The 72,089-nt window shown below is 37.9% G+C and overlaps 1 protein-coding gene across 1 annotated transcript; it reads right to left on the minus strand.

Annotated features, from left to right (window-relative positions):
• Positions 1 to 17,797: 17,797 nt before the first annotated feature.
• Positions 17,798 to 50,304, minus strand: SLC6A15 (solute carrier family 6 member 15). The gene is made up of 11 exons (XM_068971786.1): positions 50,016 to 50,304; positions 44,608 to 44,765; positions 44,117 to 44,243; positions 42,679 to 42,860; positions 34,775 to 34,885; positions 31,599 to 31,840; positions 31,304 to 31,496; positions 30,276 to 30,468; positions 27,226 to 27,385; positions 19,562 to 19,724; positions 17,798 to 18,169 (listed from the first exon to the last, which is right to left on the minus strand). The coding sequence occupies exons 1-11, from the start codon at positions 50,302 to 50,304 to the stop codon at positions 17,798 to 17,800; spliced, it is 2,190 nt and encodes a 729-aa protein (XP_068827887.1).
• Positions 50,305 to 72,089: the final 21,785 nt, after the last annotated feature.

Raw genomic sequence — 72,089 nt, forward strand, 5'->3', positions numbered from 1 at the left:
GCATCCTTCTCAAACCTCATCTGGTGCAGACCATGCCCCTTTCCTGGCTGTGCTCAGCCACCTAGGCCTTCTCTCACTGCCTGCCTTCTCTGTTTTATTTATTTATTTTTAATATAAGTTTATTTATTTTAATTGGAGGTTAATTACTTTACAATATTGTATCATTTTTGCCACACAACATGAATCCACCACAGGTATATATGTGTTCCCCGTCCTGAACCCTCCTCCCATCCCTCTGGGCCGTCTCAGTGCACCAGCCCCAAGCATCCAATATCATGCATCGAACCTGGACTGGCGATTCGTTTCATATATGATATTATATATATATATAACACATATAATACGTATATTATACATCTTTCAATGCCATTCTCCCAAATCATCCCACCCTCACCCTCTCCCAGAGTCCAAAAGACTGTTCTCTGTTTTAGTGCCTCAGCCTTTGTTTGTCTTCTCTCCCTAGTAACCTCTCCCCTCTCCCCTAATTCCTTCTTTTTTTTTTAACTTTTGATTTTAAAATAATTTCAAATATACATAAAAGTTGTTGAATAGTATTAAGAGCTCCCATTACCCTTTTTCCAAACTAGGATATTTGCTGTCATGACCACAGTAAAACGATGACAGTCAGGAAATTCCCATTGATCAAACATTGATTAAATATTACTGTCTAATCCATAAACCTCAATTGGATTTCACTGATTGGCCTAATAATTTCCTATAAAGTGCTGAGATCCAACACAGAACTTTATGATGCACTAGTCTTTTTTTAAATCTAAAACAGTCCCTCGATTCTTCTTGTCTTCAATAGGTTTAAAGAGTAGAGGACAGTTACTTCAAAGAGTGTTTTACATTGATTGTGTTCTGCTCAATACACCGTACTAGAAAGTACACCATGGATAATTGCAATATTACTGGTGATACTCACTTTCATCATTTGGTTAAGATGGTACAAGCTTTCTTCACTGCAGAGTTAGCTACTAAATATATTTATTAATGATAACTGAAGTATTTTATAGAAATATACTTCAACACTCCTCCTGTTAATATTATCTTTAGCACTCTTCAAACTTATGTTTCTTAAGAATTTGTATATCCCTCAATTTTAACAATTTTTTAGAGACATTGTAAACTTACAGCAATGAAAAGTATTGCATACTTGTGAGCAGATTATAGAAGATAAAGTGAGTAAATTCATCTTACCAGAATATTTTAAAAAGTTCTATTTATTTTCTTCATAATTCATGTAAAATATAATAATTCATGTATTTCTACACATACCACTACACACACATAAAAAATGCCTAAACAATGATGGAAATATTGACTAATATATTTTAGCAAGTTTTATTTTAATAAAAGAAAAATATTTTACTAATGTCCAAAATCATTACTGCAATATCAATATATATTATAATTTTCTTGATAATTGTTTTAATTTAGGAAAACAATATTTTTTGTGGTTGTTTATGTGTATTTTGTTTTGAAGAATCAATTATGTTGTTTTTTTAATATTTTTATAAAGGTTTTAATTCTATCAAAATTTTAAAATTTACATGGCAATAGAGATGTAAAAAAGAAAGCCTTAAGCCATAAAAACAAAATTTAACATAAATATACACCTTCAAAAGCATCAATTATTACTGTCAATTTACTGGTATATAATGTGAATAAAAACAGTTTGAAAACTTTCCATTGATATGGAAATGAAATAGCGCCCCCTTATGGAGAATACTTTAATGACACTCAGTGGTTTTATGTCTCGAAGTGAAGACAAATATTAACTATATTTTAAAAACAACAAAACAACACTTAATTTTTTTATTTGTGTTATTTTACCCTTAATAATATCAATTCAGAATTTCTACAAATTCCCTTCTCACATAGTATCCTTTGAATTTGTATCAGAATGACAGTAATATATCTAATGGAAAACGGAAATATAACAACGGACCATTTAATTTTGAGGGTGGGTAAGAATATTCATTTCAATATTAAGCTATTAGTGGTTAATGTCTGATTAATCTAGATAGAACTGGATAAAATAAGAACATGTTGAAAACAATAGCTAACTTTATGTAACAATGTATTTGATATGCATTATTCTAGGTACAAAGCATTCTACATATATTAACTCATTGTATTCTCACATCAACCTTATGAGTTAGGTATTGTTCGGTTCAGTTCAGTTCAGTTGAGTCGCTCAGTCGTGTCCGACTCTGCGACCCCATGGACTGCAGCATGCCAGACCTCCCTGTCCATCACCAACTCCTGGAGTCTTCTCAAACTCATGTCCATCGAGTCGGTGATGCCATCCAGCCATCTCATCCTCCGTTGTCCCCTTCTCCTCCTGCCCCCAATCCCTCCCAGCATCAGAGTCTTTTCCAATGAGTCAACTGTTCGCATGAGGTGGCCAAAGTACTGGAGTTTCAGCTTCAGCATCATTCTTTCCAATGAACACCCAGGACTGATCTCCTGTAGGATGGACTGGTTGGATCTCCTTGCAGTCCAAGGGACTCTCAAGAGTCTTCTCCAACACCACAGTTCAAAAGCATCCCTCATTTACAGATCAGGCAAAGGAGGCATAGAGAAGGATGTGAGTTAGTCACTTGGATACAAAATAGCAGAGCTGACATTTGAAACAGGCAAACTGGTTTCCTGTTTTTAACTACAAAATTCTATTTCTCTATGATCAGATAAATTCGTAAAATATTTGATATATCTGTCTAAAACCCCTGAAAAATCCCAGACACTGTCAGCTCATTATAAATTGGATCATTTTAGCTAACAGGTGGGTAGATTAGTTTGGTCTAGAATAAGCATGTGGATGTTTAGAAATGGCCTTGTTTATTCTTCTCTAATGATACTTCCACCTTCATTTTCTCCTTCTCACCTATTCCTATTTCCTTTAAAAAAAAAAAAAAAAGAGAGAGAGAGAGAAGGAAAAATTGTATGTCTGTTCTGTACCAAGCAGTGTGTTTAAAGCCTGGAAAATACATTTCTGAATAAAACAAACATCTAACATTTGGAAGTATACAAACTAAAGCGGAAAACAGAATTTGAGTATAGTGTGATTATGCAGTTCCAAAGACAGAGTATACAGCAGGGCAAACAATTCCACAAAGGAAAATATCTTCTAAACTGAAAGATGTGTTGATTCTAGCCAAAGATTAAGGGGGAAATGGGAAGGGTGGAGAGCAATCTGGATACAAAGAACAGCATGTGGAAAGAAATGGATTATAAGGAATTCAGAACATTCAAAATGCAAATACAGCATGTGGCTGGGATGTAGAATGTGCTAGGAAAGAGATGAACCAGAGGTGACACAGAGATTGTTAAGAACAGCCAAGTCTGTCTACCATCAGAAGCAGTTTAAACTTTATCCTGAGGGATTTTTAAGGGACGACTTGGAGTGGAAGTACACTTTTGAGTGCTCCACTTATCTGCTTTACTCTCTAGAAATGAAGGATAATAGGGAAGTCTGTATTTTTTTTCTTCACTTTTAACAGCGTAAGATTTATATCTACGAGTACCAGTTCAGTTCAGTCGCTCAGTCGTGTCCGACTCTTTGCGACCCCATGAATTGCAGCACGCCAGGCCTCCCTGCCCATCACCAACTCCCAGATTCACTCAAATTCATGTCCATCGAGTCGGTGATGCCATCCACCCATCTCATCCTCTGTTGTCCCCTTCTCCTCCTGCCCCCAATCCCTCCCAGCATCAGAGTCTTTTCCAATGAGTCAACTCTTCTCGTGAGGTGGCCAAAGTACTGAGTTTCAGCTTTAGCATCATTCCTTCCAATGAACACCCAGGACTGATCTCCCTCAGAATGGACTGGTTGGATCTCCTTGCAGTCCAAGGGACTCTCAAGAGTCTTCTCCAACACCACAGTTCAAAAGCATCAATTCTTCAGCACTCAGCTTTCTTCACAGTCCAACTCCCACATCCACACATGACCACTGGACAAATCATAGCCTTGACTAGACCCGTGGAAGACAAATAAACATGAACACAGCTTCAGGCTCCTCTGTTCTTGGGCTCAAGTGTGTCTCCAAAAGTGTATGTTGAAGTCCTAACCCCAGATACCTGTGAATGTGACTTCTGCTGGAAATAGGCCACTGCAGGTCAAGTTAAGCTAAGATGAGGTCATACTGGGTCAACATGGGCCCCAGTCCAATAACACAATTGTCCTTACAAAAAGCGAAGAGACACAGATGAAGGGAGAACATCATATGATGATAAAACGAGAGATTGGAGTGAAGCATCTTTATGTCAACAACATGGATTGTCCAATACCACTGGGACTAAGAAAAAAGGCATGAAAAATACACTCCTCTAGAACCTTCAGAGAGAGCATGGCTTCATTTCAGACTCATAGCTTCAGAACTGTGAGAAAGTAGGTTTCTAATGTTTTAAGCCACCCAGTGTGATGCACTGTTATGCCAGTCCTAGAAAACTAATGCAACATCCTGCCTAATTCTGCCCTTAGACCTTCATAGCAGGTCACTACAGACCACTACAGAATTCAACAAGTGATAGGCAGTCAGCTGGCTCATGAGAAAAGGCCATCGTTATATTTTCTAAGACATTTTCCCATATTTTCCTCTCTCTGAATTTTCTATATGGATATATGTTTAAGTAAATGCAACAGTCTGAGTACCCAAGAAGCTTCCTAAGCCTAGTGTCTTTTCTTTAGCCCACCAAGATAATAGTGCATGAAGAATTACTTCCTAGCCAGGTAAATCTCAAGATTTTATATGGATGCCATGATGGTAGTAAGAGCAAATGAGATATTGCGTCTGAATGTGATAAGCTGTTGGCAGAATCTGGGGCCTAGAGTGTGTTGTTTCATCATAATATGTATTTCCTAATTTTTTTTAATAATCATTTTGAATGAACTTAGATATGGAGTCCAATTTCCAACTTTCTCTCCAGCTCTTTTGATTTTCACATTTATTTAACTTGAAAGATCAGAGTTTGTCACTATACACTGTTCACTTTGCTTTGAATATATGTACTGTCATCTGGCACATTATGCTTATAGAGGTCAAGGTGGGGGCGGGGTAGGGGGTCCACATTGATCTGGTTTCTCTAAGCCAATGGGACGAACTATTGTTACCCTCATATGAAGGAGATTTGAGTCACAGTCAAAGTCCTGGCCTCTCAGGTTTCATTCTTTCCTATGCTTCTTAGTTCCCATTTCTTCCCTGGGTTCCTAATTCTTTGGGCTTTGGGGCTACAGTGTCTAATCTTCAGCCCTGCGTTCATTGGATGGATCTTATATTTGTCTTTGCTAATTTGACTGGAATTTGCATGTGGCATAGACTCAGTAAATATTGTTTAAATAGAACAGAAACATAATGTCTTGGCCACGTCAAAATCCAGAGAATAATTTATCTTGGCATCTCAAGGCTAGTCTTACACTTCTGAAAAATAGGAAGTACTTGTATGTGGTTTGACTTTTATGGGATCTGGAAAGCCTCAAGTTTGTAAAGAAGCATCCTCAGCTTTTGGGAAATTCCTGAATATAATGGCTACTTTATATGGGCCAGCAATTGTGCTGAGCATTTTATCCCATTATCTTCGCTAATTCTCATAATAGCTCTAACTGGTAGATACTGTTATTAATCCCACTTTGTGTACAGATTGGAAAACTGAGATTCAGGTTAGCTTGGTAAGTTATCTAGAGTCACATAATATTACATGGTAGAGCTCATATGAAGAAAAAATTAAATTGCATCCCAGGACTAAAGTTTTATTGTGTGCGTGTGTGTGTGTGTGTGTGTGTGCACATGCGTGTGTGTGTGAATTTTGTGTACTGTTTCTTATAAATTTAGAATTAATTTTTTTACTGAACTGTTACTCAGCCTGAAAACAGAAAAAAAGTGATGCTGCTTTAGTTGAATAAAAAGGAAGGTGGAGTCAGTATAAAAACCTCATCCACTGCCTCCCTGAAGACTAGAGCTCTGTGGATTAAAGGGGGAATACATTTAAGTCTGTACTCTGTATTAAATAGTAGCTGCCACAGAGAGTGAAGCTAAACCCTAAAATTTTTACGAGCCATTTCTTCCTTGACTAGGACTTCCCAGGGCACACACACATGCATTCCTTGACTAATGGAAATGAATTAAGGAGAAGAGCAAGGAAAAGAGCAGAACACTGCAGCCAGAAATGGACAAGAAAGAGGGGGAAAGTCGAGAGAAACCTGGTTGACACCAAGCTTAGGAATCCCCAGGTAAACCCTATCTACACCCAGCTTAAAAGGTATTGATAAAGAGTAGGGATGCAATAGATGACTCCTCTATACCTAGCCCCCCAGACCTCAGTATTAAGATCATCTCTTAACAGAAATGACCACATTTCACTGTTTCAAAAGTTTACAGTCTAATTTTCAGTAACAGAGTTTCTAAATTATCAAAAGTATACAGTCCTTCTTAAAACAGGAGTAATGTGTGAAAACTAACTTTCCTAAAATTAGCATGGGTTATGCTAAACAATATCCTCTCCCAGTTATTCCTTCTTGCTTTTTAAGATGTGGCTGCTTTTATGGCTGCATTCAAGGTGACAGCTCCTAGTATTTCCTTTGTGCGAAACCAACTAGACGACTCTGAAACCTGGACAGCACAAGGGTCCGGGCCAGCCTTGGGAGGGAATCAGTAAGAGCAGATGAGGCTGCCATTACCTGGCTGATCAGTGAAGGCTATCCCACCCCGGCAAAGGAACACAAGGTCCCATAGTCCACGCCTCTGTCTAGTACACACTGGTAAGTACTTTTGCCAGAAGCATCTACGTATTTTTTTCTGAACAGACCAGAACAGCTTTGTGTTTCTCAAGTTATATTGCTCAGGCGCTGCTTTTTTTTTTTTTTTTCCTATTAAAAGATAAAGACACATTCACAGATAAATTACTTCCCTTTCTGATGACTAGGACAATGATGTAAAAAACAGATTTATAATTTTCCTCAGATTATTATCAAATAATTATCATCACCATTTTATTCAGAAATAGGATATTCAATGACAAAAATATCTTTCTATACTCAGAGCATTGTTAACAGCCTTGACATTACCCCAAATTATTTGACCATAGTAAAGGAACATGTATGCCTTAATCATATACAACGGTTAAATTCCTATGAAACAAACAGCTTGTGAAATTTCAGGTACTTTTCCATTTAATCATGACTAAAGCAAAGTAATGTCTGAACTAGTGCTTGCCATCACTATGTGCATTATAAAGTTTAGTTTTGTAGTAAGAATACCAAAAAAGTGATGCTTCCATCAATTACCCCCATTGTAGAGATGTTACGTTCACTCATCTGCCTGAAATAGAGAACCAGTTTTAACAGCATAATTTGTTGGGAGTTTGTTTGTTTGTTTTTGACAAGAAATGTGCCTCTGTGCACATTTTTTTTTTTTTTTTTTTTTTTTTTGCTGCTTAGGGGCTTAGTCGCAGTGCGTGGGATTTTCGTTGCATCATGCAGGATCTTTCCTTGTACACAGACTCTATGGTTGTGGTTCTACACTCAGCAGTTGTGACATGTGAGCTTAGTTGCTCTGCAGCATGTGGGATCTTAATTCCCTGACCAGGAATCGAACCCACATTCCTTGCACTGCAAAGCAGATTCTTAACCACTGAACAGCCAGGGAAGTCCCCTTAAAGGTCTTATTTGAAAAAGTTGAAAATGTGAAATTGAAAATCTCAAGGTTAGGATATGAACTATGGTATTTTTAAAGAACACAGAAAGATATTCTAAAAGAATACCACATAAGGGATGCCAAAAAGTGCATATTGCTTTTTCTATTGAAATTCATCTGTAAATGTCAATGGGAAATGTAGCTCAATTTACTTGTTTGGGTTGGGATTTGGTTGAATATAAATATTTTATGAAGAGGTGGCAAAAAAAAATGAAAGTGAAAGAAGCTTTGAATGAAAAAAATGCTCTCTGTTTAATGGATATGAGCTCTGAGTATGAGTTGAAAAAGTAAAAATAAAATAGGTAATGCATTTTATATCATGATAATAAAATGCATACTATGTAAATAATTAGGTTTATTCCACTGAAGCTAAGTCCTAGAACCAGTTTATCAGTGACCTCACTTGGCTGAAGAAATGAGGGACTGATATTTCTATTTAGAATACCTGGTTGGCTGTTCATTTAGCTGTCTTCACCGACCTTGTATTACTTCATAGAGTAACTAGGAAAAAAAGTATTGAGATATCAAATCTCATAAAATTGTTTACAAAATGACTGAATGGAAATAATTCTACTCAAAAATGTATTTTAAAAGTTTATAGCAAATAAACTTCTGTTTGTTCTGTTTGGCAGAGTGATTGGGGCATCCAGACCTCCTCTTGCTCAGAGAAGATACCTTGTTCATTCAGTCCTACCAGATAATGATATAACTGATCTCAAATGATCCCATAGTGATCCTTTCAATATTTACTCAAATTAAAGCAAAGCTTCAAAACAAAAGGGAAAAAGTCATGAGACATACAGTGTTCTACATAAGTGAATATAAGCCAGGTATCTGCATCTATGAATTCTGCTGACCTCATCAGTAATAGGAGAAGGCAATGACACCCCACGCCAGTACTCTTTCCTGGAAAATCCCATGGATGGAGGAGCCTGGTAGGCTGCAGTCCATGGGGTCGCAAAGAGTCGAACACGACTGAACAACTTCACTTTCACTTTTCACTTTCAAGTATTGCAGAAGGAAATGACAACCTGCTCCAGTGTTCTTGCCTGGAGAATCCCAGGGACGGTGGAGCCTGGTGGGCTGCTGTCTATGGGGTCACAGAGAGTTGAACACGACTGAAGCGACTTAGCAGCAGCAGCAGCAGCTGTATAACGTTCTTTTTTTTTTTTTCTTTTTGTAAACATTTATTTAAAGAACAGTGAAATGATATATTGTTGCAACTCTTTTAATGGCTTTTTCCTGATAAAAGTGTATTGTAAGAAATATAAATGTCTCTCTCTTCTAAATAGCCTCTATGCAGCTGACTATCCGGTAAAAAGTTAATAAATTAGAAAAGGAATAGCAGCTGAGATATTATCATTAGTCTGCAAGGTATGGCTTCTTCTATTTACATGAAACCAAATATAGAATTACATAGGCACCACAGGGTTTTTCTTTGTTGTTCATATAGATCAGGTGTTTTGGTGGTGGTAGTGGTGATGGTGATGGTGGTGTGTGTGTCTATATGTGTGTGTTTTGATGGTGGTGCTGGGAGGACTGTGATCTGCTAAAGTAATGGTAGAATCCAAAAGGCTTTGAACTTAGGACAGGGTACTGTCCTGGTTCCTTTTCTATTTCGATGGGCTTTCCTAATGATTGAGATCAGAATTATACTAGGATAACTAGATCAGTCAGTTTGGGAGTTAGTCTATTGAGGTAAATTAACATATGAAACATTTTACAGCAATCCTAAGTTATGAAGGAAATAATATGCTATACTCAGTAAAGGATATTTTATTGTTGTTATTTAGTCACTATGTCATGTCTGACCATTTGCAACTCCATGAACTGCAGCATGCCAGGCTTCCCTATCGTTCACTATCTCCTGGAGTTTGCTCAAGCTCATGTCCATTGAGTCAGTAATGCCATCCAACCATCTCATCCTCTGTTGCTTCCTCTTCTCGCCCTCAATCTTTCTCAACATCAGGGTCTTTTCAAATGATTCAGTTCTTCGCATCAGGTGGCCGAAGTATTGGAGCTTCAGCTTCAGCATCAGTCCTTCCAAGGAATCAGCATTGATTTCCTTTACAATTGACTGGTTGGATGTCCTTGCAGTCTAAGGGACTCTCAAGAGCCTACTCCAGCACCACAATTTGAAAACATCAATTCTTCAACTCTCAGCTTTCTTTATGGGCCAGTTTCACATCCATACATGACTATTAGAAAAACTGTAGCTTTCACTATATGGACCTTTGTTGGCAAAGTGATGTCTCTGCTTTTTAGCATGCTGTCTAGGTTGGTCATAGCTTTTCTTCCAAGGAGCAAGTGTCTTTTAATTTCCTGGGGCAGCCACTGTCCACAGTGATTTTGGAGTGCAAGAAAATAAAATTTGTCACTGCTTCCAATTTCTCCCCATCTATTTTCAATGAAGTGATGAAACAAGATGCCATGATCCTCATTTTTTTAATGTTTTCTTTTTTTTTTACTCTCCTCTTTTCCTTTCATCAAGAGGCTCTTTAGGTCCTCTTTACTTTCCACCATTAGGGTGGTATCATCTGCATATCTGAGGCTGTTGATATTTCTCCCAGCAATCTTGATTCCAGCTTGTGATTCGTCCAGTACAGCATTTCACATGCTGTACACTCTGCATATGTTAAACATGCAGGGTGACAGTATAAAGCCTTTTTGTACTCCTTTCCCAATTTTGAAACAGCCTGTTGCTCCATGTTCAGGTCTAACTGTTGCCTCCTGTCCTGCATACAGGTTGCTCAAGGGACAGATAATGTAGTCTGGTATTCCCATCTCTTTAAGAATTTTCCACAGTTTGTTGTGCTTCACACAGTCAAAGGCTTTAGGGTAGTCAATGAAGCATATGTTAGTTGTAATCTGCTTAATTTTTTCTGTGATCCAATGGATGTTGGCAAGGTGATCTCTGGTTCCCATGACTTTGCTAAATCCAGCGTTTACATCCAGAAGTTCTCAGTTCATGTATTGTTGAAGCCTAGCTTGCTAGATTTTGAGCATTACCTAGCTAGCAGGTGAAATGAATGCAACTGTGAGGTAGTTTGAATATTCGTTGGCATTGCCCTTCTTTGGCTTGGAATGAAAACTGACCTTTTATAGTCCTATGGCTGCTGTTTCATTTTCCAAATTTGCTGGCATAGTGAGTACAGCAGTCTAACAGCATCATCTTTGAGGATTTGAAATAACTCAACTGGAATTCCATTACCTACACTAGCTTTATTTATAGTGATGCTTCCTAAGGTCCACTTGACTTCAACTCCAGATGTCTGGCTCTAGGTGAGTAATCACACCATCGTGGTTATCTGGATCATTAAAACCTTTTCTGTACAGTTCTTTGTAATCTCGCTACCTCTTCTTAATATAGTCTGCTTCTGTTAGGCCCTTACTGTTTCTGTCCTTTATTGTGTTCATCTTTGCATTAAATATTGCCTTGGTATCTCTGATTTTCTCGAAGTGGTCTCTTGTCTTGCCCTACTTCTACTTTATTGACATTTACTTCTGGAACCGAGATTGCCGGGAGAAATATCAATAACCTCAGATATGCATGACACCACCCTTATGGCAGAAAGTGAAGAATAACTAAAGAGCCTCTTGATGAAAGTGAAAGAGGAGAGTGGAAAAGTTGGCTTAAAGCTCAACATTCAGAAAACTAAGATCATGGCATCTGGTCCCATCACTTCAAGGCAAATAGATGGGGAAACAATGGAATGGTGAGAGACTTTATTTGGGGGGGCTCCAAAATCACTGCACATGGTGACTGCAGCCATGAAATTAAAAGACACTGGCTCCTTGGAAGAAAACCTATGACCAACCTAGACAGCATATTAAAAAGCAGAGACATTACTTTGCCAACAAAGGTCTATCTAGTCAAAGCTATGGTTTTTCCGGTAGTCATGTATGGATGTGAGAAGTGGACTATAAAGAAAGCTGAGCGCTGAAGAATTGATGCTTTTGAACTGTGGTGTTGGAGAAGACTCTTGAGAGCCCCTTGGACTGCAAGCAGATCCAACCAGTCTATACTAAAGGAAATCAGTCCTGAATATTCATTGGACGGACTGATGCTGAAGCTGAAACTCCAATAGATTGGCCACCTGATGCAAAGAACTGACTCATTTGAAAAGGCCCTGATCCTGGGAAAGATTAAAGGCAGGAGGAGAAAGAGTCAACAGAGGATGAAATGGTTGGATGGCATCACCGACTTGATGGACATGAGTTTGAGCAAGCTTTGGGAGTTGGTGATGGACAGGGAAGCCTGGGATGCTGCAGTCCATGGAATCACAAAGAGTCAGACACAACTGAGTGACTGAACTGACTATTCTTTCCCATTCTATTGTTTACCTCTATTTCTCTGCATTGATCCCTTAAGAAGGTTTTCTTATGTCTCCTTGCTATTCTCTGGAACTCTGCATTCAGTGGGTATATATTTCCCTATCTCCTTTGCCTCTCACTTCTCTTCTTTCCTCAGCTATTTGTAAGGCCTCCTTAGACAACCATTTTACTTTTCATATTTCTCTTTTGGGGGAATAGTTTTGATAACCACATCCTGTGCAATGTTATGAAGTTCCTTCCATATTTCTTCAGGCACTCTGTCTACCAGGTTTAATCCCTTGAATACATTGGTCACCTCCATTATGTAATCATAAATGATTTGATCATACCTAAATCATCTCACATGTTAGTAAAGTAATGCTCAAAATTCTCCAAGCCAGGCTTCAACAATACATGAACTGTGAACTTCCAATGTTCAAGCTGGTTTTAGAAAAGGCAGAGGAACCAGAGATCAAATTGCCAACACCCACTGGATGGTGGAAAAAGCAAGAGAGTTCCAGGAAAACATCTATTTCTGCTTTATTGACTATGCCAGAGCCTTTAACCATATGGATCACAATAAACTGTGGAAAATTCTGAAAGAGATGGGAATACCAGACCACCTAACCTGCCTCTTGAGAAACCTATATGCAGGTCAGGAAGCAACAGTTAAAACTGGACATGGGACAACAGACTGGTTCCAAATAGGAAAAGGGGTACATCAAGGTTGTATATTGTCACCTTGCTTATTCAACTTATATGCAGAGTACATCATGAAAAACGGTGGGCTGGAAGAAGCACAAACTGGAATCAAGATTGCTGGGAGAAATATCAATAACCTCAGATATGCAGATGATACCACCCTTATGGCAGAAAGTGAAGAGGAACTAAAAAGCCTCTTGATGAGAGTGAAAGAGGAGAGTGAAAAGTTGGCTTAAATCTCAACATTCAGAAAACGAAGATCATGGCATCTGGTCCCATCACTTCATGGCAAATAGATGGGGAAACAGTGGAAACAGTGTTTATTGAGGGGGGCTCCAAAATCACTGCAGATGATGACTGCAGCCATGAAATTAAAAGACGTTTACTCCTTGGAAGGAAAGTTATGACCAACCTAGATAGTATATTGAAAAGCAGAGATATTACTTTGCCAACAAAGGTCTGTCTAGTCAAGGCTATGCTTTTTCCAGTAGTCATGTATGGATGTGAGAGTTAGACTGTGAAGAACGCTGAGCGCCAAAGAATAGATGCTTTTGAACTGTGGTGTTGGAGGACTCTTGAGAGTCCCTTGGACTGCAAGGAGATCCAACCAGTCCATTCTAAAGGAGATCAGTCCTGGGTGTTCATTGGAAGGACTGATGCTGAAGCTGAAACTCCAGTACTTTGGCCACCTCATGCAAAGAGTTGACTCATTGGAAAAGACTCTGATGCTGTGAGGGATTGTGGGCAGGAGAAGGGGACGACAGAGGATGAGATGGCTGGATGGCATCACCAACTCAATGGACATGAGTTTGAGTGAAATCTGGGAGTTGGTGATGGACAGGGAGGCCTGGCATGCTGTGATTCTTGAGGTTGCATAGAGTTGGACACGACTGAGTGATTGAACTGACTGAAGTGAATTGAAATGGTCTAGTGGTTTCCCTACTTTCTTCAATTTAAGCCTGAATTTTAAGGATTTAAGCCACTATCAGCACCATGTCTTGTTTTTGCTGACTGTATACAGCTTCTCCATCTTCAGATGCAAAAAATTTAATCAATTTGATTTCAATATTGACCATCTGGTGATGTCCATGTGTAGAGTCATCTGCATGTTGTTGGAAGAGGGTGTTTGCTATAACCAGAGCATCAATGGATAGCTTATATGAAATGTCAACTTCAGTAGTTCTAGTAGTTACCTAGAGTTTTATGTCTTTTCCCTTTTTGACTCAAAAAATCTACAACTAAAAGTTATGGGAAAATGTAATTGCTGTAATTAATAATGGTTTTATTCATATTCAGTTGGCATAGACATGTATATCTTTGAGGATTAACCAGAAAATACAGTGACCAGAAAAAAAGGCAAAAAGAGAAAGATGTTTTACTTTCAAGTACTTTTTAATTATGAATTCCAAATTCTATCTACCTGAATCATTAGTCACTGTATCTTCATTTTTATTTTGTTTAATTGAAGATAGAATTCATATTCTACTTGATTTTCTTTTTCATCTTCTTCATACCTATGGTTCCTAACTAAGAATGAATATTAGAATATGTTTTAAAAAATACTCATATCCTGTATCCAATCCCCAAAGGATTCAAATTCAGTAAGTTAGAACTATGTCTTTGAAAGGTCACAAGTGACTCAAAATCAAAATTGTAGTTAAGAAGTATTATGTCTTATCTGAAATATTCTGGAATCACACATGCATTTGAAGATTCAATTTTAAAAAATAACATCTACCTAACAATGCACATAAACACATGTAAAATGCAAATATACTTTCATAAAATTATACCATAAGATGTCCTTTCACCAAGGTGTTAGGCTTCCTCATTATGATTCTAACACCTAAAAGTAAATACATTTTCTCCATCTCCTTTGACCCACTCTGAACACTCTAGTCCCTTGGACTGCAAGGAGATCCAACCAGTCCATTCTGAAGGAGATCAGCCCTGGGTTTTCTTTGGAAGGACTGATACTGAACCTGAAACTCCAATACTTTGGCCACCTCATGTGAAGAGTTGACTCATTGGAAAAGACCCTGATGCTGGGAGGGATTGGGGGCAGGAGGAGAAGGGGATGACAGAGGATGAGATGGCTAGATGGTATCACCGACTCCATGGACATGAGTCTGAGTGAACTCTGGGAGTTGGTGATGGACAGGGAGGTCTGCGTGCTACCACTCATGGGGTCGCAAAGAGTCAGACATGACTAAGCGACTGAACTGACTGAACTGAACACTGTACTAGCCCTCTTGTCAAACTCCCCAGACTGCTTTATATTTGAATATCCTTTGGTTCTGTCACACCTAGGTGTGAGTTTAAGGCTAGAGTTTATAGAGAGTGGAAAGTAATGCAAAAACAAATTTGGGGGCACTTCACACTACTATTTATTGATTGAATACTACACTGGCTGAGGAAAAAAAGGAGGGAGGGGAGCTCCCCGGTAAAAGCGAGAAAGTTGGGAAAACATGAATTCTTTACATCTTAATTACAATGGTTTCTCAGCTTCGTACTAAGAATAAGGCAGATTCTTAGTGAGTAGATGATGAAAGAAAAGGTGAAGAAGTGAATTAACAGCTGAAGAATTAACTGAATGAAAAAAGCAGAATTCATTTTACTTTTGTTTCCATGGCCTTAGTTTCCTCATCTGCCATATGAAGGCATTAGAAGGCATTCACATTCTCCTCCATCTGAAAGGATTCCTGCAATTTTTCCTATTACTCTGAGAATAGAAGACACCATTCCCTAGTGCAAGGCATGTACCCAAATTATACATCAGCAGCCCTCTTGGCAAGAGAAGGAGTGTAGAGGGATGTGTGCTACTTGGCCGTATACTATCATGTTAAGCTAAAAGTTGGCAGGTAAAGTAAGCATTTGCTATAGCAGTTCTAACATTGGGATAGCTTATGGAAGAAAATACTGTTTTAACACGAAAACAAACAGAATTTATATTACCTCAACTTGAAATAAAGAGGCAGATTTATGTGCCTTCACATGAAACACTGTAGAAAGTAAGTTATTTCTTGAAATAAGTAAGATTCATAGGGAAGAATGCTGAATGCTGTCATTATATAAAGAGTATATGGTAAGCATCTCCATAAAGACACCTAAGAAACTGATAATGGTGGTCGCCTTCAAGGATGGGAAATGGGTGACAAGGAGAAATTGTGAAGGGGGAATTTAATTTACATTGAATTATGACAATTTTTGAGCCTGTATAATGTGCATATATTGCCTATCTATAAAATATTATTGAAGTGAAATAAAATACTGTATTAGTGAAGATGAAAAAAAAAAAAACAAAACTTTTTTAAGTTTTAGTCACCAGTGGAATTATATTTTAAATGCAGTGATATAGTCTGTTAGTATATTCCATAGCAGATGAAGAATATTTGGCCAAAATAAATCAATGGATACAGTGTATATACTACCTCTCCTCTTTTGCTGCTTTATCCATCATTATTTTTAAAATATGACCAATATAGTGGTAGGACAGTTAAATAAAATCCTTTTAACTAAATGACACTCAGTGGAGTTCTGCTTCATCCAACCTCATATATACAACAGTTTCATAGAAATCATCATAATTTTTTACACTTCAGAGACAATACTGATCCAGCAAGCAGTCACCTCTGCATGTGATTTCCTGGGAGCCTGTAAGTATTTTTCCAAGAATTGTGAGACTACGTTGTTAATGTTGCTGTTTAGTTGCTTGGTTTCATCTGACTCTTTTGTGATTTCATGGACTGTAGCCCACCAGACTCCAATACTGGGGTGCATCCCCATTCCAGGGGATCTTCCTGATCCAGGGACTGAACCTACATCTCCTGAACTGCAGGTGAATTCTTTACCACTGAGCCTCCTGGGAAGCCCGTGAAACTACATTAGAACACCATTTAGCCATAATACTCTCCTTTTCTTTTGTCCCTAAAGTGGTGGTAACTCTGTTAGTCAATCTATTAATCCCTCTTGGAATGTGATGATTAATTATTATGAAAAGCCTGAGCACTGACAGAGGTGCAAGACAATCCCATTCAGGTAGCACAAGAAAGATCAATGAGGGAAACAAACATCATTTTTGAACTTTATTTGTTGCTTAAAATGTAATGCCAGACAATTTTAACAATCACTTAAAAAAGGATTTATATTTGCATAAAACAGAAGCAAAACAGAAAGATATGAAATAAAATGCCATCTTGCTTCAAGTTTTCAAATCAGTACTTAGAGTACTAATATACAGCTATATACATGGCAAGTATATTATAGAAATATACTATGAGTAATCTTGAAACCACAATAAATATCAAGTAGGTTTTTAGGCACACGGCATAGAAAAATGCGGAATCAGCATAATCCTTGAGAGTGCTGAGTGACTCATTCTTAGATCGCTTTCACACACATGTATTTTACACAAAATATATAGCCATCACACACATGATCCCCAGTCACTTCTGAATTTCGCCTTTCATCCCAGCATCCGTGCCTTCTTATTCTTTGATACTATTGCTCTATACAGCTATTGCATAAGAAAATACTTTGCAGGTTTCTTCAGCTAATAGCCTAAGAAGGTATCAATGCTACCAAAATAACTGCAGCCTACCTACACGATATGTTCATGGAAGTGTGCTGAGCGGCACCAGCTTACAGAACTGTTCATTTTAATCCCGGGGGTTACCCTGAAGGCAAACTTAATCCATTTTGACATATACCATTTTTGAGTTGCCCATAGCATGACAGCCAGAAATCGTTAGAAACTGAGGTAACACCTGATTTTATAGAGAGAGGAATCCCTGGAAAAGACAAATGCCGGAAGCATTTCTAAAACTTCCAACCAATGTGGACCTCAGTCAGTTATTGTACACTTTGCCTGTGACTCCTTCTGCTCAAATGTAAACCGAAGAATCCAAAGGCATGATCAAGCTAAATTTACCTTTACCATTAGGATTAAAGATCACAGCCACGGAACACCTGAGATCACCCTCTGATAAGCGAAGTCTGACGCTTCTCTTAGTAGAGCCAATGTTCATTAATAAAAATGAACCAAATAATCCTCACTGATTTCTGCACCCCCTGCCCCCCACCTCCAGCTACAAGTCAGATTCCGGCATGTCTGGCATGTCGGCCATCAAGTACCCTATCCCATAGCGTCCGTTGGGAGCTGTATCCAGAGTTGGTGAGCCACTCTGTTTTCGATAAATATTTTTACCAAAATTTGGAGAGGACATCTCGCTTGATATCTTGCCATGAATGAGGCTTGCATCATCTCCCTCTAAGTTTATGGGCTCCTTCAGGACCCTTCCTCTCTTATAGGTCACAGACGCTAAATTACCAGAACTATCATCTATCAGGTTGCAGCGGCGGATGATGAAGACAACCGGTATGGGCAATACTGCCAGGACCATCAGGGAGATACAGGTGACCATCCCCCACGTTGGGTAGCTCAGAAATTTCTCAGATGCCTGTTAAAGTCAAAACATAATTATTAATCATCTAGCATTCTCTGCAGGGAAATGGAAAAATTATATTTATCTCAGGTTTATAAGCAAAGAACCTGGGCTAGTCGTGTGACTGATTAATAAATTGCTGTGAAAGTGACAGTAAGCAACTTCCAAGGCAAAGCCTTAAAAGCCTGACGATTTCTGCCTCTGTCTTAGATGCTGCCCGGAGCCCATAATGCCTGGAAGAAGTCAAGAATGAAAGCTCACACAGAGAGAGCCCAGCTCTCCAAGTTCAGTCAACTGCATGAGTTGACTCAAACAAGACCCAGAGCAGAATTGTCCAGCTAGCTTATCGACAGAACCCTAAGAAATAATAAGTCAGCACTGGTTTCAGTCGTTAAGTTTTGGGTCATTGTTACTAAGCAATGGACACCTGTTATGTGGCACATTACCTTTCTGCTGCTGCTTCTAAGTCGCTTCAGTCGTGTCCAACTCTGTGCGACCCCATGGAAGGCAGCCCACCAGGCTCCTCCGTCCCTGGGATTCTCCGGGCAAGAACACTGGAGTGGGCTGCCATTTCCTTCTCCAATGCATGCATGCATGCTAAGTCACGTCAGTCATGTCTGACCCTGTGAGACCCCATGGACAGCAGCCCACCAGGCTCCTCTGTCCACAGCATTCTCTAGGCAAGAATACTGGAGTGGGTTGCCATTTCCTTTTCCACATTACCTTTCTAGAATCTGAAATTAAATTTTGAACTACATTTGTCCCGAAGGGTTTTGATAAAGTATAGCAGACTTATTTTTTTAGAATAGTCATGAATTTAGTTGTTGTTATATAGAATTAGTGACCACAGAATAAAGATCAGGGGTAGCTCTAAAAATTAAGCATTCTGATTTTCTAATAGATAATATATATCTTGTGGCTGCATTACAAGATATATAGCAGCTTGAGAACAGAAACTGAATATTCACGGCTAATAGAAGGCAGTTATAGCAAAAATCTACTTTAATATTTATTTAAATTACATTTACATGGTTGATGCATATTTTCATTGGTATAGAGTGTCTAAGATATGATTTCATAAAGTTATGCAGGAAAAATTATTTCTGGTAGTTTGATCAGTATGTTCTCTAGTGTCAAAAGCCTAAATAATTATTAGTCCATCTATGGTGATGTGGATAAAATTACTTTAATGAGGTCCAAGTCAATGTTTCTTATGTACTAAAAATATTCACTAAAAATAAAAAAAATACATATTTGGGGTCAAACAAAACATAAATCTTAAAGATTCCTGCATAAAAGCAGTACCACCCATTAAACAGCAAACTATACTGAAAAAAGTGAAAGCCAAAAACCTCTAAAATGATATTTTATGTATTCTTTTATCTGACTTTCTTCCTTTTTTTTTACCTTATCTTCCATCCATGCGTTATAGCCAGGAGGACTTAATCCCATATTCACAATGCTAGCAATTAGCAGTGATAACAGCATTAGAGGAGATATATATTTCCACATATAGTAGTAATATCTATTGGGAGCAAAGCCCAGCATATCCTTTAGGTCTTCCATAAACCTAAATAGAAAGAAATAATTTAATTATTCCCCAAGTTAAGGTAGCTATATCAAAATATGATAAATTAAATGTCCTTTAAAATGTGCATTATATCAATGGTTTGACCAGGGTTAAACATGATACCCTATGACAATTTATACTGAATCTAAAAGTCATACTGAAGATGACTTATCAATTAAGAACATTTATAATGTAAAATGGAACCAGTGCTTTTTATTGGAGGAAGTCCCCTTAAGCCAATTATTGGGAAGTCTCCTCCAACTGATGACCTTCCATGCTATGAACACAATATTTGCAATACATTAAAATTTCCTTGTTTCTCTCTCTCTCTATTATTTAGAGATAATTAACTCACATCATCCAATCCAACTGATCCAAACTCTCATTTCTGTTTTCAGTCTGGTGTCATTTGATTGAAAGAGGGTCCACACATTATGATTCTTTGATTTTTTATTTTTTTCTGAAGTCCTTTTTTCACCTCTGCTAAATGCCTCCTAATCTCTGTATCATTTCTGTCATTCTCTTTTTAAATGAATTGGGCACTCTGTCCCATAGTTTCCCACAGTTTAGATTTTGCTGTTAATAATTGCATCCCCACACTGTTGGCTTTGCAAGTGCATCTCATCCTCCTATTTCCTGTGAATTAGCTCTTAGACTGAGTAATGATTAGACTTATGTGTCTGTCTGTTTTTTTTTTTTTAATTTTAAAATCTTTAATTCTTACATGTGTTCCCAAACATGAACCCCCCTCCCACCTCCCTCCCCATAACATCTCTGTGGGTCATCCCCATGCACCAACCCCAAGCATGCTGTATCCTGCGTCAGACATAGACTGGCGATTCAATTCTTACATGATGGTATACATGATAGAATGCCATTCTCCAAAATCATCCCACCCTCTCCCTCTCCCTCTGAGTCCAAAAGTCCGTTATACACCGCTGTGTCTTTTTTCCTGTCTTGCATACAGGGTCGTCATTGCTATCTTTCTAAATTCCATATATATGTGTTAGTATACTGTATTGGTGTTTTTCTTTCTGGCTTACTTCACTCGGTATAATCGGCTCCAGTTTCATCCATCTCATCAGAACTGATTCAAATGAGTTCTTTTTAATGGCTGAGTAATACTCCATTGTGTACATGTACCAAAGCTTTCTTATCCATTCATCTGCTGATGGACATCTAGGTTGTTTCCATGTCCTGGCTATTATAAACAGTGCTGCGAAAGCATTTCCCCTAAAGTCAGGAACAAGACAAGGGTGTCCACTTTCACCGCTACTATTCAACATAGTTCTGGAAGTTTTGGCCACAGCAATCAGAGCAGAAAAAGAAATAAAAGGAATCCAAATTGGAAAAGAAGAGGTAAAACTCTCACTGTTTGCAGATGACATGATCCTCTACATGGAAAACCCTAAAGACTCCACCAGAAAATTACTAGAGCTCATCAATGAATATAGTAAAGTTGCAGGATATAAAATCAACACACAGAAATCCCTTGCATTCCTATACACTAATAATGAGAAAGTAGAAAAAGAAATTAAGGAAACAATTCCATTCACCATTGCAACGAAAAGAATAAAATACTTAGGAATATATCTACCCAAAGAAACTAAAGACCTATATATAGAAAACTATAAAACACTGATGAAAGAAATCAAAGAGGACACTAATAGATGGAGAAATATACCATGTTCATGGGTCGGAAGAATCAATATAGTGAAAATGAGTACACTACCCAAAGCAATTTACAAATTCAATGCAATCCCTATCAAGCTACCAGCCATATTTTTCACAGAACTAGAACAAATAATTTCAAGATTTGTATGGAAATACAAAAAACCTCGAATTGCCAAAGCAATCTTGAGAAAGAAGAATGGAACTGGAGGAATCAACTTGCCTACAAAGCCACAGTCATCAAAACAGTGTGGTACTGGCACAAAGACAGACATATAGATCAATGGAACAAAATAGAAAGCCCAGAGATAAATCCACACACATATGGACACCTTATCTTTGACAAAGGAGGCAAGAATATACAATGGAGTAAAGACAATCTCTTTAACAAGTGGTGCTGGGAAAACTGGTCAACCACTTGTAAAAGAATGAAACTAGATCACTTTCTAACACCACACACAAAAATAAACTCAAAATGGATTAAAGATCTAAATGTAAGACCAGAAACTATAAAACTCCTAGAGGAGAACATAGGCAAAACACTCTCAGACATAAATCACAGCAGGATCCTCTATGATCCACCTCCCAGAATTCTGGAAATAAAAGCAAAAATAAACAAATGGGATCTAATTAAAATTAAAAGCTTCTGCACAACAAAGGAAAATATACGCAAGGTGAAAAGACAGCCTTCTGAATGGGAGAAAATAATAGCAAATGAAGCAACTGACAAACAACTAATCTCAAAAATATACAAGCAACTTATGCAGCTCAATTCCAGAAAAATAAATGACCCAATCAAAAAATGGGCCAAAGAACTAAATAGACATTTCTCCAAAGAAGGCATACGGAGGGCTAACAAACACATGAAAAGATGCTCAACATCACTCATTATCAGAGAAATGCAAATCAAAACCACAATGAGGTACCACTTCACACCAGTCAGAATGGCTGCGATCCAAAAATCTGCAAGCAATAAATGCTGGAGAGGGTGTGGAGAAAAGGGAACCCTCCTACACTGTTGGTGGGAATGCAAATTAGTACAGCCACTATGGAGAACAGTGTGGAGATTCCTTAAAAAATTGCAAATAGAACTACCTTATGACCCAGCAATCCCACTTCTGGGCATACACACCGAGGAAACCAGAATTGAAAGAGACACATGTACCCCAATGTGTCTGTCTTTTAAAGTCAAGTTATTGATACATTATTTACCTGAAATAAGACTTGCTTTTTTTTTCTTTTTCTTTTTTGGCTGCATGGCTTGTGGGATCTTAGTTCTCAGAACAGGGATGAAACACAGGGCCCCAGAAGTGACAGCACTAAGTCCCAACCACCGAACCACCAAGGACTTCCGGCTACTCACACTTGGCAGCTGTATGATGTTAACACTGTCAGGAGCATGTCACTGTTACATACTGGTTTATATCCCTTAATATTTAACTCGAGATAAAATATGTACTGCCCATCCACCAGTCTTGTACTAAGGTTTCTGTAGACTTTTTGGTTGTCTAAATCTAGTTCTCCAGTAGATTCTTCAAAAAGGGATCACAGTGACTATATTCCCTGATTTTCTTGCATGTTTAAAATTATCTGTGATCACTATATTTGAATGTCAGGTCAGCTGAATTTAAAATCTGTAGTTTATATTTTCTTTCTTCGAAAATCATAAATATATCTATGTAAGATTGTTACAAAAATTTTGCTATCAGATTTTTCTATTGTAAATAATTTGTTTGGTACTGTTTTTTACCTGCATGCATGCTTTTTTTTTTTTTTTTGTCTCCAAGTAACATCCTAGGCTTGTCTTGGTGTCAGCCTTTTTTTTTTTACTTTATTTTACTTTATAATATTGTATTGGTTTCGCCATACATTGACATGAATCCACCACGGGTGTACATGTGTTCCTTATGTCTGTTTTTTCCAACTATATCATTGCCCTTTCAACACTCAAGTTATTTGCTTCAGTATGTTTCTTTAATTATAGTTTTTAGAGTTATTTTCCAGCCACTGCGTTTAGAGGTTCTCATTGTACAAATGTTGAATCATCTTTGCTTGACTGCTGTTTCATTTTCTTATCCTTGGTGATTTATTTTTGATTTTAAAAATTATTCCTCCTTTCTAGCTTCTAATTCTTGAGGAGATATATATTGTACTTATTGTTTTTTTTTTTAATTTGACTTCATTTATTAATTGATTTTTCTGTTATATGCAATTATTTCCTGAGTTCTATCACCTCTGTTTTCAAGCCTCCCTTGTCTCTAATTATTATATTTCTCAGTTTTAAAATAACTGCCAAATGCTATTCTTTTGCGGCTTCTATCATTTTTCATCATTATTTCAACTTCATTTTGAAATATTATTAGTTTTCCATCTGTTTTGCTTGTGTGGATTTGTTATCTGAAGGGATATTATTCTGCTCCTCTCTGCTTCTTTTTAATGACTTTTGTTTATGATTTAACCACACTTAAGTAAAATAAGATTTCCTGAATTTTGGAGAGGGAAGGATACATGGGCATTGCTTCTTGATTTTTTTTAAATTATTTACTTATTTTTGGCTGCATTTGGGTCTTCAGTGCCACACGGACTTTCTCCAGTTGTGGCAAGCGGAGACTTCTAGTTGCAGTGTGTGCATGGGCATTGCTTCTTTATTTTAAAAAAAAATGTATTTACTTATTTTTGGCTGCATTTGGGTCTTCAGTGCCGAGGCCCTCCTCTCTATTTTTGCAAAGTAATCAAAAAAGGTGGCCTCATAGTTTCTCAATTGTTTTTTTTTTTAACCTCTGCTCTCTTTCTCATATTTACTTTTCCAACACCTCTACTACCTATCTCCTGCTCAGCTCAGGTTTTGCTCCCACCACTCTGCTCTCAGTGCAGAGCTTTATCTTGGAAGAGAACTTTGGGTTGTTCACTTCAAGATTTTAGAGACCATATTGTTCCAGCACTGATGATCTTGTTGCGTTTGGATCCCTCTGCAATCTGCTAAATGAGGCCAAAGATACTACTTCTCCCAGTTTAGCTCACTATCTTCAGGTTAATCAGCCTGCCACACATTGCAGGGAGGACCTGGGGGTGAGTAGAGAGCTGTCTGAGGCCCAGCTATGTATCCGCTACCATCACTCACACAGATATGACACCTCACAGGTTCTGCGGCTGCCAGTGGTTTGTCCCAACCTTTCATATTTGAGGGTTCACAAGAATATCTTCTTTCCAGTGTCCATGGGTATTTGGTTTTGCCTTCTAGCCATTCTTTTTCTCCTTCGTTTTAAAAAGGAAACTTGGGGAAATGCAATCTATGCTGCCATCACTTTCAGCATCATAGGAGCTTCCTTCTCATTTTCTCTCAATCATATTTCTTCCTAATCTCTTAACCCAGGGATCAAACCCAGGTTTCCTGTAGTGCAGGCAGATTCTTTACCAACTGAGCTACAGGGAAGCCCATACAATGTTTCTTTTTCTGCATTTGAATTTGCTATCTCAAACGTTTAGGTTTTGGAAGGCTTCTTTCTCTCAACCCTGTCTCTGGAAATTTAGGTAAACATGGCAGATGACAGAGCAGAACTGAGCTCAGGACACCACTGAAGGTGAACAGGAGGAACATAATATTCCTGCAGACATTTAGAGGAGGGAAAAGTAATTAAATAAGAGCATTTTAAACAACAAAATTCCAATTGTGCTTCTTGGACAAGATATGAGCTTTAGAGACCAACAGATCTGGTTTCAAATCATACCTCCATAATTTCTAAATGTATATCTTAGTCCTTCTGAACTTCATTTTTGGCATTCTCTAGAAAGATAATACCCATCTTGGAGAGTTATTGTTATAGGCTCATAGGCAACATATGAAAGCACACTATCTTACAAACAGCAGAAATTTATAGATGCAAGTATTATTAGTAGTATTATTCCTCTTGCTGTTACAATGATTATTATTTAGGAACTACTAAAAAGAAATATTTACCACTATGCCTATTGTAAATGATGAACAGTCTAAATGGAAAACGAAATTATGATCCTACTGATCCACAGATCAGCCCAATAACAATACCAAATTCCAACACAGTGTGGGTGAGGAGTGGGGGGTAGCTCAGTAGACTATGGAAATGTCTGGTTTTGAAATTAAAGTTAAAAGTCCTGGCTCTACAACTAAGATACTGTGTCCTCCTATACAAGGCGGGCCAATTTCACATCTGTGATATGAGCAATATTAGTTACCACAGAATACTGTTATGAGGATTAAGACAATGCATACGGCACTCCCCTGATGATTAGGGATGTCGACAACTTTTCATGTATCTGTTGATCACCTGTATGTATTCTTTGGAAAAATTCAGGTCCTTTGTCCATGGCTTAATTGACCTGTTTATTTTTTTTTTTGCTACTGTGTTATAAGTCCTTATACATTGTGGATATTAACCCCTTATTGGATATTTGATTTGCAAATATTTTTCTCATTCAATAGGTTGCCTTTTTATTTTCTTGATCTTTTCTTTGGCTGTGCAGCCATTTTATTTTGATGTAGTAATGCTCCACGGAGTCACGAGAGTCAGAGACGGCTTAGCAACTGAACAATATACAGCTATTACTACTATTGCTATTTAGTACATGATCATTAAATGTAAGTTTTCCTACCTTTCCTTGCCTGGAGCTCTTTAGAGTAATAAAATATTCTCTAAGTTTTGTCACAAAGCTCACTCAGTATAATAATGTTCTTTATGTTGTTGAAAAGGACTCTGGTCCTCATTCAGTGAACTTATTCCTGCATCAGAGAAACCTCTAATAAGCTTGACGGTCTTACTGCCTTAATCCATACATGCTAACTGGAGACAACAAACTTAAACAATATTGGACAAGGTCTCCGGAAATCTTTTTCTTTTGAGATTACTCTAATGCTTCATTGCACACAAGTTTATATACTTTTCAGACCAAGCAGGTATATAACTAAAATATTTAGGCATCTAGTGAATTCAAGTCATGACTCCATAAATATGTTATATATAGTGAATGCTATATATATCTTGAACCAGTGAGATATATGTATATATATATCTTCCCAAAATGGTCCTGCCACACAAAACATTGTGTAACATGAAAAAATAAGGCATTTTATAGCATAAAAAAATAAAATCCCTCTTGTAAAACAGTTTGGCAACATAATTAGAAGTACAGACTTTAGAGTTAAGTAAAAATGGGCTTTTGCGGTGGCTCACATGGTAAAGGATCCGCCTGCAATGCGGGAGACCTGGGTTTGATCCCTGGGTTGGGAAGATTCCCTGGAGGAGGGCATGGCAACCCACTCCAGTATTCTTGCCTGGAGAATCCCCATGGACAGAGGAGCCTGGCGGGCTACAGTCCATGGGGTCACAAAGAGTTGGACACAACTGAGTGACTAAACACAGCACAGCACAAAAACGGCTATAAATCCCAGCTCTGCCTCTGTTCAGGTGTGTGATGACCAAGTCACTTGGTGTCTCACTAAGCCTGCATTTTCTAATGTGTGAAATGGAGAGAACAATGGCTCAAAACAACAAGATTCTTGGAACTTAGTCAATATACACAAGCTCTTGGAAGTTCCAATTTGATAACCAGAAATAAATCAAAGCTCCAGAATCCTAAACCTCATTACCATCTACACCATCCTATCTCATCACCTAATAAGGAGATGTACTTTGTTAAAACTGTTGAATGGAGAAGAGCCTGCATAAGATTTGATTTTTGTAGCAAGGAATTTTTCCCTCCAGTCATTTTTCTCCTCTTCTAAGTGAGATATATATTAACAATTAGTCTTTCCAAGGCAGAGATGTAAAAGGGAAGCATAAGAGAATATACTTACTTATCTATGCCATAAACAAAGGATACGGCAATATTCTCCAAAATGACAACAATTAGCAGAGGTAGGGTTGCAGAATAGTCATCAAACATTGTAACAAAGTAGTTTCCAGAGCGCTGCACAAATATCAGGCCAATACAAAATGCCAGAAGACAGCAGATAACTGAACAAAAGGAATAAAAAAAAAAAAAAAAGACTTTGTCAGAATCAAGTCTTTTAAACTGCATTATAAAGTATTATATGCACTTTGTTTCTACTTTGTTTCTGTTTTTATAAGTTGTCAATAATATGAATAGGATACTTTTCCTGATACCATGGAATTTATTGGGAATTAGTTACCTGAATATAGCCCTGGATTTAATAGGAATTCACTGTAGGACAGTAACTCAATTCATCTCCTTGAGTCTGTGGAAATGTATGTACCAAGCCCAAATAACAAATGAGGCAAAACAGAGAAGATAATAATAGTATAAATCTTCATATCCATGTCTCATTATTAACAGAAAAGTGACCTTTTCAGGCAGCAAATGTTCATAGGTCATTTCTACTTTTAATAATGTTTTCTAGTTTTGGAAGCAATATTGAAATTTCAAATTAATCATGAGATGAATGTGCCTTATAAGACTATGATAACATATATTTTTATATTTGACTGAAATATGATTATTGTTAAAGCATAACTGAAAAAAGAAAGTTTGACCCCTTAGCAGTAACCCATACTCTACCTTGATATTGCCTGGGCAGATGAGTTGGAAATACAGTTAGGACAGGGTTGGCCAACCAGATTCTCCAATTAATTAAGAAGAACAGTCTAAAAGGAGTTTCTGTAGGAGTGCAGAAAGATGCAGAAACTTCCAACCAGATACCATTACCATAGAAATTTAGAGAGAATTCTAGAGTCCATATACTATTCACATATTTTTGTCAGACTCTTTATTCTCTCATGCATGTTAGTAGAGAAGCCCTCAAAAATAAGAGATGACTGGGCTGTTTTTCTCAACTCCCTATTAGCAGACGTGAGTAAAAATGACAGAAGCGGGGCAGGTGGAGGCAGTTCAGAAGGAGAGAAAACAGGCATCCCTGGGTCCCATCCAATGGAGGCTCCCGAGCAATCTCAATACGTATGGGTTAAATTAAGCCATTTCATTCATCTTGTGAGTGCTAGGCTAGTGGTATGACTTACATCATCCAGAAGTAAATATTATATATAAACACATCAGGTAGAAAAGGAAAAGCATTAAGAGCATTCACTTCATTCTAACACATATTGAAATATTTAAATGCTTGTCACAGCAAATCATACTCAAAGTCTCAGGATGGAAGTAGCAGAGCTTAGATTTGAACCATGGCCTGTATTACACTTACTCTTGCCTAATTGCATCGTAGTATAAGCAGGAAGAAAGTGTACTCTAGGTGCTACAGACACGGAGAGCTTAGCTGACGAGGTGAGAGGAACAGATAATACGTAACTTAGATCTAAGTCCTACTGTCATATCAAAGCAAACAAAAACATTCGACAAATGTGATGGGGGAACATTTCCTCAAAGTACGTGACCTGAAGTAAACGTATGATCCCCAAACACAGGTAAAGGGAGTAGAGAGGATATTCCTCTTTCCTCTGATCTACTAAATCTTCCACTAGGAGTTGGCAAATACTCCCATGTATGTCCACCACTCCCCCCGCCCCTCGCCACACACACACACACACACACACACACACACACACACACACTGTTGCTGTTCCCTTAATTTTGCAAGTCCTCTTATATCAGGAGTGTTGAGATACAGGGCAAGATGAGGAAAGCAGCCAAGATGACAGTTATTTAGTCTGCATGTCAGAGGATACTGATAGCCTTAAAATAAATAGAAACTGCAGAGGCAGAGCGTGCCTTTCGGGAAAAGGAAGAGACATTTCTCATTTATATCCAACTGAATTAAAGAAATCTAGATGTAAGTATTTGACAAACTGCTGAAATTGTTTAGACTCACACTAAGCAGAGCACTGAGTGATAAGGGTACATATGCATTGGAACGTTATTGACACGTAAATGACTACCGAATCTTTCAGAGCTAAAAACACAGCCTGGGGAGGAGCTTGTGCACCACTGGCCAGCATGCAAGATCATCTGTATATTTTTTCCCAATTAATTTTTGCGTCACTTACCAACACTGTTGCTGCACTCTGGTCTGGCAGCTTCCTTGCTGCTTCCTTTCTCTCTGTTTGGGTGTGCTTACTAACTAAAACTATCCTCTGACCCCTGAGAAGACCCTTGCCTTTTCTCAGTCAATTCCCATGCCTTCTGCTTATAGTTCCCTCATATATTTAGATGATCTTTGCTGCTTCTTAATTCGCAGAACATGTAAAGTCTTTATCATGCTGTCAGTATATTACATGATACAAGTTTTATCTACCCATGTTGATTTTAATTATCAGTCCTATTCTGATAATTAGAGGAGAGGTTCTCCTATATGTCTGCATCTCTGCTGTAATTTCTCTTACATCCTTGGTATCCTTCAAATGCAAGGACGATGCAATACACAGCCAGTACTTTAATAACTGTTTGCAGATTGGACTTATTAACAACCGTCAATATTGATAAATCGTGTTATTATCTTTCCTTCCTAGATATATTAGCTTCTATCAGGCTACAATTGCTATTTCAAATGGAAACTAAATTTAGGCTTGTCAATGTCAGCTATACACTTTTGAAAAATCCAATGATCTGAACTTTTTTTTATAGAATTATTTGACTTGAATACAAAATTATACATGAACATTCTTTGACTTTGTTCTAGTACCAGCAATTCATAATGACATTACTACGAATAAAGAGCAATATAATAAACGATAATAAGTAATTAATAATAATTAATATGATTTACATTGTTTCATTTGCCTATTACATAAATCCCTAAATAACAAATACTTCTGAAACATATTAATAAGTGGACTTTAAAAATAAACCCTTATCCTACTTCCATCTCTGATCAGTCACCAAGAGTAAAATGGCCCACTGTCAGTTCAGTGAAAAGTCAAATACATAAAGACTCACCGGTGAGGATTTCTTTCCTCACTTTGAAAGTGTCCACAACGGGTGTGATGATCCCTTCAATGGTTCCAAACATGCTGCCAAGCCCTAGATTTACCAGCATGAGGAAGAACATCACTGACCAGAAGGGAGATGCAGGGAAATGTGTCATCGCTTCTGTAAAGGCAATAAAAGCTAAACCAGTCCCCTGAACAGCCTGTAAGATATACAGAATAGCCACATTAGTCAGAACCACGTGCAGCGCTGGCTATGTATATGAAAAGGCAGGGAAACACTGAATAATGCGGGGCAGTTACTGGAAATAAGCACACTAATATCATTATGTTGTCTCCTAAGAAATGTGCCTCTAAACGAAATTCAGGGTGATGATGTTATCTCATAAAGGCCACGGATAGAGCCAAAATTTAAGCGTAAGTTAGTATATAAATCTTTCCTTATGGAATTTAAGATTGTTGTGTTAATGATGGCTTCATCTGTAACTTCCTGCACACAATTCTTTATGTTTAGTCTCAGGTACATTTAGCTATCTTAAAGAAGTGATTAATGGCCAATTTCTTCATTATATTTTCCTTTTTGGCAAAGTAAAGAGAGGGTGACAATTTATGCAAAGCTATTTATTCACATTCCCCTATATCATGTTCATTCAAGTATACGGCAGTGGCTAGAAAAAGGACTTAATCATGACTTAACAAACATAACTAGTAAGATGGGAGATATCATTCATGTGTCCAAACAGTTATACAATATGTAAATGGTCATCATAATGTATCTAATTTCATTTTCTATGTGAAAATCACCTTATTTATATTCATATTTTAAATTATTACGGCTTCATCAGTGAAACTGCTTTTTAAAGTAAAGCAAAGCTTTCTGATTTAAGAAAATACGCTCTCTGAAATAAAGATGAATTTTTGAAACAGCATGCTCTTCCACGGGCATTTTAAAGGTCCTTTTCCTAAAAGAAGTCTTCTGGGTAAGGCATATTTTACGTTAATGAGAACTGTTTTAGTGCTTAAACATAGACTACTAACTTTATTGAGCTCATCTTCAATTTGACAGGCGTTAAGATGAAGCACAGGAAACTCTTCTTCTTTCACTTTTTGAATAATGTCATAAACTAAGTCATAATCTTCTGCAGTAATAGCTGAAAAGTTGATATGATGGGGAATAATATCTTGACTAATGTTTCCCATTTTCACAAGTTTTATGATCATTTCCGAATTTCTGAAAAGTAAAACAGCATTAATAAACAGTTGTGGGTTTGGGAAGGAGATTTTTTTCAAATACAATTATGCCGTAAAGTGTAAAGGAAATTAACAACCATACTCTGCAATGCATTTCTCATTTATGACATTTGCTTTGAAGCCCAGAACTGCAAACACCACCAGTGTTGCCAGGATAGAAGTAAAAAAATTGATGAAAGACACCAGGACAGCATCAAAGTGGCAGTTGTTGTCTCTCTTGTTGTAGCTTGAGAAGGCGATGACGCCACCGAATCCCAGACCTAAGGCAAAGAACACCTGAGCTGCAGCTTCTCTCCACACCTTGGGCTCCAGCATGATTTCAAGCTGTTTAAAATTAAACAGAACAGAAGTCAGCTGCAAAATATTATTTCTCAATAATCTAAAGGAATCGATTCTGTTGTTTAAATATATCATAATGACACACACCCAAAGATAATTCAAAACAGAGGATTATCTGTTCTTAAGGAGAAAGAACACATTTTTCATTGAGGAATTATACAAGGAAAATGAATAAGAAAGGCCATAGACTATAAAACCTTTAGATGGAGATGTTACTTACATGGAGAAAAAAATCATATGGGAAATTTTAAATATCTTTAGAACAAAGCAAAGGACTATTTGAGGGAGAAACGAACTATCTTCACTTATTTCTATTTATGTCTTTGTTTTCTTTCCAAAGCAACATAAACCAGTTAGCCATGAAAGTTATAAACTTTATTTAAGTAATGCCCTAAGTTTTGTGTTTTCTGGTGAAGTTTAACAGCCAAACCAGGTAATAATTATAAGCTGGGTAGAGTTGAACTATTTGTACTTTGCATATTCACATAGGTATTATTGTTTCATTTAATAGTTTCCTGAAAGCTTTTCCTTTGAAAATTGAAGTAATTCAACCATATAATCTCTAAAGACAATTTCAGATCCAAAGTTTTTAAGTTTGGAATCTGTGCTGAACATATTTTTCAAGTAACTCTGCTTTACTTCTTAAACAATTATCACTGTATGTAACTAAACCTTTTAAATGGAACAATTAATATTAGCCATAGTGGGCAAAGACCTCAATAAACAGTTAAATTTGATTTCAGTAATAGTAGTACTTAAATTGGTATTTTATCTCTTTTCACCTTTGCAATGAAATTGCCTTTATTGGAAACAAAGCCAGATGTGGTTAAGAACATGACTTCCATAGACAGTCATTTAATAATCTAAAAATAGAGCATCCTAGGGTAAGTGGCCTGTCCACTCTGAGTTTAATTATTCTCAACTGAAAGATGACAGTAACAAAGCATGTAAATACTGCTCATCACATTGCCTACCTCACTGAGTCCTCAATAACTGCCAACATATGGACTATAGTAACAGCTACGCTGATAAGCATTGGAAAAGACCCTGATGCTGGGAAAGACTGAGGACAGGAGGAGAAGGGGGTGAGAGAGGACGAAACTGTTGAATGGCATTACTGACTCAACGGTCATGAGCAAACTCCAGGGGATAGTGAAGGACAGGGAAGCCTGGCATGCTGCAGTTCACGAGGTCTCAAAGAGTTGGACACAATCAGTAAATGAAAACCGAACTCATTCAACTGTCTATCTCTGCTTTTCCCACTAGATGGCAGACAATACCTATTTACTAAAGACAGTCTGATTATTTCCAATTCAGAAACTGAGTCTCCGTTCAGAGACTATTTTGTGTACTGAGGTACTTTCTCCCTTACATAAACAACTTAAATTTAAAGGAAATTGACAACTTTTTATTGTTATTATATTAACTGTCACATCCTACAATGGCCTAATACCAATCTTATCAACAGTCCAAAGTAAGCTGAAGAAGTAATTCACTTATTGTAATAGTTATTTCCAGTTCTGGTTTAAAATGTTAACCAAGTACTGCAGTTTTAAACATGGGGATCATGTCAAAGTGTCATGTTCAAGTATCTAGATTCTAAAATATTTATTTAAATCAAATATTTAGAGTCATGTCACAAATTACCAACTTAGAGAAACGCAATATTCCAGGAATCCACACCAAAGCTAGTTGTTTTAAACTCAGAAAACTTTTTTTTTCTATATTGTAAAAAAATAAATATTTGTGGTCACTAAGTATGGCCCATTTGTGGATCATTTAAATGATAATATAGCTGAAATTCATAAATGTGAACTAATTGTTCACTGAGAAATTCCAACAACCCTACAGGGCTTTTGAACAACAGAAGAGAAGCAGATCACAATGTCAACATTTTTGCTACTTGAGAATGAACAGAACCCCACTTGGAGCCAGATACTCAAAAAACACAGCCTCTTTTTCACAGCACCAAGGCAGCTGCCAGGAGTGCCAGTTTCAGGGAGGCTAAAATCTTATCCCCAAGTCTCTCAGCACGATGCATGGTGCAGTCATCCCTCAGACAACTTCCAATTTCTGAACCAAATTGAGATTGTGTCTTTATAACTCATTGTCTGATTATGATAGTGTTAGCACACTAATTGAAGTATGATTTCATTTCAGTGAATATCCAAAATCCATATGCACCTCAAATATGTTTCTGACTGTTTCCTATCAAACCAACATGACTGAATGACAGAGTTTAAGTTCTGAGCCTTTTAGGAAACCTAATGGAATTTTCCTGAAATGCATATGCATTTATAAAAATTACAGAACTTCCCAAACACACTAATATAAATACTATTCGAGAAAATACAAAACCTCAAAACAGAACAAGAAACCTTGAATTTTTTCTAAGACTGGATTTCGAGTACAACAGCATTCTTAATCTGGGTCCATGGACTTTAGGCATTCTGTCAACCTCCTAAGACACTAAGCAAATTAATATGTTCATTATTTTTTCTGGTAAGGAGATCTTATTATCAGTTTGTTTGTTTTTTTTTCCCCGAAGGAGTCCATGTCACAAAAGGTTAAAAACCACTGAAATAGAAGAGGAAGTGTAAAGATTGATAAGTTCTAAACTGTACTGGTGTAAAAATGGGAAGTTAATTTATTGTAAAAGAGGAATTTCTGAAGTTTAAATAGTGAAACTTACTCTGGATAAAGTGGGACATTTAAAATTGGAGAGAGTTGGATATAATTATAGATATCTAAAAGTCTTGGTTTTACTAGGCTGGTTAACATAACAGTTACAGTTTAATAGTTTAGTGCACATTGTTGTACGTAGGTTTGAACAATTATCCCTTAAATTTAACTGTGGGAATATTTTGACAACATAAAACTTTTGTGATCACAAGCTTTAACTGGAAATACAGTACATACCTCAGGGGTAAACATGTGACGGATGCCATCAACTGAACCATTTAAAAGGAGTGCTCTGATTAGGAAGCATATAAGTACCACATACGGGAACAGAGAACTAAAATACATGATCTGCAAAGAAAGACGAAAATAGGTGAGACACACTAACAACTATATTCTTTCTCATATTTGAAGATTATTTGTGCTGCTCTATACTGGACTTTCCTGGTGGCTCAGATGGTAAGGAATCTGCCTGCAATGCAGGAAACCTGGATTTGATCCCTGGGTCAGTAAGATTCCCTGGAGAAGGGAATGGCTACCCACTCCAGTATTCTCGCCTGGAAAATTCCATGGACAGGAGTCTGGTGGGCTGCAGTCCATGGAGTTGCAAAGAGTTCAACACAACTGAGTGACTAACACTTTCACTTTATATCTTCATACTGTGAAAATAACCCCTTTATAATATAATAATTAATACGATTAGTACATTGTTTAGTCATCATAGCAGAATGGCTTATTAGCTTTGATGTGGTGTGATTCATTAAGATCTATTTGGGATATAATGAAAAATGGGAAATCGTCCTTATTTAACCTCCTTTAAAAGAGTCCATAGGTGTGATGCAACTTGGATAGTGTTGATTCCTCACAGTTCACACAGTTCCCAAACAGGCAGTATTTAAGAGAAACAAAAGGACACTAACTCCTCCACAAAAGTCCTTTTAAAAAAAAATTAAGCAAAGTTCCGTGGTAATTCTGTAAACCTTCTAGACAGAGGTCCCTGTTAAGGCTCCTACAGAACTTGAATAATGGAGTAAAGGTCTTACTTTCCACCTCAGAAGTCTTCATCATTAAACAAATGTTATCACAGAAAAGCGACTGTCCTAAGCAGACATGTGCCGCCTCCTTGACATCTCCATGTGGTTCCTAAAATCCTGGGTTTCCCCCAAAGCTGCCCCCACCACCCAACAGTCGTTAAAGTCAGACATCCAGAAGTAGTTCTGCAGGCTTTCTAATTTCCTGGCTTCCAGGCTACTACCCGGCCTGTTGCATTCCCTGCTTACATGCTCTCCGGAAATCGAATACAGTAGGAATAAAATGCAAATGGCTCTGTCCTCCAAAGCCTTACACTAGGCTGCCTACCTGTCTGCCCTCCCACTCCTCCCTGAGCTCCAGCCCTGAAGGAAGCCAAGCTCTCATCTTCATCTTTGCAAATCTTCATAGAACACTCAGAATAAGACTTTTTTTTCCCATCCAATAGGTCCCCAAATGCCCGTCCCAATGTCCCATGAACCTTCAATGATATTACTTTGATTTGGTTTGACAGCACTTAATACTGCTGAAATTGTCATCTGTGTTTACTTGTTAATTTTCAGTCTCCTTTACTGAAATATAAGCTCTGTGAAGGCAAGGACCTTTTCTCTCTTGCTCACTACCAAATTCCAAACATCTAACAGAGTTGTTAACACATATTAGGTATATGATACGTATCTGTGGGAGAAGGATTAGAGGGAAGGTGAGAAGAATGGAGGAAAAAACTTAAAAACTGCCATAGCAGAGGGTAACTCAGGCAGGTCAGAGATACTGAATCCTATAATAATTGTAGACAGACAACAGAGAAGTCAGCACAATCATTTGCACTTCTATTCTGTATACTTTGTAACTGTATTTCAGTATTATTAAAAATATTACAACTAAAATCTCTGCATAATTAGGAACCTATATTTCTCTAAAAGTAATTATATTCTAATTATAAAGAAATATAATTTTCAATCAATTCAGAATGGTCTAAATTTTAAATTGCATCCATTCATCCACATTTCTTGCTTTTTAAAAATCAGAATGCTTTAAGATGGAGTACGTTTCATTCTTTCTGCCTACTTTTAGCATCTTTAAATTTGTGGGTCTACGATATCTATTCAAGTAGCCTTGGTCTCATTTGAATTGCCGCTATTCCTTTTATGGTTTTTCTTTCAAATCTTGAAGCTAACTAGAAGGGTGGATTCACTTCTGCACAATAGTTTATCTTTTCGTTGTTGTCTTTTTTTTAACAGCACTCAAATTTGGTACCTTTGGCAACCCACTCTAGTATTCTTGCCTGGGGAATCCCATGGACAGAGGAGTCTGGTGGGCTACATGGGGTCACAGAAGAGTCAGACCTGAATGAGTGACTAAACAAAAAAGTGACAACAGGACTTCTATTAGCCCATTTATTTTAAAAGTGAAAATGAAGGCTGCAAAATAAAATAATCTGGATAGTTTGGTAATGATTTTTTTCCACTTGATATGATATACCTTGGTATGTTTTTAACATAATTTCAAATTAGAAGCTAACAAAGTAAATGATTCTTCCTGGAGCTATATTTGCCCATCCTAAACAACTCTAAATCACCAGAATATGGTTCTTTTTCCACATCCCATAATCAGCTGATTCCAAACTGACTCCAAATTTCACACAAGCCCCTTTGCTTTCATCAATGACGTGTCACTTCACTATCAGCTTCCTGCTCGTTTTGCCTCTAGATTTTCCCTGCCGGCTCTCCTCTCCATCTCGGAAATTCATCACCCACACTACTACCAGAATGATCTTTCTAAAGATCTGATGGTGTTAATGAACTGCTAAAAACCCTCAAATACTTCACACTGTTTGTTAAATAACAGCCAGCCATTTTACCAGTGTCCATGCTTTAATTCCTGCAGTCAACTAAACCTTTCAAGCCTCACCTCCCACAAGCTGCACAAACTGTATGTAAGGCACACAGGGTTACTGAGCAGTCTTTGGGCTTTGTACATGCTGTTTTCCATGCCTCTGGTGTCTTCTCTCTGAACTTTCTGGTGAACTCTTCTTCAGGCATCAAACTCTAGCCCCAAATCTACCCCCTCTGTGAAGCCCTCCCCCAAATCCAGGTTAACTCCAGTGGCTGCCTCTGTGCTATCATGCACTTATTATTGGCAACTCTTTACTGCATGTATTCTGCTGTAATTATCTTGTCTCACCCATTAAGTTATAAGTTCTATGTGAATAAAGGTGGGGTGACCCATTATCCTTTGCATATTCTTTGATACTCAAATATATTGTACATTAAGAGCCAATTCATAGGAAATTTTCCTTTCTGTACACATTCTCTAAAAAAAAGAAAACCCTCACCTTTATTCTATAGTACTTAAAAATAGTGTGCTAATTATATGATCAGACAATTCAAGCTTCATTTATTAATTCAGCAAGTATTTGAGCTCTTAAAGATACTCATCTGGCTTCAGTGATAAGATTCTAGCTTAGTTTCATCCAAAAACAAACACGAAGCTTTCATGTTGGATATAACATAAAGAAAAGTGACAGTCAAGATTTTAAACATGAAAACATTTAAGCAGTGTTAGGTAGGTCACACCTGAATTTTCTTCTTCTGTGAGCAGGTAAAAGAATAAAATATTTACTTATTAAATATTTACTTATTAAATTATTATTTTATTAAAGAAAAGCTTTACTTATTATTTACTTATATTTATTAAAGAATAAAATATTTACTTATTAAATATTATTTTACTTATTATTTACTTATTACATATTTACTTATTACTTATTATTTACTTATTAAATATTTACTTATTACTTCTGAGATTTAAAGATGCACCTTACGTCAGTATTTTACAGAGGTATCCATTTTGTGTTTTTAAACACAAATTCTTCTCATTTAATGAGTCTCAGAATACTAAAATTGCCAGTTGCATAATATTATTAAAAATAGTTTAAATTCTGTCTAATTGACTATATGGAAAATGCTACCCCTCAAGCACTTTCTCCTTGTTTTTTGCATTGTTACCTGTTAATATTTTATGATTTATTACCTGCCTCTTCCACTAGAATGGACATTCCATGAGGACAGGTATTTTGTCTGCCTTGTTCACCACTGCACTTCCAGACTTAGATCAGTGCCCAGCACATAGTAGGGGCTCAATAAATATGAGTTCAGTGAGTACATGAATGACTCTTAAGTATTTTTCTTAAGAACTGGGAACTAAAACAATGAAATATGTTTGGCTGGGAACACTCCCTGGGCCTTAAAAGTGCTTCCCTTGTGGCTCAGCTAGTAAAGAATCAGCCTGCAATGTGGGAGACCTGGGTTTGATCACTGGGTTGGGAAGATCCCCTGGAGAAGGGAAAGGCTACCCACTCCAGTATTATGGCCTGCTGCTGCTGCTGCTGCTGCATCGCTTCAGTCGTGTTTGACTCTGTGCGACCCCATAGATGGCAGCCCACCAGGCTCCCCTGTCCCTGGGATTCTCCAGGCAAGAACACTTGAGTGGGTTGCCATTTCCTTCTCCAATGTACGAAAGTGAAGTCGCTCAGTCGTGTCCAACTCTTCGCAACCCCATGGACTTCAGCCTACCAGGCTCCTCCATCCATGGGATTTTCCAGGCAAGAGTACTGGCCTGGAGAATTCCAAAACTGAACAGCCTTTCACAGCAAGGACATTCAATAAAAGAGATAAGTTTACAAATCAAAATGTTACATGAAAATACTTTCATTCTGCTCACTATACAGGTGATCTTTCACAAGTTAACTTACTATTTCTGGCTTCATTTCCACACCTGTAAAATGAGGGTAATAATTGTGTTTGCCGCTGCTAAGTCACTTCAGTTGTGTCCGACTCTGTGCGACCCCATAGACGGCAGCCCACCAGGCTCCCCTGTCCCTGAGATTCTCCAGGCAAGAACACTGGAGTGGGTTGCCATTGCCTTCTCCAATGCATGAAAGTGAAAAGTGAAAGTGAAGTCGCTCAGTCCTTTCTGACTCTTAGCTACCCCATGGACTGCAGCCTACCAGGCTCCTCCATCCATGGGATTTTCCAGACAAGAGTACTGGAGTGGGGTGCTACTCAACTATGAAAAAACAGTAAACACATGAAATCATTTAGTTGTTTTTCTCTTTTTTTATGTTAAAATGTTTAAACACACCTTCAGACAGTCATTCTCTCTGAGGATTTCATAGCCCAGTTCTAGCTCTGCTACTTACCAGTTGTTTAATTCTATTTATTCTTCCTAAGCTTAACTTCCCAGTCAAATGGAGAAATGAACATGTAAATCATCTGGTTGATAGATTAAACAAGCTAATGTATGCAGAGTGTTTACTTGGCACAGTAGTAGTCCTGACAGCAAAGCAGTACCAATAGGAAACATTACCTTTAGAGATAAAGAAAGCCTGGAGCTTCTCATTTCTATCCATCTCCCTGGAGGCAGGCATCCCTGTCACAGAGGACCCAACAAAGGACATGCAGCCATACAACCTCCATTGGACCACCTCCGCTAGTGCCGAGTTTCTACCACTGCAGACAACTAATTTCATTGTTAGCAGGCTTGATTCCCGAAAGATCTTCCTTTCCTTGAAGAGTCACCACCACCCCACCACTCTACATAATCCCCAGGATTTGACCATGTGACGACACGGGATAAGTAAGGCTTATTCCTTTTTCTTCAACTACTTGAAGCTTGTGATTAAGAAGCTAAGATAACTCTTCTCCATAACAAAAGAGAAAATAAGGATTTTAGTAAAAATCCAGTATTACAGGTGTAATTCAATTGACTTGTGCCTACCTGACCTAAAGGAGAATGAGACTGTCATATTCCTGTCTTAATTCATACAGTTTGAAATTAGCATTCTGTTTGTGTATGTGTGTGTGTTGGCAAAGACGTTTAGCTGCTAAATACTCTCAGTTGTTTTTTTCCCCACATACTAACCTTAAACTTCATTATCCTTAAACCATATTTCTCTATACTGCATTGGTGTGTTTACTCAGAGGCTTTTTTGTTTGGCAGACAAATAGAGCTTTACATATATTCCTAATAAATTTCTTATTTTATTCAGCTCATTGGTTCAGGATGAGAAAATATACATTTAGACTTTCATAACTTTGTTCATATTACTTATAGCTTTCTCTTATCTGTGCCTACTAAATTTTTTCTTCAAAATCTCCTGAAAAGCTAGCCTCTCCCTAAGCCTTCTCATTGAAATAATAAATCACATATAGTCTAGAAATTGTATTAGATTTTCTAGAAAAGTTATTTTACATAGGAAAAACATCCCAAATATGTGATGAGAAAAGTATGAGTATTTTCTTTAAATGATAAGACACATACTCAGACAAAGAAAAAATAAAATGTGGTAGTAAGACTTGAGCAGAGGGATGTTTGGACTTCCCTGGCTGGCCACAGCTGGTTCTTATTCTATCAAATGACATTATCTTAGGAAGCCTATAAATGTGATTAGATTTGGCTTAGGAATCTATCCTTTTATTTAAAACCTGACTATATTAGGTCTGTGACATTATACAAGACACACCAAGTGGAACCAACTAATTGAACTTATTTAATCACAGAATACACTAACATTTATAAAAGACCAAAAAATATTAGGTGTGTTATCTACCATATTCATTTCTGCAAAGGAAAACAGTAAAGAAGTTCCATTAGGAAGTGAAATATAAAATCAGCTGTGATTTACAAGCTGTAAAAACTGTCAAACATTTCTAATTAAATATGAACCAACAGGAAGCAAAGATGAGGTACACACACTTTGCCTAAAAGAGTTCACTATTTAGTGGGGGAAAGCTGTCACAGCGAGAGAGGGTATAGCATTGCAATTCAATAACGTGGGCGTTAGCTTTAGACAGAGCTAGTTTTGACTCCAGGTACCAACATTTACTAAACATTATTCTTTGGGCTAGTTACCTGTTTTCACAAACTTGTTTTTTATCTGTAAAGCAGGTCTGAGAGTAGCAATTACTTCTTAGAGGTTTTTGTTTTGGGTTTGTTTTTTTTTCAGATTTAAATGGGATAAAGTATATGAAAGCACTTTTCATAGTGCCTACTACAAAGTAAATACGTAATAAATATTGGTTTCTGTTATTGTTCTTGCTCTGATCATTGTCAGAATCATCTTCATTGTCATTTATTACCACTATTACTGCTGCTGCTGCTTTTACTACTGCTGCTATATTAATACAATTATTCCCACTCTTATTAGTATATGATGGTAAGTGGCAATATATTGACCTGGAAAGATACATGATCAGATCTATACTTGGGAAAGAAAAAACAACAGAGATGGATTGTTACAGGGCAGAGAGAAGAACCAAAATTAATTCCTGCTGTGATCCAGACAAAAAGAGAGCTTTAAAACAATGGCAATGGGGAGGGGGGAATGTACTATGAAAGCAAAATAGTGAATAACAATTACTTTCCTAATACATCCTTTTAAAAAATTATCTGATTGACTTCCTAGGGTATCTAGAACTCACTTAATGTCTTTCTCAACCACAGTCTCATAAGAATCTCCATTTGCCACGGCTACATGCCCTTTAGTCTTCTATATTACTCTAAGTTTCTTGTTGAGATTATTACAACTACCTAATGTTCAGATTTTTACGAAACACTCCCTAATGAACTTTTAAAATCTTGTAAGCAACTATTCCCTAGAGCACCTATAGCAGAGAAAAAAAAAATGATATAACACAAATAACATAAACAAGTTCTTTATTCTACTATATTTCCCAATTTCCGTGGTTGGAACTAATCAGACAACTAAAACATTAGGTTCAGCTGAATACCAGCAAAAAGAGAGGACGGTTAAGTGTTGACAAAAAAGTTCAAAACAGATCTTGATAGAAGAGGGGAAGATTATAAACGACTTTAGATTTCATTATAAAACAAACTTACATCTTTATTTGTGTCCTTTCCTTGGTCTAAATACCTTTTTTTAAAAATCACCACTTTTTACCAGTCTTTAATTAACTGCCTAGATTGAAGTGTTACTTGCAGCTTGCTCAGACAGATTTATTTATATGGGGTTGAGAGGGGCCGGGGGTGGGAACAGTTCCCAGGAATGGCGATTAGATGTTTAGCAGAAGCAGGAGGGGCTCTGACATACTAACTTTTCCAGAAGACTGAATGCCTTTGATCATAGCCAAGCACACCACAACCCAGGCAGCCAGCAAGCAGATGGTCATCTTCCAGTTTAAGCCACCACTTTCAGAAATGGAGCTGGAAATATTCAGTGCTTCTCTGTACCAATAATAGGTAGTGGCGGAACTTTTTTCACATTCTGGCTCTACAACTGTAGAAAGAAAGGTAACACAATCATTTCAGATAAGAAAGAGTAACGAGGCTATTTTTTCCCCCCAGTAAGCCTGTAAATCAATTCTTAACATTTCCTAGAAAAGTACTACTATTCTACAGAAGCATTTAAATCCACAATGAAATCCCCTGTGCAAAAATATGGGGAAAAAAAATCAACAAACACGAATCCTCATTGATGATTATCTTGTTACACACTTCTAAAATAGGAATGTGTGAGCGTTTTATCAGGGGCTTTCCTGATGGTTCAGCAAGTAAAGAATCTGCCTGCAATGCAGGAGACACAGGAGATGGGGTTCCCCTGGGTTAGATCCCCTAGAGGAGGAAATGGCAACCCACCCCAGTATTCATGCCTGGAAGATCCCATGGACAGAGGAGCCTGGAGGGCTATATAGTACAAAGTGTCACAAAGAGTCAAACAAGGCCGAGCGTGAAAGCACAAGCTTTTATCAAGGTGATTAAAATATATGAGTTTTATAGCCCCTTTTGCCCCCAAAATTATCTGATTGACTTCCTGGGGGCAGAGCCATCAAAAATGCTAGCTGCTTCACATATGTGACCTTAGAACTGGAGCTAGTCTCAAGTGACTTGTGCTGTAAACATAAAATACAAAGGGATTTTTGGAGACTTAGTATGAGAAAAACAATGTAAATTATTACATTACTATTTTACATAATTTTATGTTAGAATATTAATATATTAGATATATTGGGTTAAATAAAATATTTCATCTGTCCCTTTTTACTTTTTGTAAATATGGCTACTAAGGACATTTTAGACTACATATGTATGTTACATTCGATATTTACCAGACAGTGCTACAGGATTATTCTTTATATTCTAGGATATAAAATTAAAAGATAAGAAAAACATAGAACAACAGAACCAAAGACATAATAATTTCTTCAATCTAAACTATTTTTTCTCCTCTTTTTATTTTAATGCAAATGTAAGACATCAATGAAGATGAACAAAATAAAATATTGTCTAAGTTTGTAACTGAAGGCTGATAATTTTTTATCCTAACGTCCTGGGGCACAATAAAATAACTTATAAAATAACACAATAAAATAAAGAGCTAAATAAATGATGCCAAACATCTATCTTTCTGAGTATGTCAAGGAAAGTTTGTTATAATAACTTCGAAAGATTTTAGAAAAAAATATCTTGAAAGCTCCTGGCTTTACTAACTTTATGATCTTTAGATACAAAAACTCTACATTGTAGATATCTTACAAGTGTGTGAAGCATTTTTCACCAAAGGACACTGATCCCAAGGCAGAGGCTGCTGAAAAGATTGAGAAAAATAAAACAGACTCCAGCCAATGATGACATTGTAGTAGAGAGCCACAAAAAAGCATACCTGCAAAATAAAATAGTGTGATTACATTAAAATTCTCCTGTCCCTGCCTTTGAAACAATGAGATGGAAATGCATCAAAGCCCACTTAATATTTTTAAAAAACTTTTAAAATTTTAATTGAAACACATTATCTTTTCTAAAATGATGACTCTCACAGGCCTTAAGAAAATGCATTAACAAGATTATACTACATTCACATTACAGCATATTTTGGGTATGAGTGCAAGCTCCAGTAGCGTTTTTTTTAATACGTGATTAAAGAGTTGAGTAGAGAATACACACTCCAAGGTAGCATTTAACTTAAGACTGTATAATTACAAACCCTGTAAAAAGTTATATGGCAAATACCATACCAGGAAACTTACAACACAACTTGCAAATCCAATCCCTCCCAGTTGAGGACTTATGTAATTCCACACACCAATGCTTCCTCGACGAATTCTCTGACCCACAGAAAGTTCCAGGAAGAAAAGAGGAATACCTATTACCAGGAGTAGTATTAAATATGGCAAAAGATAGGCACCTATAGAGAGAAGAACAAATAAAATAGATTATATTTTCAACAGCCACAGTAGAGAGTACACTAATTCTGATTATCTCATGAAAGATGGCATTTTAACTTCCGTAAGTATAATTATAAAAGACTTTAAAGAAAATGCAGTTTCATTACTTTAAGCTTTCTGGTATTTGAAACCTGAATTTGACTGCTACCGAGAGTTTCTGATAAAAAATAATTATGAAAAAAGTAAGGATATCAATGAATAGCTTTAGTTTCATTTTATTGAAAGGGTAAAACAAATTTACTTTTCGTAAAAATAATTGATTCCTTAAAACATCTTCTTAAATAGGTTTCAAAGGCTCCTGGCAGTCTTATTCACAAAATGTTAAGGAAGTCATTTATTAAATTTTACTCAAACTCATCTAAATCATGCATTTCAAATCTGATAAATCAAAATGAATGAGATGTTATATTAAACTGACTTTTTTGTAACAACAGGGAAGAAGAAATGCCTGCTTAGACTGAAAGAGAAGAAAAAAGAAAAAGAACATCTACCACAGACAAATGGCATTTTTTCTCCATATGTATGTTATAGAAAAAAGTTCACTTTGGGAAATAAGTAATTTTTGGTTTTCCAAAATTCTGTTAAGGGGTAGGTAACAACAAAATCACTGCAGATGGTGATTGCAGCCATGAAATTAAAAGACACTTGCCCCTTGGAAAGAAAGTTATGACCAACCTAGACAGTGTATTAAAAAGCAGAGACATTACTTTGCCAACAAAGGTCCTTTTAGTCAAGGCTATGGTTTTCCAAGTGGTTAGGTATGGATATGAGAGCTGGACTATAAAGAAAGCTGAGTGCCGAAGAATTGATGCTTTTGAACTGTGGTGTTGGAGAAGACTCTTGAGAGTCCCTTGGACTGCAAGGAGATCCAACTAGTCCATTCAAAGGGAGATCAGTCCTGGGTGTTCATTGGAAGGAATGATGCTAAAGCTGAAACTCCAATACTTTGGCCACCTCATGGAAGAGCTGACTCATTGGAAAAGACCCTGATGCTGGGAGGGATTGGGGGCAGGAGGAGAAGGGGATGACCGAGGATGAGATGGCTGGATGGCACCAACGACCCTATGGACATGAGTTCGGGTGAACTCCGAAAGTTGTTGATGGACAGGAAGGCTGCGATTCATGGGGTTGCAAAGAGTCGGACACAACTGAGCGACTGAACTGAACTGACTGAACACTAATTTTTTTAAAAAGATAATTAATAGCTATTATAAAATATATGTGCTATTTTTTCATAGTAAAGTTTTCATACTTAAATATATATACATATTATTTTACAGCTAAATCTCAACTTAAGACATATGCCCAGTGACTTAAAAATGTACTAAATCAATTGACAATGTTAATATTAGACTCTATTATTGATAAAGTCTAATATGAAAACTGTACTCATATCTAAATGAGAATACATAAGCAAATTATTCATTGATAACCTTTAAAATGGACTTGCTACATTCAAATTTCATATCTGGAGTTTTTTCCAACCAGATACTACCAAGTGGGGACTAATGCCCTTTTTAAAGAGGAGGCCATTCATTATAGTTCTCTTATTAAAAAGAAAATGTTAATGGTATTGAATAGATTTTGGAAGTTGTTCAAATTGTTTTGGTACCTTTTCTGTTGAAGAAGTAAGTATTAATGATTTTTTTTCAAGTCATTTATCTCAGTGTCTATATACCTCTTAATTACTTTCCATGTATAAGAATTTCCTTTAATATGGTGGTTGGTAGAAAATCTCTACTCTCTTACAGCTGATTTTCACACTTTGAGACATGAGTTGATTCAACAAAGGAGTATGTAATATAAAGCATCGATGCATGAGATTATAAAACAGAATTATCAAAATTCAGACCCTAAGATGACTAAGAGCATTCAGGCACTAATGACCTGAGAATGTTTCCTGAAGGACTGAAAATGCACTTTAACACCTGGATGAAATTCTGGGGTGTGAATAGGTTTATGTGTGTGTGAACGAGTAGCAGAAAAAAAAGAGAATGAATGAAGACTGGACTCATTGGGAACATTTTCTCAGTTATGTGCACATGACATGTTATTAGATACCTCTCCATTTCTTCTGCCTCAAATTACTCTACAGTCCTGGAAATTAAAATAGTCCTAGTTAAAATACAACTGAGCATTTACTACTTGCAGGGCACACTTCTATCCATGTTACATGTAGTCACTCATTTATTCGTTACAAGAATCCAGTGTGGTAAGCACAATTATTGGAGAGGGCAATGCCACCCCACTCCAGTACTCTTGCCTGGAAAATCCCATAGACGGAGGAGCCTGGAAGACTGCAGTCCATGGGGTCGCTGAGGGTCGGACACGACTGAGCGACTTCAATTTTCACTTTCCACTTTCATTCATTGGAGAAGGAAATGGCAACCCACTCCAGTGTTCTTGCCTGGAGAATCCCAGGGACGGCAGAGCCTGGTGGGCTGCCGTCTATGGGGTCGCACAGAGTCGGACACGACTGAAGTGACTTAGCAGCGGCAAACACAATTATTACCCTCTTTTTACAGGTGTGGAAATGAAGCCAGAAATAGTAAGTTAACTTGTGAAAGATCACCTGTATAGTGAGGGAAAGAGCCAGGCTTCATAGTCAAATTGGCTTCAAAACCTGAGCTGGTCGTTTCTTTATTATGAAAGTGAAAGTATTCTTTGCGACCCCATGGACTGTAGCCCACCAGGCTCCTCAGTCCATGGAATTTTCCAGGCAAGAGTACTGGAGTGGGTTGCCATTTCCTTCTCTAGAGGATCTTTCCAACCCAGGGATCGAACCCGGGTCTCCCGCACTGCAGGCAGACACTTTACTGTCTGAGCCACCAGGTAAGAACCTCTATATTATAACACTTACTAAACTTAACCAGAGCTACCCTGGTCACTCAGATGGTAAAGAATCTGCCTACAGTGCGGGAGAGCTGGGTCTGATCTCTGGGTCAGGAGGAGCCTCTGGAGAAGGGAATGGCTACCCACTTCAGAATTCTTACCTGGGAAATCCTTTGGACAGAGGAGCTTGGCAGGCTACAGTCCACTGGGCGGCAAAGAATCAGACATGACTGAGCAACTAACATTCTCCCTTTCACTCTCAACCTTAACCATTGTGCTTTAAGTAATATCTTCAGACAGATCAACTTATGTTGGTCTATTATTTTTTATTCTGTTATTCATAAAGTACCTCAAATGATAAATAAGATTTACACAAGTTGAGACTGTTTAGTCAAATACCTAGATGCTCAAAGCTATATTGTATGCATAGTACCACCTTTTAAACTGCAACAACCATCTCAAAATGATGAAGTCCATTGGTGTTTTATAATATCACTCTCTAGCACTTGTAATTAGAAGAGAGGGGACAATTCTTGGAAGGGCATCTTGATTTTCTTTACATATAAAAGTAAGGAGCAAGAGCCATTTTTGCTAACTGATAACTAACTATGAAATCCTTTAGAGTTTTCCACCAAGACTAATACTGTATTAAACAGAAAGCAACCTGAGTTTTCAGCCAAGATAGCCTCTTCCTTAAGAGTATGGTCAATAAAGTCCATAAGGCAAAAGGTCTGAAAATCAGAATTCATCTTCTGCCCATCTTGCGAATGGGATAATTTGTTGTGAAATATAAAGCAGGGTAGTACTTAGCTGCTTGCGGCTGATTTGGTAAATAATTAATCTGTGATATTAAAGACTAGCTAAGGAGCTTGCAGGTTCAGTGGAGTGATGGGCAGTGTACCACCAACTCCATGTATTGATTCTTATCTCTCAGGCAGATTTATCACACAGACTGTGTGTGCCGGGCTAAGTCACTTCAGTCATGTCCTACTCTTGGCATGTACTATAACCCGCCAGGCTCCTGTCCATGGGATTCTCCAAGCAAGAATACTGGAGTAGATTGCCATTTCCTTCTCCAGGGATCTTCCCAAGCCAGGGATTGAACCCACATCTCATGTGTCCTGCATTGGCAGGCAGGCTCTTTACCCCTAGCGCCACCTGGGAAGCCCATCACACATGCTACTTTTCCCCAAACCTGTTGGTCTTCCCCTGGTTAAATTAACTAAGCAAGACATTAAACGTATTTTGTCACTTGACACCTTAGCTTTTTATCTTAGTGACTAAAAGAAACCATTTCACATGTGAATGGTTTTATTACTTCAACTGATTTATAGGTTGGTAATCAAATAAAAAATAAAACAAAACCATGTTTTTGTCCTGTCACCAAACCTATCACAAACTGGAATCAAATACCAAAATAGTCATTCCTTCCTTTATGTGCTGAAATGCCACATAACAGAACATTTAGTATTCAAACACACTTGTTTTAACAGCTTCCATATATACATATATTAAATACAGTAAAGAAAGTAAAGCAAATATTAAACTTATTTTAATTTAATAACCCTAATGTTAGGTAATGTTCAGTTTTACTCAAGTGTATTATTGAGCCTGTATCCTATAGGAACTATCTATTCTTTTGTATATGTTTTTATTTTCTTGATTTCAAGACAGTTTTCACTAAATAATGCTTGCAATTATATGCACAAATACAAATAGCTAAATATGCTGATGGAGATAATTTGTTTGAAATCAAAAATGCTAATTTCTTTACAGCATCTTAAGGGTGTTGATATCTATGGATGAAGACTATCTGGTATTATATTAATTATCTGGTTAAGTTCCTTCTACTGAGATCTACAAAGTTCTGGTTGGCAACTGAAGACTATAATCATTGTAAATTATATGTAACTTTTGTTTCATTGAAGAATGAAACAACTTAAAATTCAGAGTTAATACACTGTGGATAGAACATTCTCTCTCTCTTGTTCACCAGTATCTTTTGTATCAGAAACTTGAGGATTTTCTCCAAAGTGAATGACTGACAGGAACAAGGAATGGAACACTGGTTAAAAAAGGCAGTAATTTAGAGATGTTAACAGGATCCACAGAAAGAATTTGAGACTATGACCTTAAACAATCCTTGTGTGTTCATAGCAAGTCATCGGCTCCTATGGAAACCTAATCTGAAAACAAAGCTTAACTCACTTTCAACAAAGGCGTCTCCCTGGTTTTACAATGGAATTCATAGTTTCTAAAATACTGAGACTGCAGCAATGATTGCTATTTGACATAATCAACTGCAATTTACTCAGCAATGTATCACACACACACACACACACACACACACACACACACAGCAGAAAACAGAGACTTACCGCCCCCGTTCTTCTGACAGAGGTATGGGAACCGCCACACATTCCCTAATCCTACAGAAAATCCAACCTGGGCCAGGATGTATTGTAGCTTGCTGTTCCAAGCTGGTCTTTCATCTTTGACTTCAGATCTTTCTACAACATCTGTGTCTTTCTCTTCTGGGACATCAACAATTAGTTCACTCTTCTTAAAAGCATCATCAGCTGAGTCTTCATTGGAAAGAAGGTCTTTGACAGACTCAATAACCTCATCGTCTAATTCTCTTTTTACCACCTTGCTATTCTTCGGCATTGGAAAGTGTGGGTAGTAGTAGTTTATTTTTTTTTTAACTTTCCTTTTGGCAAACTTCTTAATTCTTTTTAAAAATATGTTAGTTGATATAAATAAAAGATGGAGGAGGATATCAAAGAAATCTTTGATTCAAGGTGATAAAATCTTATGGATCTTGGATCTGTTTGTTCAATATTCTGTAGGTACCTGTAAAATTTTAAGTTGAAAAACAATAATATTTAATGAGGAAAAATATTTAAAATACCAAAGACTCTGACTTCTTAATTTTTGTGATGCAAACTCTTTCTGCATAGTATAAAATATATGCTTGTTCTTGACCTTTCAGAGCTTAATATTCACAGAAGTATAAGAACTGTAAAGTACACAAGAGCTTCACACACATTTTATTTCGGCTAACTTAACTTCTTCCTTCTTGCAAAAATCTACTTCAGCCTCAGATATACCCCACTGTATATTCAGTTAATTTGTAAGTAGAATTTTAAAAACTTTTCTTAATTCCTTCTTCTCTCTCTGAATAAAGCACATTCTAATTTTATCATTTATAAAATTACATAAACAACTGCATGCCATCCCTGTAAATTTGTCTTATGTAGAATTTCTTCTGTTAGCATATTCATCTACTCAATCATTTGCTATTAAGGGAAAAGTCATTAAGGGATATATTTCAGGAAGGGAAATTTCTTCTTTCCTCTCTTACACCCTTTGGTAGCGAATAAGTTTGTTTTCTATGTTTGTGAGCCTGTTTCTGTTCTGTATTCATTTGTGTTATTTTTTAGATTCCACATATAAGTGATATCATTTGGTATTTGTCTTTCTTTGTCTTACTTCACTAAGCATAATATTCTCTAGGTCCATTCATCTTGCTACAAATGGCAATATTTCATTCTTTTTATGGCTGAGTAATACTCCCTTGTATGCGTGTGTGTATACACCACATCTTCATAAGCCAACTGCCTGCTGACGGGCTGCCTCCCTGTCTTAGCTGTTGTAGACAGTACTGCATTGAACAGTGGGGTTTATGCATCCTTTTGAAGTAGAGTTTTCCATTTTTCCAAATATATACCTACAAGTGGAATTGCTGGAACATATGGTAGTTCTCTTTTTTAGTTTTTTAAAGGAACATTGATACTGTTTTCCATAGTGGCTGTATAAATTCCCACCAACAGTATATAAAGGCTCCCATTTTTCCACACCCTCTCCAGAACTTATTTATAGACTTTTTGATGGTAGCCATTCTGACCAGTGTGAAATTATCTGTTTTCAAAAGTAACTAAATGTATGAGAGCTTCTCCTTAAAACTAGATCAGGAAGCTTGAAAAATGATATCCAAAAGAATTCTGTCATTCACTGCTAGAAAAAGAATGGAATCCTTTAATTGAACTGCTATTAGGTTTACATTGAAAAAGTCAGAGAAACATTCTGTCATACTTTATCTTATAACCTTAATAAAAAGAGTACTGGGTAACCAATAGAAAAAAAATTTTTTTAACTTGATCATCTATTTGTCATTTTAAGATTTGGAGGTGTTTCATTGATTACAAAATTAAAATGTGTACCTCAAGGAAAAAACACTAATTTAGGACTTGGTAAAGACTGTGAAGAAAATTCTTGAAGAAGAAAAGCATTCCCAAAATATTCTGAATAATAGAAACATCTCTAGAATAAGTGAAAAACTTCTAAAGCTAACTATTTTAAAAAGGCCAACAAGGTTTGAATAAGGAAATAGTTTCATGAAGTTAGGGATTATGTCTGTTTAATTTGCATTATTTCCCTCTAAAGCTCAGATCCAACAAGTCCATTCTAAAGGAGAACAGTCCTGGGTGTTCTTTGGAAGGAATGATGTTGAAGCTGAAACTCCAGTACTTTGGCCACCTCATGCAAAGAGCTGACTCATTGGAAAAGACTCTGATGCTGGGAGCGATTGGGGGCAGGAGGAAAAGGGGACGACAGAGGATGAGATGGCTGGATGGCATCTCCAACTCGATGGACATGAGTTTGAGTGAACTCTGGGAGACGGTGATGGACAGGGAGCCCTGGCGTGCTGCGATTCATGGGGTCGCAAAGTGTCGGACACGACTGAGCGACTGAACGGAAATGAACTGAAAGTTCAGTAAGTATTAGTTCAATAAATGAAAACATACAATCATTGAAAGCTGAAAAAAGCTGTTCCCAAATAATTTTTGCTGGAAGAACACAACCTGACATAAGAAAGTGCCATCTGTGAGACATAGATTGTCTAACGGTCTACATTTTTTGGACCACCTAATGATAAACCGTTACTGATACAAGGATAAAGGCATTTGTTTTAATTTGACAAGTTTGGAGTTCTGTCCTAACCTTTTTACTTAGTTATATAACTTCTCACAGTTATATGACTCAACTTAGTTTCCTCAGTAAACGTTTATCTATTATTCCTTTTGCTTTTTTTCCATAAAATAGAAAGGAAAGGAATGTATTGAAGTTTAAAGTACTATCACACTAAAACTATTCTTGATAAAGAAAAAAAATTTAAAAAGTGTTACTCATGAGTTTCCCCCAAATTAGTTATCTCAGAACTGTATTTCTTCTATATATTTCTCAACTTTGCAGAAAAAAAAGAAAAATAACATATTTAGACACTGTTGCATGTTTTTTACATGGGCTTCCCTGGTGGCCCAAAGGGTAAAAGCATCTGCCTGCAATGCAGGAGACCTGGGTTCAATCCCTGGGTCAGGAAGATCCCCTGGAGAAGGAAATGGCCCAACAGATAATCATACCAGCTATACATAGTATATCTTTTGGCAAAGTTTAACTTCTAAATTCCTATACAACAACCCAAAGTTCATATTTTCTATGAAAAAAATCAGTGCCTAATGGAAACAAAATTTAAATGCAATTTTATATTTTAAATTCCTAAAATATACTTAACTACATATACAGATTTATAATGCAATAATCTTAGGCAAACTTTATAAAACTTAAAAAGGAATATTATATATCTATTTATAAGCATTTACAGTTCCCTATTATAAGCAAAAACAAAAGTGATAGTACATTAATAATGTCACACGTGAAATAACTTATACTCTCTTTTCTCACTGTTTCTTACCCACCTCCTCCTCTTAAGGACTGCTACAGGATAATATGGGACGGGGATCACTAGAGGATAATATGGGGTGGGGTTGCAGTTAACATTGAAACTTCCACAATAACAAGTGAGTTTTCTTGGGGGGGAAAGTATATCTCTTCTTCAATAGGCCATAATCTATCCTTGGAAAATGACTTAATCTTACCAATCTCACATTTTCAATGTTTAATCTGTCAACTATATGAACTGAAAGTATGGCAAATTACATTGTATAATAACTACAAGTATTTTGCATTATTACACATTTGGTTTCATTTTTTTTGTTTGGTTTTTTTTTATGCCTTTCACCCCAAGTAAATTGTCTCATATACTAAAAACTTAGTATATGAGACAACAATTCGTAAGTCAAATAAATTTCAAAATTTTAAGACCCAACTTTTTTGAAAGAGAAAACTTTTATGGATGCCAAAAGCTTGCCTGAAGAACTTAGTCCATAAAAGTATGGCATAGATGAAGGTTTGAAAATATAATTGACTATCTCCAAAAGTGTATTACTGTTGCTTGAAAACAGGAATGTCAGGAAGGACATGAAGGAGTGAGTGATAAAGTAGTGGTATCCTACAGGTCACATGAGCAGCAGGATAATCAGAATCAAGTAACTGCACAGTCTCTACCACATTAGCATCACCCACTGCTGTGAGAGTCACCTGGGCAACAAGCTGTCATGACTGCTCTTTGTCTGTACCAAGCAGCTGCATTAGCTGTCATCATTACCTGGTAAGAGCCTCCTATCTACAATGGAGCAACAGATAGTCGAGAGTTGGGTCAAAAATACTGCCTGTGGGTCCAATACAGCCCCCTGTCTGATTTCGTAAAGAGAATTGTATTGGCACATAATCAAGCCCACAAATTTATATATCTCCTATGGCTAAGTTTGTGCTACAACAGCTGAATCACTTTGAATGCATTGCAAAGCTTGAAATATTTACTATTGAAAAAAATTTAACAACCACTGTGTATGCTCAGTCCTGTCCGATTCTTTGCAGCCCCATGGACCGTAGCCCACCAGGCTCCTCTGTCCATGGAAATTTCCAGGCAATATTACTGGAGTGGGTTCCCATGTCCTCCTCCAGGGGATCTTCCCAACCCAGGGAGATGGAACCCAAGTCCCTTGCATCTCCTGCATTGGCTCTTTACCACTAGCGCCACTTGGGAAGCCTGACAACCACTCTTCCAGAGATTAAATCTGAACTGAAGATGCAGAGTGCTCCAAGTCACTCCATATCTGCTCCAAGTCACTCCATATCTGCTCCATTTTCATGACACTAAGTTTTTTATCACATAGTATGACAAGATAGAATCTCCCTATTCAAAGGTAAGATTATTTACTAAGTAATTATGAGATTAGTTGCTAAGAATGAATGAGTTTCACAGAGAAACAGAGTGATGTAGTTGAGAGCACAGGGGTAATAGTTGAGAGGGAAATAAAAGCAAAAAAATAAATGTAGAATATCAGGAAACAAAATTAATGAAACACAAAATAAAAGATGAAATAACAGATGCTTAGATAATAATAATTTCAAAAAGTAATGCAGAAGTGTCAACACTGAGAAGTTACTGAGATAAAAACTAGGGATTTCGAGCAGAAGTAGAAAGGAGAAATAAAAAGACTTCTCAGGATATTCAGTCACTTCTATAAAAGTGAAGAGAAAAAAATACTTCCTCTCCAGTTTTCATACTCAAGTATTTTATATTTCAGTTACAAATGTCACAGGCAAATAGTCTAATCCATGAGAGATCTGATGAGCCCTACAGGGAGGGAGAGGAACAGGCTACATGATCGTGAAGCTTAGCCAACCAGGACAGAGACCCATGTTAAATAATAGTAGTAAACATTAATTTTAACAAGGAAATAAGGTTCAAATGTCAGAATTATATATGGAGAAAAATGTAAATATAATAAAAATTAAAATCCAAAAATAATCTAACTAATAAAATCAGGAATTTAAATGGGAGAAAGAAAGAAAGAAAGAAAGGTTTGGAAACGTCTACATCTTTCACAGCAGAAAGCAAGTTAGGATACTGTCTAAATATGAGGGACTTCACTGGTGGTCCAGTGGTTAATATTCTCCACTTCCAATGCAGGGGACACCGGTTCCATCCCCAGTCAGGGAACTAAGATCCCATATGCTGTGTGGCATGGCCAGAAAAAAAGAAAATGTAAATATGAAATTCATGGTCCAAAAGTGGCTAATGACCGCACCTCTTCATGGTTCCATATAATCCTTCTTATTTACTTCTTTTAATGGGATCGTGTAGGAATTAATTTTACTGGTATGAAAAAACATGTATTGGTGCCAAAGACTTACATCTAGGATATAGAAATAGACTGAGTTTAAATCCAAACTCTATCACTAATGGTTTTATGACCTTGGATGAAATACTGAGTTAGCTAATAATAAAAAGCTTGGATAAATGCCAACACATTGAGAGTACTCAGTATGTTTTCTTTTATTGCCATGATAATAGTCCCTCTTATGTTTGTATTATATTACAAGTTTATTCTATTAAGGCTAATGTGGGTTCAAAGCAAATGCAACATGTTTCGGGTATTTTTATACACCCTTTTTTATAAGGAAAAAACCAGTTTTCTCTCTCTGCATAGTAAACTACCTCAAAATTTAATAGCTTGACAAAGAAAAACTGTATTTGCTCATGATTTTGTGGGTTAGCAATTGACGCTAGGCTTAGATGGTCAATTGCTTTGCTTCACTTGACTTGGGTCACTTCTGCACTGTAGACACCTCTCAACTCAGGTGGAGGGGGGTGATCTAAGAGGGTCGAAATCACATTCTGCAGGAGGCAGGAAGTAGCCTCTAAGTCAAGCTTCCCTCGTGACTCAGATGGTAAAGAATCCTCCTGCAATGCAGGAGACCTAGGTTTGATCCCTGGGTTGGGAAGATACCCTGAAAGAGGGCATCGCAACCCACTCCAGCATTCTTGACTGGAGAATCCCATGGACAGAGGAGCCTGGTGGGCTACGGTCCATGGGGTCACAAAGAGTCAGACATGACTGAGCTACTAAACCTATAAGTCAGCGCACTTTGGTCCTCCTACACAAGGTCTCTCCAAAGTGTGGAGCTCCAACCTGTTCCCTTGACAAGCTCAGAGTTCCAACTCTAGCCGAAAGGGGTAAGCTCAGCACACAAGCACTAGTGAAGCCTGTTTGAGTCATAATTGCTGATGTCTCACTGCCCAAAGCAAGTCACACAGCTAAGTCTGGATGACTTGAGCGTAAATAAACTCCGGGTTTTGATGAAAGGAGCAATAAAGTGAATTCACTAAAGTAGGTATGAGTATAGGGAAGACAGAAAGAAGTACTGCTATTAATTGGAAAATAATCTGCATTTATCCACTTAGATTTCCCTTCCCTGGATTTTGAATCTTGAGGACAAGAACAAAGAGATCAAAAAGTTTGGCCTCCCACTTAATTCCAAAGGCATTATGCCCAGGCTGTAGCTACTACAGTAGTTATGGACCCTGCTTCCTGGTTTTCAGAACTGTTTTCATTCTTGCCCTTTCCTTTCGTATTGCCAAGCACCCCATTGTTTCTTTGAGCCCCTGTGACTCTGGCAATATTTCTTTTTTTCTTTCTTAGCCAGCATCAGCTTCTGTAGCTTGCAAACAAAAAAAATCTCATTAGACACTATTATAAATCACCTATTATAAATGTAAACAATATACCTATTAAAATAATACACCCATGATAAATGTAATGGGTGTGTCATTACCATTTATCTATTCTATGTAAAGACTTATACATTAAAATGTTTGAAATGCTACAGTATTTAATTTGGACTTATCTTTACATTTTTCTCATTCTCCTGTTTTTGTATTGTTTAATATCCTCATGTGTAACTTTGCAGAAAAAAAATCTATTTTAAACACTTAAAACAAGATTCAAAACCTTTTAAAATCAACATAGTAAATGTTTAATTTGTGGTTCTCAGCCCTAATCATTTTAAATATGTTTTCCCTTTTTTAGGATTGTTTCATTGCCCCTCCACATAAATTCTGAAATCAGCCTGTCAATTTCTACCCCAAAAAACAGTCTGCTGGAATTTTGAATGGGTTTACATTGACTGAGTCTACAGATCCATTTGGGGAACAGTGACATCTTAATAAACTGAGCTTCCCAATCTATGAACCTAGTATAGCATTCCATTTATTTGTATCTGCTTTAATTTCTATCCAGGAAAAAAAAAAAGAAGATTTTTTTAATACAAGGTTTCTATCCTGCTGCTGCTGCTGCTAAGTCATTTCATTAGTGTCTGACTCTGTAGCCCACCAGGCTCCCCTGTCTGTGGGATTCTCTAGGCAAGAATACTGGAGTGGGTTGCCATGCCCTCCTCCAGGGGATCTTCCCACCCAGGGAGGGAACCCACATTTCCTGCAGCTCCTGCATTGCAGGCAAGTTCTTTGCTGCTGAGTCACTGGGGAAGCCCTTTCTTTCCTGCAACAATACTAATCAAGTGTTTATTTTTTAAAGATCATTTAGGATTTTTATAAACATGTCATTGGTAAATAAAGATAGTTTTTCTCTCATTGCTTATCTTAATTTGTCTTGACTTATTTTCTGGCTAGGACATCTACCACAATTTTGAACAGAAGTGTTAATTAAGAGCAGACTTCTTCATCTATGCCCTGATGTTAGTGGGGAAGTACTCATATTTTACTATTAGTTACACTGTTAGTGATGGATTTTTTTTTTTTCCAATTTGGTCCTTTAACTGTTTAGAAGTTTCTTTTATTCATAGTTCAGTGATTGTTTTTTAATCATGCATAACTGTTGACTTTTGTTTTTTCCTGCTTTTATTTTTTTTTGTTTTTTCCTGTTTTTGTTTTTTCCTGCTTTTATTAAGATAATCACATAACTTCTTAATCTGTTCATGTAAAGTATTATATTAATTGATTTAAAACCTTTCATTATAGGATAAACCAAACTTGGTCTAGATTTATTACCCTTTTTAATATATTATTGAATTAAATTGCTAATGTTTTGGTAAGGATATTTTTCAACTATATTCATGGGAAACTGGATCTATAAAAATTTTTTTCTTATGCAATATATTTTCCTTCTCTGTTTTTTGTGGACCCCTAAAGAAGTGTTTTGAAATAGTTTATATTTTCTGAGAGAATATATTTAGGATTAGTTTTACTTCTTCCTAAAACGTTTGCATCACTCACCAATAAAACCATCTAGGCCTGGAGTTTTCTTTTTTGCAATATTTGAAATCAAAAATTCAATATATTTTATTGGTATACACATATTTAGGTTTTCTTTTCTTTTGTCACTGTTTTAGTTTCAGTTAGCTGTGTTTTTCAAAGAATCTATATTATCTAAATTGTCAAATTTACTGGCAGCACAGAGTGATTCAAAATATTCCCTAGAATTATTTAACATCTATAGGATTTGTAGTCTTATATCATTTGCATCCCTGTTATAGGTAATAGGTATTTTCTCTGCCTTTGTCTTTATTAGTCTTGCTAAAAATTTCACTGTAGAATTAACTCAAAATAGATATAACTCACTATACAATCAACACAATTCTTGCTCCATCTTTTACGACTTTTTAACTACTGTTGTTACAAAATCTTTTGAAATTATAGTAGACACTAATTAATATCTCCAGTGAAAATACACAAAATCGTAAAGTAGGAAGAAGGCACTTGCATCTGAGATATGCATTAAACAAAAAGATGACCAAAAAATCACAGAACCAATCAAAAGGAGGAGACTATTTTTACAAGTGAAATACAAACTTGTTAATATATGTTTTACCCCAAAAGGTAGGTTATAACATATCTATCAGAATGGCATAAATAAATACATACATGATGACACCAACAATTGGTGAGGATGTAAAGAAACTAGATCAATCATACATTGCTAATAGAAATGTAAAATAGTATAGCTACTCTAAACAAATAGCTGCCAGTTTCTTTTAGCACTAATAACAGCATTACCAGGGTGACTACCATTTTGTATTCTTAGGCGTATATCCCAAAGAAATAAAAATGTTCAAGCTGAAACTTATACATAAATGTTCATAAAAATCTTTACTCGTAATGGCCCCAAACGGAAAACTACCCCAGTGTCCTTCAATGGATGAATGGTGAAACAAACCAGAATACATCCACATCATGAACTATCAGGCATAAAAAGGAAGAACTATTGATACATGCAAAACCCTGGATGAACTTCCAGCAAATGATGCTTAATGAGAGGCGTGGTGACAGTATCATTCTCTCAGTCATGTCCAAGTCTTTGTGACCCCATGGACTGTAGCCTGCCAGGCTCCTCTGTCCATGAATTCTCCAGGCAAGAATACCGGAGTAGGTAAAATGGTGGGGGGATCAAACATGAAAAGGATGCATATTTCATGATTCAATTTATAAAGCATTTGTAAAATTAAATAATGACAGAGATGAACCACAGAGGTTCCCAGGAATTACGGTCGGGAAGGACAAGTGGGTGTGCTATAAAAGAGTAGCACAAGGGAATCTTGTCAGATGGTACCATTTAGTGTCTTCACTGTGATAAGGGTCACATGAAGATATACATGTGATAAAACTGCAAAGAACTACACATACATACACACGCATATAGAAAAAACGGGCTGTGTAATCCAGAAAAGCTCTGTGAATTATACCAGTGTCAATAGGCTGTTTTGATATTGTACTCGACATTTATATAAGATTATAAAGTGGGGAGGCCAGGAGAAGGATACACAGGACTCCCCTTTGCACCTTCCCATGAGCCTGCAAATATTTCAAAGTTAATTGTAAAGTGATTTCTAGAAACTGAAATCTATTTCTGTTGACTTCCATGAACCAAGCACAGATCGTATATCTTACTTAACTCTTTCAAAAAGTCTTTTAAACATTTTAAAAATATGCAAAAGTCTTTTGAACATGTAAACTTTTATTAATATAGTCAGGACACCTCAGATTTAGACACTGTATTCATTTCCTGAAGCTTATGTTACAAATTCAAATTTTGTGGCTTGAAACAACAGAAATCTAATTCTTCAAAGCTCTTGGAAGCCAGAGATTCAAAATCAGCTTCAATGAGCCAAAATCAAGGTGCTGGCAGGCCTGCACTCCCTCAGGAGGCTCTCGGGGAAAAATCTGTGCCTGGCCTCTTCTAACTTCTGGGGCAGCCTTTGTCATGTCACTCACAGCCACGCCACTCCAATGTACAGCTTCGTGCTCACAGTGTCTCCTCCTCCTCTGTGTGTGTCTAATCTCCTTCTGCTTCTTTCAGATAAGGACATTGGTAATGGCAAGGCATGCAGGGCCCATCTAGACATGTGGGGATAATCTTTTCATCTGAAGATAATTTCTGCAATGACTCTTTTGCAAGTTACGGTAACATTCACAAGCACCAGGAATTAAGAGGTAGACATATTTTTAGGAGTTATTAGTAGCCTACTATAGGCACAAAGCAGTCAATCCTAACTAGAGAAGGAAATGGCAACCCACTCCAGTATTCTTGCCTGGAGAATCCCAGGGACAGAGGAGCCTGGCGGGCTACAGTCCATGGGGTCATAAAAAGTTGGACACAACTGGGTGACTTTCACACAGTCAATCCTAAAGGAAATCAACCCTGAATGTTCACTGGAAGGACTGATGCTGAAGCTGTAGCTCCAATAATTTGACTACCTGATGCAAAGAGTTGACTCACTGGAAGACCCTGATGGGGGGAAAGATTGAAGGCAATAGGAGAAAGGGGCAGGAGAGGATAAGATGGTTAAATAGCATCACTGACTCAATGGACATGAATCTGAGCGAACTCTGGGAAATAGTGAAGCACAGGGGAAACTGGCATGCTGTAAAGAGGGGTTGCAAAGAGTTGGACATGACTTAGCAACTGAAAAAACAAGAGGCATATTATTGTACTACATTTATTTATATATTTGTATTTTTGTGCTTTATGGAAAAAATGAATTTGAAAGCATTTAACATGTTTTATTGTCATCATCCTAGAATGTCAAGTATGATCTTAGATATTTCCTATAACAGAAAACAAAAACAAGCATTAAGAATTCTTCAAGTGCTTAGATGAAGCAGCTAGCTGAGCCCAACAAACATAGAGAATAATGAGAAAAGATAAAATATTATTGTTTCAAGTCACTACAATCCCAGGAAGGTAACAGAAGGTGAGAGCTTCCATAAAACATTGAATCAAACCTACTTAAAAAAATAAAAATAAAAAAGGATAGCTAGCTATGTAGCATATGTTCAGCTCAGTTCAGTTGCTCAGACAAGTCCAACGCATTATGACCCCATGAATCGCAGCAAACCAGGCCTCCCTGTCCATCACCAACTCCAGGAGTTTACCCAAACTCATGTTCATTGAGTCAGTGATGCCATCCAGCCATCTCATCCTCTGTCAAACACTTCTCCTCCTGCCCCCAATTCCTCCCAGCATCAGGGTCTTTTCCAATGAGTCAACTCCTCACATGAGGTGACCAAAGTATTGGAGTTTCATCTTCAACATCAGTCCTTCCAATGAACACCCAGGACTGATCTCCTTTAGAATGGACTGGTTGGATCTCTTTGCAGTCCAAGGGACTCTCAAGAGTCTCTCCAACACCACAGTTAAAAAGTATCAATTCTTCAGCACTCAGCTTTCTTCACAGTCCAACTGTGAAGTCCAACAAAAGTCCAACGGACCTTTGTTGGCAAAGTAACGTCTCTGCTTTTTAATATGCTATCTAGGTTGGTCGTAAGTTTCCTTCCAAGGAGTAGGCATCTTTTAATTTCATGGCTGCAGTCACCATCTGCCATGATTTTGGAGCCCCAAAAAATAAAGTTTTGACACTGTTTCCCCATCTATTTCCCATGAAGTGATGGGACCAGATACTATGATCTTCATTTTCTGAATGTTGAGCTTTAAGCCAACTTTTTCACTCTCCACTTCCACTTTCATCAAGAGGCTTTTTAGTTCCTCTTCACTTTCTGCCATAAGGGTGGTGTCATCTGCATATCTGAGGTTATTGATAAATTCCCCGCAATCTTGATTCCAGCTTGTGCTTCATCCAGACCAGCATTTCTCATGATGTACTCTGCATATAAGTTAAATAAGCAGGCTGACAATATACAGCCCTTGATGTACTCCTTTACCTATTTGGAACCAGTCTGTTGTTCCATGTCCAGTTCTAAATGTTGCTTCCTGACCTGCATACAGATTTCTCAAGAGGCAAGTCGGGTGGTCTAGTATTCCCATCACTTTCAGAATTTTCCACAGTTTATTGTGATCCACACAGTCAAAAGCTTTGGCATAGTCAATAAAGCAGAAATAGATGTTTTTCTGGACCTCTCTTGCTTTTTCCATGATCCAGCGGGTGTTGGCAATTTGATCTCTGGTTCCTCTGCCTTTTTTAAAACCGCTTGAACATCTGAACTCCTTATTGTCAAATTCAGACTTAAACTGAAGAAGTATGGAAAACCACTAGACCATTCATGTATGACCTAAATCAAATCCCTTATGATTATACAGTGGAAGTGAGAAATAGATTTAAGGGACTAGATCTGATAGATAGAGTGCCTGATGAACTATGGACAGAGGTTCGTGACATTGTACAGGAGACAGGGATTAAAACCATCCCCGTGGAAAAGAAATGCAAAAAGACAAAATGGCTGTCTGAGGAGGCCTTACAAATAGCTGTGAAAAGAATAGAAGCGAAAAGCAAAGGAGAAAAGGAAAGATATAAGCATCTGAATGCAGAGTTCCAAAGAATAGCAAGGAGAGATAGGAAAGCCTTCCTTCGATATCAGTGCAAAGAAATAGAGGAAAACAACAGAATGGGAAAGACTAGATATCTCTTCAAAAAAATTAGAGATACCAAGGGAACATTTCATGCAAAGATGGGCTCAATAAAGGAGAGAAATTGTAGGGACCTAACAGAAGCAAAAGATATTAAGAAGAGGTGGCAAGAATACATGGAAGAACTGTACAAAAAAGATCTTCATGACCCAGATTATCACAATGGTGTGATCACTCACCTAGAGCCAGACATCTTGGAATGTGAAGTCAAGTGGGCCATAGGAAGCATCAATAGGAACAAAGCTAGTGGAGGTGATGGAATTCCAGTTGAGCTATTTCAAATCCTAAAAGATGATGCTGTGAAAGTGCTGCACTCAATATTTCAGCAAATTTGGAAAACTCAGCAGTGGCCACAGGACTGGAAAAGGTCAGTTTTCATTCCAATCCCAAAGAAAGGCAATACCAAAGAATGCTCAAACTACCACGCAATTGCACTCATCTCACATGCTAGTAGAGTAATGCTCAAAATTCTCCAAGCCAGGCTTCATGAACCATGAACTTCCAAATGTAGCATATGTAGCAATTGATAACTGCCAAATGGGGGAGGTAAACTGAATAGTCATTGAATTTAACTGAAAGTAAAAATACTTAACTAAATTTAAAATATTTTTCAAGGAACTATTCACAATGGGGTTACACCTGTGTAAAAAGGGTGTGGTTTAGGTTTTTAAACCCATGCAGTGATTTTCTTTTAACCACCATTTAAATATTAGCCTTGAAAGGCACATTTTAATTACCCAAATACAAAAACTAGCTCAAAGTGAATCATGGAGTTAAATGTAAAACATCAAACTATAAAACTTAAAAAAAAAAATCATCAGAGAAGATGTTTGAAGTATAGAGCTAAGTAAAGCCTTCTTAGACGTGACACCAAAAGCAGACTCCATCAAAGCAAACATTTTAGTACAATGGACTTCGAAATTTTTTAATCTGCTCAGTTAAAGAATCTATTAATTGGATGAAAAAATAAGCTAAAGACTTATTTTGCAAAGCTAAAATATTTGCAAACCATGACCCCAAGGGGGAAAGAAAACAGTATTTAGGATCTATAAGAACTCATAAAACTCATCAATTAAAAATTATTCAAAAAACAGACAAGCGACATGAAGGAACATGTCACTGAACATGATGTATGAAGGGACATTTCACTGAATATGATGTATGGATGGCAAATGAACACATGGAATGTGGTTTGCCATTATCAGTTACCATTAGGAAATGGTAACTAAAAATACAATGCAATGTCACTGCACAGATTGGGATGGGTAAAATAGAGTGACAACCAAATTCTGACAAGGATACAGAGCAAATGGATCATTCATACCTGGGGAGTGAGAATGTAACATGGTGCAGCTTTGCAGAAAACAATGTATGCAACTACCATATATCCCAGCAGTTGCCCTCCTAGGCATTTATCCTGCAGAAAGGTAAAGTTAGGTTCCATAAAATCTATAAACAACTGTCTATAGCAGCTTTATTCATAACTGCCCTAAACTGCAACAACTCAGATGTCATTCAAAGAGTGAATGATTAAAGAAACTCTGGTAAATCCATACCAGAGAATACTACTCAGAAAAATAAAAAAGAAACTACCAATACACACAACATCTTAGATAAATCTACAGACAATTATGCTGAATGGAAGAAGCCAATCCCAAAAGGTTGCATACTATATGATTCTACTTACACAACATTCTTGAAAAGACAGACAACAAACATGAATACTAGATTAGTGATTACCACAATTTAAGGAGAGGTTGGGGACAGGAAAGACGTGGTTGTGCTTATGAAAGGGCCACACAGGGATCCTTACAGTGATGGAACTATCCTGCATGCTGCATCAATGTCAATATTCTAATTATGATAGAATAGTTTTGTAAAACTATAAAATAGTTATGTAGTATAGTTTTGCAAAATGTCACACTTGCATAAAACTGTATAAAAGGCACACAAGGACTCTCTGTATTATTTCTAACAAACATATATTATCTTATATAATTATTTCTTAACAACTACATATGAGTCTATAACCATCTCGATTTTTTCCTTAAAAATACCTGTCAACTCCCTAAAATATGAATCACACAGAGTCGGACATGACTGAAGTGACTTAGCAGCATGCTGATATAACTGGTTAATTTTGGTGAATCCATTAAATCCCATGTGCTGCCCTAATACAATTTTATTACTAAGGATACTGAATATTGGAAACTTCTTTAAATTTAGAAATTACAAAAATCAGAGTCAAAATACCCATTGACTTTTATACCTTAACTCATTTGATGGCATCTGATGCCTAGATGCTGTTTTCCCAAAAGATCTTTTATTTGCTACTGGCTTCACTTAAGAATATTTTAAAATTTGTATTTAGAATAAGTAACACAGTAAACCATTTTGCTTTTTTACATTTCTTTTTCTTGGGGATGGTCTTGATCACTGCCTCCTGTACAATGTCATGAACCTCCGTCCATACTTCTACAGGCACACTATCAGATCTAATCCCTTGAATCTATTTGTCACTTCCAATGTATAATCCTACTGACAATGCCAAAGCCTGACTGTGTGGATCACAACAAACTGAAAAATTCGTAAAGAGATGAGAATAACAGACCACATGACTTGCCTTCTGAGAAATCTGTATGCAGGTCAAGAAGCACCAGAACTGGACATGGGACAACAGACTGGTTCAAATTTGGGAAAGGAGTACATCAAGCCTGTATATTGTCACCCTACTTATTTAACTTATATGCAGAGTACATCATAAGAAATGCTGGGCTGGATGAAGCACAAGCTGGAATCAAGATTGCCAGGAGAAATATCAATAACCTCAGATATGCAGATGACATCACCCTTATGGCAGAAAGAGATGAAGAACTAATGAGCCTCTTGATGAAAGTGAAAGAGGAGAGTGAAAAAGTTGGCTTGAAACTCAGCATTCAGAAAACTAAGATCATGGCATCTAGTCCCATCACTTCATGGCAAATAGATGGGGAAACAATGAAAACAGTGAGAGACTTCATTTTTGGTGGGGGGGTGGGGTTCGAAAAATCACCACAGATGCTGACCACAGCCATGAAATTAAAAGACGCTTGCTCCTTGGAAGAAAAGTTATGACAACCTAGACAGCATATTAAAAAGCAGAGACATTACCTTGCCAACAAAGGTCCATCTAGTCAAAACTATGGTTTTTCCAGTAGTCATACATGGATGTGAGAGTTGGACTATAAAGAAAGCTGAGTGCCGAAGAATTGATGCTTCTGAACTGTAGTGTTGGAGAAGACTCTTAGGAGTCTCTTAGCCTGCAGGGAGGTTCAGCCAGTCCATCTTAAAGGAAATCAGTCCTGAATATTCATTGGAAAGACTGATGCTGAAGCTGAAACTCCAATACTTTGACCACCTGATGTGAAGAGCCGACTCATTTGAAAAGACCCTGATGCTGGGAATGATTGAACTCCTTAGGAGAAGGGCAAGACAGGATGAGTGGCTGGATGGCATCACCAACTCAATGGACATGAGTTTGAGCAAGCGCCAGGAGTTGGTGATGTACAGGGAAGCCTGGCATCCATGGGGTTGCAAAGAGTTGAACAAGACCAAGCGACTGAACTGAAGTGAACTGACTGAACACAGTAAAATGGTAGGCATAGAGTGAAAAATGTCTTCCCACTCTTTTTTCAGAGCACATCTAGCCCCACCCCTATCTTTCTGTGTCACCAAATTCCTCCACAGATATTTGGCATATAATTAAGTTAATATGTACATTCAAGCTACTATGTGTTTACGTTCCATCTACCCATGTTTTTCTTTTTATATCACTATTATTGTATACTATATGTATTATTCTGCATCTTGATTTTTCACTTTAAAGATGTTTTAAAACTTTTGCTCTCAATACAACAGCTTATTGTGTGTATGTTTTTTTAATGATTATATGATAGATCATGGGATGAGAATGTCATATACAGGTTATTTCTGAAAGTTTGCTTCAAATAGTCAAGCAACTCACTTTATTTATCTGATATTTATGTATCTGTAGAATAAATTCCTAGAAGTGGAACTGCTTGATCAAAAGGTATGTGCTTTGATCATTTTAGTAAAAATTGACAATCTACCCTTTATAAAAGCTGTCTCAATTTGCACTACCAAAAGCAAAGTATCATGGTGCCTGGTTCCCTCTGTCTTCTTCAGTAGAGTGAGTAATCTTTTTGATCTTTGCAAGTCTGATAGGTGAAAAAGCTTCCAAGTTAAACAGTCTATTCAAAGATGGCCATCAATTAATCTTCTGTGAAAGGATATAAGAGCACATTCAGTTCAGTTCAGTCGGTCAGTCATGTCCGACTCTCTGCGACCCCATGAACCGCAGCACGCCAGGCCTCCCTGTCCATCACCATCTCCTGGAGTTCACTCAGACTCACGTCCATCGAGTCAGTGATGCCATCCAGCCATCTCATCCTCTGTCGAACACTTCTCCTCCTGCCCCCAATCCCTCCCAGCATCAGAGTCTTTTCCAATGAGTCAACTCTTCGCATGAGGTGGCCAAAGTACTGGAGTTTCAGCTTTAGCATCATTCCTTCCAAAGAAATCCGAGGGCTGATCTTCAGAATGGACTGGTTGGATCACCCTGCAGTCCAAGGGACTCTCAAGGTCTTCTCCAACACCACAGTTCAAAAGCATCAATTCTTCGGCGCTTAGCCTTCTTCACAGTCTAACTCTCACGTCCATAGCCTTGACTAAACGGACCTTAGTCGGCAAAGTAATGTCTCTGCTTTTGAAAATGCTATCTAGGTTGATCATACCACAAGTAAATAAACTGACCTTCAAAACTGAAAACAGTTCTATCCTATATCAAGTAGCATGCTTGTGTGGGTGCTCAGTCACTAAGTTGTGTCCAGTTTTTTGTTACCTTACAGACTTCAGACTGACAAGCTCCTCTATCCAAGGGATTTTCCAGGCAAGAATACTGAAGTGGGTTGCCATGCCCTCCTCCAGGGGATCTTCCCAACCTAGGGATTAAACCTCCATCTCCTGTGTCTCTTGCAATGGCAGGTGGATTCTTTACCACTGAGTCACTTGGAAAGCCCAGTATATCAAGTGGTACTGTGCGTTTAAAACTACCATGTACCATACTCTAGGGCTTGCTGTTCAGCAAGAAACATAAAACAAGTATTATTGGTCAAAGTTAATGTAAAAGCAGATAAATTTGTTTATTAAAAATTATTTACTCAATATATCCACAAGAGTAATTAGGACTTAAGTTACAGGCAAAACTGGAAAAAAACCTAAGGATTCCTGCTATGTAACCTTGAATGTTTGCACACATGAGACTATGCTCATGGATTTTGTTAATAATGCCATCTGCTCAGAAGCTATTTTAAAATCGACTTTGCATAGGAATATATTAACACAGCCTATCATGTATATGTATGCAGTAATAAAGGCATTAAAGAACTCTTCAAAAGAGGTTGAGAAGTAAATTAAGAAGTGAAAGTTTGTGGTGCTTTTCATCACCAAAAGTCTCAGGTCTATCATTCTAAGTCAATGATTTTTTAATTACCTGTATGATAACCCTACAGTTCAAAGGAATGCAAATTTATTGTCATCTCAAACAAAAGTCTTATGTTATGACAGGGGAAGCCTATTTTCTAACATGTACCCAGTAAAATTTGAACTGTGATCACTGGGTAAACTAATGCTTTTGAAGTTTAGGTTTTAATAATTATTTTAACTTAATTTAAAATGTCAATAACAACTAAGGCATCTCACCTGATTACTGGTATCTCAAATAGCTATCATCCAATTTAAAAATTCTTTACTCTTTGCTATGGTTTGAATGTTTAAATCCTCCCTCCATCCCATATATGTTGAAATTCTAACCTCAATGTCATGGTATTAAAAGGTGAAGCCTTTAGGGGTTAATAACAGCCTCTAGAAAACTAACTAGCCCCTTCCACCATGTGAGAACACAGTGAGAAAGCATCCTCTATGTACCAGGAAGCAGGCTCCCACCAGACATGGAATCTGGTGCACCTTGATCTTGAACCAGCCTCTAGAACTGTGATAAATAAATTTCTTTTATTTATACGCCACCCAGTTTATGGTAATTTGTTATAGAAACTTGAACTAGACTGACAGTATTTCTGATTTATTTATTGGATGACATAGCACTTATTTCCTAAAAAACATAAATATCTTTCTTAATACCATTAAAATACAGTATCGAGTTACGTATATTAAAATATAAAGTGAAAGTCGCTCAGTCCTGTTAAGACTGTTTGCCACCCCATCAACTGTAGCCGCCTGGCTCCTCTGTCCATGGAATCCTCCAGGCAAGAATACTGGAGTGTGTTTTCATTTCCTTCTCCAAGAGCTCTGCCAATCCAGGGATTGAACCTGGGTCTCCTGAATTGTAGGCAGATTCTTTACCATCTGAGTCACCAAAGTAATTCTCAAATCAAGTATATAACGTGCAATCAGAAAAAGAAAACTTGTCAACAAACGATGAGGTTGTCTTCCTTTTAAAACACGTAAATCCTGTCTTTCTGGGGAAAAAAAAGAGAGAGAGAGAACGCACGGTGCTCTTTTCACTTGTTGGCAAAGTCAAAGAATTCAGTAATATATTGATAATATATTTTACGCTAAACAATATATATGGATCATTGATCACGTAAGAAGCAAAAGTCACTCATATTCACAAAAAAAAAAAACAATTTTGCTGGTTGAATATTTCAAATTTAATAAGAGAAATCCACATACCCTCGAGTCCATCAACAAGTATTTATTAAACAACTACTACAAGTCCAACCCAATACTAGGCGTTGAAGACTTAAGCTGGAGTGTGGTTCTTGCAGAATTGAGACTAGGCAATTGGGTTATTCGTCACAAAATGATATTTCTTAAAGCAAACACATTGTTCCCTGTGTTCTGGGACGACAACCAGGCAATGACAGGTATAAGACTGCTTTAAAAACTGTCAGACAAAAAGCCTAAACGTAGCACAGAACGCAACTCCTCCGGTCCTCTCGTGTTGCTGGGCAGTGAACCAAACAAACGGCGCAGCCAGAGCCTGGGTGTACCTTTAAGACCTGGAGGGAAAACAGCCGGTCCCCGGAGAATGGTCGCAGCTTCATTTGCATAAGCACCCAAACACTGCTGACGTCACCGCGCCGAGTGCAGACCCCGCCTCGTCCTACTCCACTGTTTCTCCCCGAGGTGAGAGAATGGAACCGGGAGAGCTCAGCGCCAGAGAGCACGCCGCTTCTCTGCTCAACGGAAAAGGATTCCAGCCGCTGGGGCCTCTGAGAGCGGGTGGGTCACACCTGTCCTCAGGACAGGTCGGACGTTTTTGATCCATTTATATTTCCGTCCGCGTTCCGACGGAAAGTCTCAAAACGGTCCTCTTGCCCAGGACACGCACAAACCCGCCGAGTTCGTGAAACGTATAAACGGTCTGGGTTTCCAATCTTTCCCATCCTCTCCTTTAAATCCCAGCACCGACACCCTCACCAACACCCTCTCCAATTCCTGGAGGCGCAGAAACCCACAAACTGTGCTTTTCTTGGGGAGCCGCGCGTGCCTGGTGCGGGAGAAAGGCCCCACTTTGGGACCATTTAACACAGGATGCCTCGGGCAAAAGAGAGCGGGGGTCACGTGAAACCACCCCGCCTTAGGTAGTCGCCTTCAGCAGTTGCAAAAGCCCCCAAAAACAAATAAGGAATGAGATTGGCTCCTCTCCCCGCCCCCCCCGCTCAGCCGCACGAGGATAGGCTTCCAACTCACCTAGAACCTTGGAAGCGCCCTGCTCCGCCCCGACCCTCGCAACTTTCCGACTGGCCCAGTCGGACCCCACCCTGCTGCCAGCCCTAATCTGACTTGGTAACAGCTAGTCTCTCGGGGATGCTGCGGTCACAAGAAGGAAGGAAGGATGGCGGCACGTTTCGACCCATGTGCCTTCCCCGTTACGCGCCGCTCCTAGCCCCCACTCTCCACCCTGACTGTGCACAGGTGCAGGACGCAGAGCCCGAAGGGTCGCCCGCCCGCCGAGCCTAGCTTCGCCCTCCTGGGGCTTTGGAGCCGCCCTGCCTCCCCTCACCCCCGGACACATCCTGAATCCTTCCCAGCATCCAGGCATCAATTCTGCTTGCTTCCCGGGTCCCGGGCTCCAGGGTACCTAGTGGTGAGCCCCACCCTACCTAAACCGTGCCTTCAGTGGTAGGAGCTTGTCCTCACCCTCAGGGTGCTTTGGCCGGGCGCCTCTGGACTGTTTCCAAGTGCCGACAGTGGCAGCAGTGGCCGGAGAGTCGGGCCAGGTGGCTGTGACCCGCGGGCGCCAGGAGCCGTCTGGAGAGCAGGCGCTGCTGGCCGAGGGCGGGCACGGAGTCTGGCTGGAGGAGGGTCGCTGCCCTGCGGGCCGGGGCCAGGAGCGACTCGTGAGCGCCTGTGTGTCGGCCAGGGAGAGAGCACGGGATGCAGGCGCGCGGGTGCGTGCGCGCGGGTGTGTATGTGTGTGTGAGTGAGGGTGTGACGGAGGCGCCCACGTGCCCGGCCCGCCCGAGCTGCGGCCGCCGACAGGCTGCGGGGGAGGGGGAGGCTGCGGGCGCCAGGGGACACGAGGCAGGTCGCCCGGCCGGGCGCCGCACCTCCCCGCCCCGCCGCCTCCTGACGCAGAGGCCGCTGCGGCTGCCTAGCGGCGTCCTCGATGCGCTCCCGGCGGGGGCGGGACGGACTCGGGGAAAGCCGGCTGCAAAGCAAAACAAAACAAATCCCGCCCTGCCATCCCTCCCGTCCTTGCCCAACCCACGCAACCGAGAGGATGGGCACGACTTGCCCGCC

This window comes from Capricornis sumatraensis, chromosome 4, assembly GCF_032405125.1.
Source record: "Capricornis sumatraensis isolate serow.1 chromosome 4, serow.2, whole genome shotgun sequence".
NCBI lineage: Eukaryota > Metazoa > Chordata > Mammalia > Artiodactyla > Bovidae > Capricornis > Capricornis sumatraensis.

What these genes read in the sequence shown, in the direction of transcription:
- SLC6A15 (XM_068971786.1), bottom strand. Translation starts at nt 50,304, where the DNA reads ATGCCGAAGAATAGCAAGGTGGTAAAAAGAGAATTAGACGATGAGGTT. An exon ending in AATGAGAAATGCATTGCAGA is followed by an intron (nt 31,497 to 31,598) that starts GTATGGTTGTTA and finishes TTTACTTTTCAG; the next exon opens with AAATTCGGAAATGATCATAA. An exon ending in TTTGTTTATGGCATAGATAA is followed by an intron (nt 19,725 to 27,225) that starts GTAAGTATATTC and finishes CTTTCTATTTAG; the next exon opens with GTTTATGGAAGACCTAAAGG.